Source organism: Gigantopelta aegis, chromosome 10 (genome assembly GCF_016097555.1).
Source record: "Gigantopelta aegis isolate Gae_Host chromosome 10, Gae_host_genome, whole genome shotgun sequence".
In the NCBI taxonomy this organism is placed as follows: Eukaryota; Metazoa; Mollusca; class Gastropoda; order Neomphalida; family Peltospiridae; genus Gigantopelta; species Gigantopelta aegis.
The window spans coordinates 38,575,502-38,647,590 of NC_054708.1; the positions used below are offsets into that span (position 1 = coordinate 38,575,502).

Here is a 72,089-nt window from a genome sequence, read left to right on the forward strand (position 1 = left end):
ACAAGAATTCATCGAGGGCTTCATACATAAGAAAGGTACCGCTACCAGGCCGGACAATTTCAGCTATGTCTTTTTCAAACATATGCCTGATGAAACCCTGGTAGTATTCTTAGAACTTTTTAATCTAATCTGGAGTCAGGGCTATATACCATCAAGCTGGAAGGTGGCTACTGTCTTCAGTTTACACAAAAAAGGTAAAGATGCTAGTAAACCTAGCAATTATAGACCTATATCTCTGACCTCTAACGTGTGCAAAACTATGGAGGCCATGGTCAGCAATAGGCTAACGCTTTATCTAGAAAAACATGGCTTAATTACTAAATTTCAAAGTGGGTTCCGTAAAAATCATTCTACTATCGATCACCTTGTGCGACTTCAATCAGCAATAAATAGAGCATTTTCTAAAAGGCACAAGGTAGCAGCAGTGTTTGTTAACATAGAAAAGGCATATGATATGGTTTGGCGCCATGGTTTGCTAGAAAAAGTATACAAAATGGGCATTAAAGGTAATTTATTCAATTTTATTGATAAATTCATTTCTAACCGTTCCTTTAAAGTTAACGTTAATGGGTACTTTTCTCCACTAACTACTCTGGAAAACGGTATTCCACAAGGGTCAGTCATTTAGTATTTTTATCACCGATTTGGCAGAAGCAATGACTGATAATCTAAAATACAAAAGTGCAAAATTCAGCATCGGACTATTTGCAGATGATACTGCTTTTTGGCGTTCAGGTATGGATCCTAATATTCTTAAAAAAGCAATCCAATCTGACATTCACAAATTGGTAAAATGGTCCGAATCTTGTGGAATCAAACTTTCCGAATCTAAAACTGTATGTATCTTCTTCAAGCATAACTCTAGAGGTTCGAGCTATAGGCTTAACTTAACCTTAAACAATAAAAATCTAACACAAGTTAATAAAGTCAAATTTCTAGGCGTAATTTTTGACCAGGCCCTCACCTTTGAAAACCACATCGAAGATATAGTAGCACATACTGGGTCTTATATTAATATTCTTAGAATCCTATCTGGAACCAATTGGGGTGCAGATAGGAAAACTCTAATAATGCTATATAACGCCTTCATAGTTTCTAAATTACAATATGGCGCCCAAGCCTTCTCCCAATATTCTAAATGCTCTAGATTTAGTTTAAAATAAAGCTCTAAGAATTATTTCTAAAGCCTACACAACCACCCCTACAGCTAATATCCAAGCCGAACTTGGGATACCCCCCTCCTCTCCCCCCCCCCCAACTCAAATTAGAAATAAACTTTGTTTGAAAAATGTATCGCCCCATAAACCAGTTAATCAAATTGATACTCATCCAGCTAATAAAATAGGATTGGGATTCAAATCAACGGAAGGAGTGGGCGATTCGTTTGGCATACTAATGCACAAATTATGTAAGGCCCTTAAAATAAATAATCTCCCAATCAGTAATTATTTTTATACAAAAATTTCACCATGGCTCCAAAATAGACCGCTAGTACCCCTTCTCATAAGGGAAAAATTACTAGCAAATGATTACGAGCCCTTCAAGAACGTAATATTTAGAGCTAATGCAGAAGAAATTTATTCTAACTATAATCATATATATATACTGATGGGTCCAAGGATCCGGTTACTGGAAGAACTGCCATGACTTTCTATGTTCAGCCTAGCCCCCCTCTCAAACAATTTGTGGGGAGGGCTAGGTTGCCAGACCATGTTTCAGTATATACTGCTGAACTCATAGCAATCTTCCACGCCCTCCTTTGGATCAATTCCAACCACAATGGCAATAACAAAAAAAACTATGTTATCTTTTCTGACAGTCTTATCTCTCTTTTGGCTATAAGGGGAGCTGACTCTGTCAGAAAAGACCTTATCCACAAAATCTATGCTCTCAATGGCTTCTTAGTGGGTAAAGGCATCACTATCATTCTGGAATGGGTGCCGGCCCACGTGGGAATCATTGGAAACGAGCACGCGGATACTAATGCCAAAAAATCATTAAATGACCCTATTATTGGCTGTGGACATGGTTACAATTATACTGAAATCATGTCCATGGCCAGTGTACAAATTCTTAAACTCTGGCAAGCCGACTGACTTAATAATAATAATAATAAATGGCACTTAAAACTTAAATCTAAAGTTAATACATCTGGCCCTATTTCTTCTAATATTTATTTAACCAAAATTCTAACTAGACTACGACTTGGCGTAGTCTCAGGATTAAATGACACTAAATACAAAATTAAAACGGCTAAATCTTCCAATTGTTCCCAATGCAATGTAATGGATAATGTTGATCATTATTTATTTAACTGTAATAAATATATTGATATTAGAGCTAATTTTAAGAAAAAACTCTTAGATCTGGGTCTGGCATTTAACTCAACTAATATACTAAATTCTAACAAATATAACTTGCAGGATCCTTCTCCAGTAAGGCTTTTTATTGTATTATGTGTGTTTTAACTACTGTATGGTTTTTTTTGTTAATTTAGCATGTTTTATTTTAGTACAGACATTTATAACATATTAACAATGTTTTATATGAATTATAAATTATTATGTTACCTTTTTAACAAATTGCATAACATGTTTTTATTTTCACAATTAAAGCGTCCATAGGTTCAGATCGCTCCCCTGTCTGCTTGCGTTACTGTATAGTTCCGACGTGCAGACAGGGCATTTGTACATTAATGGCTTATCTGGGCCATCCGTATATGTGACTCGTAGTACAATGGTAAACTGTACTTGCGGCGAATGTTGGGGAACTCTTTGAGGACTACCCACTCTAAATTACCAACTAGACTGCGTCTAGTGGTTCTTGCCTTCTATGTTTTTTTAACATTTTATTTTAACTATAGATAGGAACTACTCACTCCACCACACGAGCTCGGCGGCCGGAATAACAAGGCCATCACCTTATGACCAACTCTTACCAGCCATCACCTTATGGCTAGATATCAGATGGTGGTTCTATAACCACCCCTCCTTAAAAAACCCACAAAAAAACCCCACACCTAGGTGTGTTAACAGAGCCCCCTAGGCTCACCATATCAACCCTTATCACCACTTGCCGGAATGGCCTCCCATGGCCTTGGGTAGGGGGGCTGGGTATGCCAGAAATAGGGCGGTAGGGCGTTGGCGATTGGGTGTTAGGGTTAGGGCTAGGATTGTCTGGCCTCCCCTGCCCACCTGCCACTCGCCGTGGGCGCCCGACCCGGTGGGGTGGTATAAACTCACCCGGGTGTTGGACCGCAAATCTGGATTGGTCGCAAAGCCCACCCCGATCGTTAACCTTTCCTCCAGGGCTAAATTTATATAATATATTAAGTATATTATAACTTTAGGACGCCCGATCAGAAACAGTGTCTACTAAATGATTTAAATACCAATAACCCATACATCCTTTTAGGACGACACATCTAAATTAATAAAATCCCCCAAGTTTAGTATAAAGTAAAAAACATTCCACCTTTTCACAACCCTCTCCCCCTGGTCGAATCGCTGGCCTTGCCAGGGATAAAGACCGGGGGGGGGGGGGGGCATGCCTGAGCCCTAGTGGATATAGGCATGTAAAAACTGGTTTGAAGTTTGAAGTTCATAAAAGACAGACCCAGGGGAACCCAGTGGGACACCCAAGGACGACCCTCGTGGTTCTCAGTCGCATTTCTCTTATTCATTTAACATTCCTGTAAAACAACACAAGGAAAACCTACATTGTGTAACAAGGAAAACCTACATTGTGTAACAAGGAAAACCTACATTGTGTAACAAGGAAAACCTACATTGTGTAACAAGGAAAACCTAGTCTTTAAATAAAGAAACATTACTCTGTTAGTATTATATAGATTTATCTGCCCATGTAATTGTTAGGGGATGCCTTTCCAATTTTCTGGGATACTACGTATTAAGGTTTTGTAATCTAAACATCGTAAAATTAAGTTCATCGTATGTCATATTTTGATAAATAATGACGTGTTTTCAAAATGTGAATTGTACCATTGTGGCTCATTTACTATTTCCGTTAGTCAATTTTGTTCCGTGTACCAAAAAAGGATTTTTTTAATTACATTTTTATTTACATATTCAATTTAGATATATGCAGATTACTATTTCAAAAATATGTCTATTTGCAGTTGGATAAAAAAGGTAACGAATTAACGAAGAAACCTTTAGAAAAATGTTAATGTTTTGTCATTGATTTATAAACACCTCAAATACTGAAGAATTCATGCAACCGAATGTGAGAATTACTCGGGTATTTTTGCAAGTTTGTACCTTTCTAACGTGATATTTTAAGCCAAACTTATTAAAACATGGTTGTATCGAGTGTATCGCGACACAGATGCATCGTATGCATCGTATCTCAACACACTACTTTATCGTAATATCTTACAACGGTCAACAAACGAATGGTTCCTTCATTCTACTACTAGTGTTACATATCGTGTGATTTAGACGAGGCATTGGTTTATTGGCAGTTCATTTCGAGTTATGTCACGTTGAGTTTGTCTGGCAATCGTGATTCGCCGACCACACCTGCCTGTCGTAAAACGTCCAGCATGGAAGTCCAATGATTGATGTTTGATTACCGTGACACGTGACAGTCCTCTCAACTGTCTCCACTTACCGGTGATGTTGTCTACATATATAGCGTGTTTCACTTATATCCTTTTGATTACAAACAGTGTACTGCATCAGGTGCACTTACTACCGCTCTGAGTATCTGTAATTTGTTGTATCTGAAATATAGGGTGGTCCCCCAACCCCCCCCCCCCAGCCCCCCCCCCCCATATATTTGGTATATTTGAGCTCTGCAGGTAAAATGTTCGTGTAAGTCAGGGGAAGACTAACTTGCTTTTATGTGATTGTCACCACAAAGGCAGTCTTTTCTTCATCAGATTTGGACGTGATCTGTGGAAGGAAAGACAGACAGATGACTCCAACGTGCTAAGTGACTCCATTAGCAAGTTAACATGATCTCTTCAAAATATGATCATACGAAATAGGCAGTCTGATGGGGATAAAGACAATCAACAAATAAATTCCAACTTAATTGTATATGGTTGAATTATAAGGCTACAATATCCTGGGATAGGAATGCCCGTGTCATTATATGAAATTGTGTGTCTTGGGTTACAATAAGGCCTGGCACCGTTTAATATTTGGATCAAGAACCATATTCATTAATGATAGCATGGGATGATATTGTCAGTCTGTTCCTCACTTGCCTCATTGAATGAATGGCTTGACACAAACATTATTTCCAAACTATTACAGCGACCTAGCAATGTGTATTACTTCAACAGAATAAAGTCTCCAAATCATTTCATCATGTCAGTAGAAACATTCCCATATCGAGGTTTGGAGTAGGAACTGTTTAACAGCAATGGTTCCTTTAAATTAATGGAATTGACTATTAACTTATTATTAAAACAAATTTTTATAGTGTTCATAATGTTCAGAGACTAGGTCATTAAGCTACACGAGAAGCACCACAGCTTTTGCATGCCTAATTCCCCATGTAACAATATCAAGTGCAGTACTAGGGTACAAAGCAAATGAATTGTCATTTTCAGTAGTGTGTACTGACTACATGTATAACTGATGACTCGGTTTTCAACAACTCAGTAATTCATTACTTGTCACTAAATTGTCATGTGACACTATTTCTAATAGTCTTGTGTTAATACGAGTAGTAGTAAGAGACAAACTGATTTATCGAGCCCATAGGTTGAAGCATTAGTATGTAGTTATTCTTGTCCAGCAACGTAATCACATGTAGTATACACTTTTGTAATACAATTAGTCGCTGGCAATATCAAAGGCCATGTGCTGGGTCGGTGTGTGTCAACCTCAATTGGATATATGCACGTTAAACATATTTCTCATTTTACCAATTGCCATAGCCTTATGATTCAGATGAGGTATTTTAATAAACTAGTGTGAAATACTTTATTTTATTTTATTTATATTTTCGTGATTTTCCTACACACACACACACTCACACACACACACACACACACACACACACACACACACATAGGCACTTAAATTTGTGCATCTAAAAGGCAAGTTCATGTTATATGAATAGGTGTATTATATTTTCATTTTGCTCTTAAATTCGTTGATTGCTCTAGTCTACAGATTACACGAAAATTTTATCACCAAAAGCAAACGTCATTTTACAGAATGCATAAACCTCAGTGTGAAATACTTTGTCATTTTCTTATATACATGTAAGTACACTTTGATTACCTGAAAAAAAGGCGACTTAGTTGAATATAATTTCAACATGATGTATCTTCAATTTTGCTTTATTATAATATAATGTTGGTAAATATGTATATAAATATTTGCATGCATAAGCGGATTTATAGTTTGTAAATTATGTATATATGATGCCTTAGATTTCGAGATTTTTATTGAAAAAGTTTACATATGGCGGTCATCTTTAAATCCAATATGGCGAACATACTAATCCAATATGATGAACATACTACTTACTTTTTATATGCACTGGTGGATTCGCAACTCATTAAAACATGAGAAAAGGTTTTTGGAATCATGGTTCTGTGTGCCTTAGAATCCCAGATTTTTAGTACAGATTGTAACTGGTGATAGCCATTTTGAAAATCAAAATGGCGGCCATAGGGAGAGATATTAATATCTGGGTTTTTTAAATTCACACCACTGAGAAATAGAAGATTTGTGTCAAGTTTCATGCTTTTTTAAAAAGTGAACGATTCCATTGTTAATTAGGCTTTAGCCATTGGTATATTATATAGAGGGTATTTGTGAATAGACGCCTTTCTTTTGTTGTTCAGCATATGCATATTTTTCTTCAAAAATTATTATTAATATATAATAGCAACACGCCAATAGTAATAATATTGTCTGAAATGTGTCATTGGAGGTAATATTTTACACTTTACACTTTTAAATGTAATATAGAGTGAGAAATAGTTCATTAGCGGCCATTTTGAATTGTGACGTCACCTGGCTAATAGGGGTCAATGCCAGGTTGGTCCTATATCACGATTTACTCTAAACATGATAGCCTAACTGCATGTAAAGTGGCATGTTAGTATCGTATTTTGAACTATTATACCCTAACTCTACTACACTATTAATCATGCAACATAGAACATTCAGAATTGTATAAAACAAATGTATTCTATTAATACTAGTGCTATTAAAGTTTAACTTTGCAATGCTACTCATTCTGTACTGTACGTACTAAAAAAACCTGTGGTCGATTGGTCTACAGTCTTCTACAACAGCATTAGTCCTCTGATTCTAAGATGAAATTAATTTCTTTAAAATTCACCGGTATGAAACATAATGAATCTCGAAAGGTCGGGGAGGGGAAGAGGTGTAGATAATATGCATATCATCGTGGGGAAGACGAATAACCACATGAAATGTGAATCGATAGTCGTTTTTAAATGTTTTTGTCCACAGATGCTAGGAATGTAGGAAGTGAGGATAGTATATATATATATATATATATATATATATATATATATATATATATATATATATATATAGTATAGGACTGTGTCCAAAGCGGCATCTGTCTAAACCGGCATTCTGTGTAAACCGGCAACAGTTTTAAAGTCTACACCGGATGCTCTCTACTGCGGACTTCAAGAGCAAAAGAATGGGTTTTATAGTAAATAGCTCTGTCTACACCGGCACGCAATCTTACCGCTACTGTCTGTCAGTGGTCACATTTTAAACAATGACTGCAGTTCCCCAGTAATTAGAACACCAAAGAATGTGTTATGAAATAATCTCGCCTTTTTAACGGCTTAATAAACAATGAACTGGACCTGTTGTAACGGGTGTAGGTAGCAAGATAAATCGAATTATTATGTGTATATATGTTCATACTTCCATTGCATGATACCGATCTGTTTAAAATAACAGCACTATAAAGTCAGACCACTGTTTGATATGATTTTAATCAATACAATAATGTTATCTATTCTGCTTGCTGTTTTAAATGCGTTCTGGTTTGAGCACGTATTTATTATTACAGTCAAATGTTAATATCCAACTTTCAAAACAGTCAGGACTGAACTTGCGCCCCAGCCCGCTTCTCACTGACGACCCGTCGTATTTTGTTTATCTTGAGTTTTTTAGAAACGCAAATATCTTTCAGGTTTATACCAATCACTAAAAACAAGCATTACTTAGCCCTGCTTTTACATATGTTTTACACAGTCCAAACGTTTGTTTTATTTACGTTGATTTTTTTTCTTATCAATATATCGCAAGAACCGTAACTCTGCACCGGCACTCTGTCCAAACAGGCATATTTTATTGGTCCCACGTGAATCCAGTTTAGACAGAGTCCACTGTTTATATATATATATATATTCCTAAAAAAAAGTAGGGGAACTCTAACAAGAATTTACAATTGCCAAAATTGTAAGGTACATTAGCTGTGGGGAATGGTTATATGATAATAGTGAATTAATTGGGCAAACATTACAACCGGTAGTTCAGTATTACAGTAGGTTTTATGACCACCGAAGATCTTAAAGGACGATTGGGGTTAGAAGTGAAATTTAAAAGTTGACGTTTTATTATCAGTAAATCGCAAATTCAAACAATACATATTACTAAAACAAAACAATAACAACTGTATGATCAACAGAATGAAAAAGATGGATAGAAATAATGTTCCACAGTGATTAATCGACCTTCCTGGAAATTGTCAAAATCGAGAATGACACCACAGGCACGTGTACGGGGCAGCTGCATGATGCACGTGCAAACAATGGAATGTCTTTAGGTGTGTTCATAAACAGACATCAACGTTCTTTACTTGGATGTCTGTGGTCAAAACGTATGTTCGGTCTAATAGTTGATATTAATATTAATATTTCAGGTTCCCCTATTTTGTTTTGAAGAATATATATATATATATATATATATATATATATATATATATATATATATATATATATATATATATATATATATATATATATATATCTATCTATGTATGTATGTATGTATATATCACGTGTGCCTCGTTCCGCAATAGTTTCTGTCCCTCTCACAGTACCCCGTGAGCACTCCCCCCACTTCAGATATAGTTCATATAGACCTGTCGCATAATAGAGGCTGTTTAGTTTGGTGAATATTCTTTGCAAATGTAGACAGTCAATTTTAATTCTAATGAAGAATAAATAAGTTGAATAATGCACTAGAAGGTGAAGATTTAAATGCTGGGAGAGTGGGGGGGGGGGGGGAGCTCTAGAAAAATGTTTGAATAATGCACAGTTTATCGTACAGTCCGCTTCGTAATGAGACTTCAGTAATACAGACCTCCCTTATAGAAATCATCTTGTGTACTTGGTCTACCTTGCCGATAAGGGAGACAACTAGACCACGTTACACCGGAGAGAAGCCTGGTGACAGTGTTTGACAGACGACTTTCTGAGGAACGTCATTACGGGGATAAGAATAAACATCTGTCCTGGCCCTGTCTCACTAAACCGCTAACAGCGATATGCATTCATCAAAATAAAACATACTCAAAAGAAAACTAAAAAAAAAGAATTTGAGGCGGACCAGTCATTTTCACCTTTGTTTAAAATATTATAAGACTATCTTTGAATGAACACTAGTGGGAGGTCGTTTCATTAGGAGATAAAGCCTACAATGTGTATCTGTACAATTGTCTTGGTAAGCTTTTTACTATATTTTCTTACAGTTATGGTAATAATTCAATAGACGTTTTTATTTAATTGAGCATTATTGTACAAATATGTTATTTCCAGTTATAATCTGTGTTAAAACATGAATGGATCGGATGGGACAAATGATTAATGGATTCACGCATGTGTGATATGATTTTTTATATCCGGGACCTCTGGAGTGATACATTGTGAATTACGCTTCCTAAAAAAATCGGTTTGGGTCGACCTATCAGTGTACATGATGATGTTTTTACATAATATGTCATCGGATTTTAATTTTTTATAATGAATATAATGTGCTGTTATATTTTCAGAAAGCGTAACTACATACATACATACATACTTACATACATGCATACATACATACATACATACATACATACATACATACATACATACATACATACATACATAACTATTCCCTGCGCCAGTGCGTTAATATATATGTATGTAACAGTCAACCTCGACATACATACAATATATAGATATTCATACATCAGTACATACTAGCCAGTGTCTGCCCACTGTTTCATGCATGTAAGCGAGATCGACCGCGTAGATTGTAGGCCCCATGCATGTGGTTGAGTTAAAGAGCATCCTTTTTGTGGATGTCTCAATAGCTCAAAGCGCATTGTGGTTAGTCTTGCAATTTGCGGGCGATTCGGTGCCACAGGTTCGAGTCCCACCAAAGGCATGGGGCAATTTGTGAGGCCAGAAAGGATTTAATTAGCCCCTGCACCAGTTCTTTAATATCTATGTATGTAACAGTCAACCTCGACATACATACAATACATAGATATTCATTCAGCAGTATATACTATCCAGGTCTGCCCACTGTGTCATGCACGTGATGGGATCGACCGCGTGGATTGTAGGCACCAAGCATGTGGTTCCATGCATATGGTTGAGTTAAACAGCATCCTTTTTAGTGATGTCTGGATAGCTCAGAACGCATCGTGGTTAGTCAATTAAAGTTCGACGTTGCCCCTTTTCCAGCTGCAAGACTTTGAGAGATAACTGGATTCCAAACAGGGCCATGTCCATGAGGACCCTAATATAAAGAATCGGCTGAAGAGTGATGGTTCCCGAGACATGAGGCCTATCAAACGTTTATTTTAATTTATATTTGTTTCATGGCGTTTTAGTTTTTAGTTTTTATTATTTTGTACTTATGTTTCTCTGTAATTATTGTGAAGGTCATATCAACTGTACAATTTGTTTCAGGTTTGTTTGGCATGTTCGTCAATTGTATTTGGTCAACCGAATCCACTCGCAGGCTATGACACCAGCGGCTCATTTGTGGATCCAAATCAATCAACGGACCCATACAGTCCTAATGCACCAATGGCCCCACATGGTCCTAATGCACCAATGTCTCAGCATGATCCTAATGCACCAATGTCTCAGCATGATCCTAATGCGCCAATGTCTCAGCATGATCCTAATGCGCCAATGCTCCAGCATGATCCTAATGCACCAATGTCTCAGCATGATCTTAATGCACCAATGCCTCAGCATGATCCTAATGCACCAATGTCTCAGCATGATCCTAATGCACCAATGTTTCAGCATGATCCTAATGCACCAATGCTCCAGCATGATCCTAATGCACCAATGCCTCAGCATGATCTTAATGCACCAATGCTACAGAATCCACCAATGGATACCAACCAACGTCCTGCCGATTCAGCTATGTTTTATGATTCTAACCAGCCACCACTTGACCCGGCGCTACAGGTTATGAACCCTTCATCGGTGAAATCAGGACCAACCAATATGGGTAAATATAGTCAAATAAATGACGTGTCATCCATTTTAATTGAGATTTTTCGAAAGATGTGTTATGACAAAAACTATATACCTATTGTATAACGTATAACAGTCTTAAACATTGATATATTTAAAACGGAAGGTTTGTTTTTCTGATATTCTGATATACGTCTTCCCAGATATATTATATTTTAAGTGTCTATAAATGAATGTTTGTTATATTAGTTATTAATTAGGGGTGGGGAAATCCATCTCCCATTTCAATTTATGTTCGTATTTGTATCCAAATACAAATTTGTATTTGTTACGCACGCTGTACCTTACCAACCGTAAGGCTAAATCACCATGCCAGTCGGTCAAACAGTCAACTGGTTTAATGTGCTAGTCAGGGAGCCAAAACGGAAAAAACAGGTTCAAGAAAAACTCTTCTGCTATACTTTTTATTTTGATATTTTTAATAGCTGAGATATTCTGAATGAAAGATTGATTGGTCTGCAAATCAGTTTGCGAAAAAAAAGTTCTATAGCGATTGAACGCATGTAGACCATAGATTTTTCACACAATGAACCAAACAGTTTTTTTTTTTAATAATAATAATTAAAAAAACAGAATTTTTTTTATTCATTATAATATTAAGATGAAAGTTATTGAACACATAGCACATATTATAGGAGGCATATTAAAATTTAAAGTAATTAAAATTTATTGTGTAATAGTGTCACGCGGATCCTATAATACCCGTAACTGAATGAAACAGGATTGTCCAAATATCTCTCCTAACTGTATATCTATTAGATCTCTCTGTAACAGGCGGTTATACCCGCTGGCTCGTCTAGGTATGATCAGAGATAAGGTCTTATATAAGTATATATTATTATAGCACGTTTAGTTCACTAGAAAACACAACAAAAACACAATACACTTTGGAATCTGTATTAACCTACGCTGACAAATGTACTGCCGCAATGTCCTTCCTTGGCCATCGATATCACCGGATTTGAACCCAATTGAGCATCTATGGGACGAGTTGGACCGACGCCTCCGACAGCGACAACCACAGCCCCAGACCCTGCCCGAGCTGGCAGCAGCCTTGCAGGCCGAGTGGGCCACCATCCCCCGGGACGTCATCCGTACTCTGGTTGCTTCAATGGGCAGGCGGTGCCAGGCAGTTGTCAACACACGCGGAGGCCACACCCGGTATTGACTCCAGATGACCTTGACCTTGGTGGTGTGTCCTATCACTTACTCACAATGGACTAGAGTGAATTGTGAACAATCCTGCAACATTTGGTAATTATCGGACTCACCATTCAATAATTAAATCAATTCTCCAAATGTTACGACAATGTGGTTTTGCGTTTCTTCTTTTGAAGAGTATATATATCAGAACGGTGAGCCTACAGTATACTGCGTCAGATGACCGGCAGCACCGTCTAAATAATATTGGTATAATACAGTATTAAAATATTTAAAGTCACATCAATCACATCAAGGTTATACAACAGAGCAGAAATAAAATTATTTACCAGTCCGGACGGACAGCGATCCCCTGGAGCCTACCTTATGTTTCTCCCCGATATCTCTAAAACCCTAGCTATTTATTAAAAAACCAAATATCGCCTTGGGGTACAAGGCGGTCCCTCGCGTATCATGTGAATTTTCCACAGCCACCACGCCGGCATATTTTTCTTAGATGGTCAGACTCAATGACGCCTAGTCACCAATATCACGGTTGTAAAAACCGCACTCGCGGAGGTATTACGTAACTACTGGCCACATGGCCTCCGCATCTGCGCTGGGTGTGTATTAGAAAAGCTCGACGACCGTCGCGCAAAGGTATCACGTAACAAGTTGCCCATCTGGGCTTAAGTGCATATTGGAACTGCACACGGCCCTCTAAAACAATTAATATCGCCACAGACGAAAACAAATTAAGAGCATGTTCCGTCACAAATAGCAATGCCAACACTGTAGTACCATGCTTTTTGGTTTTTAGCTATAAATATGTTTATTTTTGAAAAACAAAATATTTGCATACAGTTAGGTTATCTCATGCAGAGTAAAATGAGGAGTAAAAGTACAAGGACCAAGATTATAAGACTCCATCATATGTGGTCATGTGGGATAGAAAAAAGTACACCCGAGGAAGCAAGCCTCGTCCCAAGTCGACGTTTTCACCACCTCGGGTGTACTTTTTCTATCCCACATGACCGCATATGATGGAGTCTTTTTTTCTTATTTTACACGAACAGAAAAATATGGCTGAAAAGTGACTTTTTTATTTGACCATTTTATTATACATAAACTACACTACCGTATCGTATTTGCCGTGTTTGTTTCATGTGTTAAATGCTTTGTCTCTGAAAAACACACACTATCAAAGTTCTTAATGTAGTCGGTTAATTCAGGAAAATTCAGTTTTTGACGCAACCCACACACGTTTGTTTAATGTTCCAAACCTAAGGTGTGTTTTTTGCGATAATGCGTTTCGGTCGACTCTAACCGTGGCCTGTTTACGAAGTGGTGTCAGGCGCGGATCCAGGATTTTTAAATAGGGGGGGCCTGAGGGCATGCTCCTCCGCGAAATGTTGAAATAAGTGCATTTTTGTGTAATTCCACTCTAGTGTATGCTATAGTTAAAAAATAATAATAACTTGACCCCAAAAATAGGGGGGGGGGGCCGGGCCCCTTGGGCCCCCACTAAATCCGCGCCTGGGTGTATCGCTATATCTTGTATTATTTATAGTCGACATAGGCGATTCACTAGCAATATTGTAATAATTTACATGTATATAACTATTTTGAACGTGATTGTAAGCGATTTTAGCACTATTATCGCCTTAAGTGCCTAAGGTAGCGATCGTATCTTTTTCCTACAATCGACAGCCCGTTTTACTAAACGACCTTAGCTTACAATCAACGTAAGTTTCTATCAATATTTACAATAGGTCTGCGCCTATTGTAAGCTCTAAAGTCGCGATCTTAAATTAGGGAGAGGGGATGCGAATGGAACGTGTATCGGATACCTAGGCATGCTAGTTCGTGACATTTGCAAGTGTTTCGAGCGGATTTGGAATCGTCGGCCTCTTTCGCCATTGAGGACGACGACAGTCACTTTTCCCACCCTTGTTTTGGCTTCGTACACAATAAATATAACATATCTTACCGTAATTTTAAAAAACAACATCAGTCATACAAAAACATTTCAATAGCAATTTTGCATTGGGATGTTTCTAGCGTTGTTAAAACGGAAACGTCATCCACCGAGTTTAGTGTTAAATTATAAGAAGATGGTAAGTAACGTCACTGGAATAATGACGTCTTTTAAATTCAAAATTAGCTATATCATTGCAACGCTACACCACATTAAAATAAAAACTAGTCTACTAACCTTGACCCATGTCGAAATAATTCAGAGAGTAATTCAGACAACGCAATTTTCTTTCGGTATGTTTTTATTTTTCATAATTTAAAACAAAATATAACGGTTAAGTCTTAAAATGATGAAAAATATAAAAAGTACATTTTGTCAAATGTATCATATACATTAACAAATTGGGACGGGATTTAGCTCAGTCAGTTGAGTACTTGCTTGAGGTGCTTCTGTCGCAGGATCGAACTACCTCGATAGATCCATTCAGCTAAAAAACATTCTCGTTCCCACCAGTGCACTACAACTGGACAAAGGCCGTGGTATGTGCTTTCCTGTCTGTGGGAAAGTGCATATAAAATATCCCTTGCTGCATTAGGAAAAATGTAGCGGGTTTCCTCTGATCATCAGACTTAGTCAGAATTACCAAATATTTGTTATCCAATAGCCGATGATTAATTAATCGATGTGCTCCAGTGGTGTCGTTAAACAAAACAAACAAACAAGCATATAAAAAATACCGTTGGATATGTTATATTTACTGTCTACGAAGCCAAAACAAGGGTGCGAAGTCGATCTATAGCTAAACAAAAACTACAAGTTAGTTATTTACGAGCCGCATGTTTTCTAAACTGGACTCCTTTTTTTCTCCACTTATTTCCAAAACACTTTTATTTTTCTTCTTACATCAAACAAAACTCAAATTATTTTTTAAAAACCAAAAAAAACAACCCACCCAACATTTTTATAGGATGGGACGGACTATAATATTTTAATCGTAGTTAAGATCGCCACTGTAGTAAGTTTGGGTTTACAATCGCACTAAGGTTGCTTCGTCGGGCGGTTGTAAATTTTAAGGTGTTTATTGAACCGAAAAGGTTCAAAAGATCTGAGGATATTTTGAATACCCTGATTTATATAGTTTATGAAATGGGTTTCTTAGTTGACAATCTATTCCGATTTTTAAAAATGTTGACGTTTTTAACAACACGGTTGCAATCTACGCCATGAAGAACTTAGGGTTAGGGATAACTGAAATGTCTGTAGTTCAGTCAATATACAAGATAGAATAGAAAATGACCCCGTATATTAACGCTACCTGTCTCTACTATCTAGTCATGACATTTTTAACATGTAAATATTTTCATTAGGTCAGCAGAGGTCAAAAGGTCACCTTTTTGGACACGCGCTTAAAATCTTTTGTCATCAAACGTCTCTCTCATTTCTGTAAAATGTGGTTTATCAAATCTTTTAAACAATTTATGTATACTTCTGTGATTTAATTAACTGGTTCTGACATATTCTATATAATGACATGGTTTTCATGATATAACAGTTTGTCAGAATTTCCAATATTTAATGGTAGGGGAAACAATGCCACGTAACTCTGATAGTTTTAACGGTAGGATTATATATTATCACTCAAATTGAAGGTCATAACATGAGGTAATTATTGATCTGTATGGTTGGTTGATTAATTAGGTCAACAGAGGTCAAAATGTCACAATGTTATACCGACGCTTAAGATCGGTCCATTTTCTTCTAGACTTCTCTCTTATTTTTATAAAATGATATTTATCACGTTTTTAAAATATCTTGTTATACTTCTAGGCAACTAGAAGAGGAAAACAACATGTTTAGTCAAATGGTTCCTACTTAGAATATATAATTGCACGATTTTTGTGATATGGTGGTTTGTCGTAATTTCAGACATTGAAAGGTAGTGGAAACAAAATGCCATATAACTCTGAACGTTTTAATTGTATGCTTATATAGTACCACTCACATAGACGGTAGTAGCATGAAGTAATAATTCATGTGCATTTCTAGATGGTTGGATGATTAATGAGGTTAGCAGAGATCAAAAGGTCACCATTTATTTTTACCGACTCCTAAATTTGAGCCATTTTCGTTTGTCAAACGTCTCTCATATTTCTATAAAATGTGGGTTTTAAGTCTTTAAAACAGTTTTTGCATACTTCTAGGCAAATAGAAGAGGAAAGTATCAGGTTTAGTTAACTGGTTCCAACATAAAATATATATAATAGCACAATTTGTGTCATATGGAGGTTTGTCAAAATTTCTGATATTTAATGGTAGGGGAAACATAAAGGTTTTAATGGTAGGAAGGAAAGAAATGGTTTATTTAACGACGCACTCAACACATTTTATTTACGGTTATATGACGTCGGACATATGGTTAAGGATTACACAGATATTGACGGAGGAAACCCGCTGTCGCCACTTCATGCAACTAGCAGCAAGCGATCTTTTATATGCACCATCCCATAGTCAGGATAGCACATACCACAGCCTTTGATATACCAGTCGTGGTGCACTGGCTGGAGCGAGAAATAGCCCAATGGGCCTACTGACGGGGATCGAAGACAAACCGACCGCTCATCAAGCGAGCCGTTTACCACTGGGCTACGTCTCGCCCCCTTAACGGTAGGATTATATATTATGCTACAAATAGAAATAAGTGCATGAAATAATCATTGATGTTCATTGCTACATTATTGGTTTATCAAAAGGTCATATAAATTAGTAAATAACTGAAAGGTATGGAATGAACATTTTGTTAAATAATTTCCACATTATAAGGATTCTTTAAGTTAGAGTTTATTTTTCAGGAACTTGGCTGTTACATATGGCTACGCTAGAGGAAATAATTCATTGCATTACCCATGTTGATGATTAAACATCCGAGACCGTGTCACAGTTCAATGCTGAATGTTAGGATACCGTAAAACGTGCAGTCGAAAACAAGACTCGAAATATAAAACATTAAAGTTGCAGTCTCTGGTTACCATATTATAACAGCATGTACAAATATGAAATACACGCTCAAATGCACTTTTAAAAAACTCGTGTGTGTTCGCTATGAACGGAGATCGTCAAAAGTATACGCTTGATTTGTGGCCTGTGCCGCCATCGCTCGGCAAAGCATAAACGACAGCCTGTTGTTAGTTTCAGTTAAAACGTGCGTTTGCCGATTTCAAATTGTAGGGTTCGTCTAAAAAAAATTAAAAGAGAAATCTTGCGCTGTACGAAGAACGTTCGGTTGAGGATACGGTACTGAGTCTTTCGTTAAAACCGGTTTGATCTTGACAACGTATTATCGACAGTCGTACCTTCCTATCTCAGAATTGATATTTTATGAAGTGTTAATAGAACTTTCAAAGTTTAGTTTGTATACTAGTAACACATTAATCATGTATATATTTTTTAAAATAAAATATACTAAAGTAGACAATGAACGTTTTCACTTCTTAATTTTACGTGTTAAAATCGACAAATTCAAATAAATATTCTTTCGTTTGGAAAGGGTAAAGTTGTTGGTGGTGGTGGGGGGGGGGGGGGAGGGTTGTTTAACGACAACAAAGTTAGAGCATATTGATTTAATAATCATCTGACCCCATACAACCTTAAATAAAATGTGTTGAGTGCGTCGTTAAATAAAACATATCCTATCCTTCCTTCTATCTGCTGTTGGATGTCTAACATTTGGTAATATAGACATATAATCTTAGAGAGGAATCGGGTGCATGTGCAGGGGGAGGGTATTGGAGGTCGAAACCCTTACGTGCCCAAATCCCCCACCCATCCACCCCTGGAAAGGCGTTGTACCATACCTCTATGGATATAAATATATTTTGGAGATATGAGACGACCCCTCAATCAAGACAGTTAAATGTGTTCAAAAATTGCGAAATCTCACGTGATCTCTTGTTGGGGAATTCCGCACTTGTGATAAGCCAATGAAAACCGAGATCGGTAGGAGCCCGTCAAAAGTGTCCCACTTTCGAAATACTGGCTTTGTTTTTGACCTGGATAAGCCAGCGTTGTGAAACCAATGCTGAGTGCGGCGTCATATATGCACCAAACGTAATTGGATTTTCTGTTCTATATGCTTAAATAATAAAAATATTTCGGATACTGCCGCTTTAAATAAAAACCTTTAAAAATTTTTAAGCAGATTCTTAATGTTCCAAGTAGAGCTGGGCGGTATACCGTATATATACGTATTATATCAATACCGATTTACCGTACCGAGCAAATTTCAAAATACCGAAATTTCGGTGTTGAAACATATTTCCCGGAAAGCACTAATAATATATCTGACGATCGCAAAATGGGTTTGTATAAATCAGACGAGAGCCTTTTATATGGAATTTAATTGTATTTAGATGAAATTAGCGGGTGAGCCATAACACAGGCATGCATTAAAGCCGAGTATACTAAAAATAGCGCTCGATATCGATAACGTGTCAATACCAAATACCGTACCGATACCGAGGTAAATCACCCCAAAAATACCGATATTGATACCGAACCTCAAATTTCAATATCGCCTAGCTCTAGTCCCAAGTGATACTGATAAGCCAATGCCACTTTTGTTTTCAAGTGGAAACATTAAAGGGACATTCCTGAGTTTGCTGCATTTTAAGATGTTTCCGAAAAATAAAATATTTCTACGATTAAACTTGCATATTAAATATATTTTCTTGTTTAGAATATCAGTGTTTGTATATTCAGTGTGTTTCTGGTCATCTTAATATTTGTAAGAAGCTCAAACTGGATTTTGTCTTCAAATAATTTCGTACGTACGAACAAATATATTTTAGGAAATAAAATGAAATTTAACCTAGTACAAATAGTAGAACAATCAGAAACACGTTTAATATACACCCACTAACATTTTATGCAGAATAATATGTTTGATATGTAATTACAATCGTACAAAAGTCTCTGTTAGTCGATAACATGTTAAACACTACAGCAAACTCAGGAATGTCCCTTTAAACACTGCAGCAAACTCGGGAATGTCCCTTTAAACACTGCAGCAAACTCGGGAATGTCCCTTTAAACACTGCAGCAAACTCGGGAATGTCCCTTTAAACACTGCAGCAAACTCGGGAATGTCCCTTTAAACACTGCAGCAAACTCGGGAATGTCCCTTTAAACACTGCAGCAAACTCGGGAATGTCCCTTTAAACACTGCAGCAAACTCGGGAATGTCCCTTTAAACACTGCAGCAAACTCGGGAATGTCCCTTTAAACACTGCAGCAAACTCGGGAATGTCCCTTTAAACACTGCAGCAAACTCGGGAATGTCCCTTTAAACACTGCAGCAAACTCAGGAATGTCCCTTTAACAAGTGCAAGTGGTACATTTGTTAACATGTTTGTGGAACAGAGGCAAAAGGATTATATATATATATATATATATATATATATATACAACAAACGTGATCAGTGACATGGGGGATAAGACTTGGGTACTTGCGAACCCACCAAAACCTTCCACCTCACCTTGGCAATGACATACAAACGTCTCGTTCTCCAGCGATTCACGGTTTGTTTATGTTATATTTTGTCATATAATAGATTCGTTATGCAGTCTTTAGCCATTCTTTGTGCAATGCCCCATCGTCTGAAAAAATATCACCACCTTTCCTGTCCGTACAATGCCAAACAAAGTAATGTTATGCGACCAGTGGCCGGACAAAGTAATGTTATGAGACCAGTGGCTTATATATATATATATATATATATATATATATATATATATATATATATATATATATATATATATATCGTTAAAAAGTGTATGTTTTTCTCTACATGACAGGCTTGTTTCGTGAGAGAGTTGAATTATTGCTCTCACTCATCAGATGTAGATTTAATTACACCGTCAACGGAAAGCTGATGACGTAATGGACTCTGTGACGTCGAGGTTACGTCACTATGCAGGTCTATAATAGGTGATGTGTGGTATGCGCACAGAAGGTATTTGCGTCTGTGTCGACATGCTGATACGAGTTCATTCTTGGAGTTTAGTGTGCTGGTTTCAGGTTTATACATTATGAACAGTTTTTCCTTCAGGCAGAGGTTACATCTTTTGCTCGCTGGAGAGTATGATTTTGCTTTGGATAAAATTTTCCACTTAATGGTGTATGGGGTGAATCTATCCTTCAGTGTCCAAATGTACTGACTTAGCGCTGTTGCGTTCTTCTGTGTTGCGTTTTGAAAACTGCTCGTGTGCGCAGTATATCTCGTCTTAAATGTGTTCTCGGTCAAACCAACGTATGTTTCTTGCTTGTTGTTATCGAGTGTATTAACGGTAGCTTGATATATTACTCCTTTCTGCAAGCATTTGCCCTCAAGTGGACATTCAGCTCTTCGTCTACAGTTGCATTCTCTGGGGGGAACTGCGTCTTTGTCTCTGTGTTGTTGAAGTAGAGTTTTGTTATGCGCTGAAATTATTTTCCCAACATTAGGCATGCAGCTATAGCTAATTTTAACGGTGTTTCGATTTATAATTTTGTGGAGAGGGTTGCTTTTGGGAAAGCACTCATCGAGTAATCTGAGGAACTGGTGACCTACGTTGGTTTTCACGTTGGAGCTATATGGTGGGTTGTACCAGGTGATGTTTCTATTGCGGTTGTTTCTGCGTCTGTTGTTTTCTGCTGTTGGGGTGTATTTGAGGTTATAGTTATATATATATATCCTTGATATTTTGGGCATCACGTGATTCGTTATTATCAAAGGGATTCATGGTCTCTTTTATCCAGGCTAACAACTAAGTTGTCCCTTATGATTCTTGCCCATTCCATCTCCTTATGCGAATCATTCACTAGACTCTATACTTAAATAGGTGCTGTCCGTGTTCAGAAATGTCAACTGTTATCTTGTTATGTACACCCTAGGCACATTATTTCAAGGGTGTGGTTGAAGCAGTCCACAACATTTGTTTTCTTTGCTCTGCTGAAAATCTGGTAAAGTTTTATATCAATGTACACATCAAAAATTATGATGTGCTCCCATGGGTATCTGACTTGGACTTCTTGAAGTAATTATTATACACTTTAAAAAATCCTTATGGTTAGCTCTCTGAGCCTCTAGAATACATTGTGTAGGATTTTCATTTAATAGTTATTCTGGGAAATATTGTAATCAGTATAAACTCATCCACCCTTATTAGCACTTTCAGTTTTCTTATTACACATAGATAACGTTTTTCAGTGGTAAGGTTGAATGCTGAATATCATGTAAATGTCAATAAGAAGGAAGGAAGGAAAGGGTTTTTTTTTAACAACGCCTTTAATGGATGATAAATTAATATGATACCGTAGACTTTTGTAAGGAGTAGCTTTTTGGTGGATATCACCCCATAAACATTGTGAGGCGAAAGAAAAGAAATGTTTTATTTAACGACGCACTCAACACATTTTAGTTACGGTTATATGCAAGTCAGTTACATGAAATCCATATGCTAAGTGTTCTATAGTCTACTGAGCAGATAGGTGACCATTAAATAATTGTTCTGTGTATGCTGATTACTGCAAAAAGTCAGGATAGGCTACCCATGGGAGCACAGCAGAGTTCTCGATAATTTATACTGAAATGATAGAACTCTACTTTGTTTTCAGCAGAGTAGACAGTACCAATGGTGTTCACCTCTTCACACACGCTATTGAAATAATGTGCCTAGTGTTCTCTGCTACTATGTTAGGTGCAGGGTTTTAGATTGTAGCTAATTTTGAAACAACGGGCCTTTTGTCTTTTTAAGGCAGTAATGTTATTAATAGCTGTTAAAAAGTTGTATATATACAGATTAGCATTCCATTGCTTTTGTGGTGAATTGATTTTGGGTTATCATGTTTGTACTTATATTGATTTTGCCCCTGCGCGTGCTGTAACCTCACTGTGGTGCAGGGGTGTAACATTCTCTTTGAGAATGGCCAATACAGCACAAAATTGAAGTTTTGAGTAAAATTCAGTATCCGTAAAATTCTGAGATATTTGTGTTTTTGCACAGTTCTTTACACTGTTTTTGTTTAAGTCTTGAATTTTTATATTGATGTTGATCATCACTTTATTTATTTGCATTACCATAGTTTGACACCCAATAGCCGATGTATTTTACGTGCGGGGTGTCGTTAAACATTCATTCATTCATTCATTAATATATTGATTTTGCTTATTTTGGGCATACTTATTTTGGGCATACCCTTTATCGCCTCAGTTTTCGTGTAATCTAAGGGCCTGTAAGTGCATGTCCCGATAGCAGTTGAACCTTCTGAATATGGACAGCACCCATCCAAGTATACAGTCTGTGGAAGGATAATGATTCACATATGGAGACAAAAGAGGGCAGGAATCACAACGGTCAACTCAGATCTTGAAAGTTGTTAGCCTGAATAAAAAGAGACCAGGAATCATTTTGATGACATGAAACTCTTTACTGCCTTTTCACAGGGCAAGTGATTCCCTAAAATATCAATAATGGCATTTGTTGCTTGACCCTTTATTGCGGAATGTAAAAGTGGTTTCTTTGGTGCCTGAGATGCTCTTGGAATTTAATATTTTCCCCATCAACATGGATAATGCAATGGAGTCTAGCATAGACGTTTATGAAAAAGAAACTCTATTCTACAGAAACCTTATCATGTGGAACCTATTTGAACCAAAATGTTCATTCCATACCTTTCAAGGTTTTACTAATTTATATGCTGATATAATTGATCAGCCAATCATGTACATATAGCAATGCACACCAATCATTACTTCATGCTACTACCTTCAGTTTGTGTGGTAATATATAATCCTACCGTTAAACCTTTTAGATGTATATGACATTATGTTATCCTACACTTAAATATCGGAAATTCTGACAAATCTCCATATCACAAAAATAGTGTCATTATATATTTTATGTCACAACCAGTTTACTAAACCTGTTGTTTTTCTTTTCCATTTGCCTAGAAGTATACAAAAACTGTTTAAAAGACTTTGTAACCAGATTTTATAGCCTCTATTAGAAATTCGCCAGAAAAAAAGAGTTAACCACTAACCACTTCCGGTGCGTTCCGGTTACTTCAGGGATGGCCGATGGCCACTGTTGTTTGTGAATCTTCAGCTGTCCCCACCTATGCTTCAAAAATAAAGAATGATACAGGTAAAAATTAACTTGATGAAATTGCGTTTTGTTATAACTGACCATGTGTTAAATATAAGAAATGAATCTAGCAAGCTGTCACAAACCCTGATTGTTTTGGTTCTCTATACATTGCATTATAATGTGATAATTTTGCTGTAATAACAGCTAAATATATAATTTAACCTAAAAACCTATAGTAACAGTACTCGTTTTGTTTACATCAAAATATCTGTGTAAACATCTTTATGTTAGTCTTGCATGCCAATTATTCAAGGTTAAATGTTAAATGAAGACATTGTTCAATATACATGATTATAAGCGTATGTGGCAGGCAAAACAAAAAACTAATATTTTAAAAAATACTCCCCCCAATGAAAACCCCAGTAACAACAACAAATCTGTCCCTAAATAAACAACAGCCTACAAATCAAGCCCACACACCAGTACACACGCACAACTAAAACCATAACCCAGACTAACACGCACACCCAGACTAACGCGCGCGCGCGCGCGCACACACACACACACACACACACACACACACACACACAGAGATATATATTAGTGGCGCAGGACAATGCCAAAAAGTGTGGGGAGGGGGCCACACTTTTATATGTACACACGTTTACACTATTATAAAGCAAAATTTCTGAAAAGTGCCCCCCTTGCCCTCCTGCTTCCTGCGCCAGTGAATATATATATATATATATATATATATATATATATATATATATATATATATATATATATATATATATATATATATATATATATATATATATATATATATATATATATATATATAGAATACTGGTGGTTATCGTTAAAGGTTTGAAAGGTGCTCAATACTTTGAAAGAGAGTAGAGCATGTAATAAATATATATATTGCACTTTGGTCCGACGCTATTACTCAGAGTTTCACGCCCTTCGACGATCTTCAGATAGCTACGGGCAACGGGCAACGGGCAACTCTATTAACGTGCCCCTATCCACAAGGGTTATGGCACGCCCGCCCCGGATCTAGCCTCTGACTTCGCCAGTGACCACTTCCGGGGCGGGATTCAGATAGCTGACACTGGTGAATAGATTGCAGGGTTTTTATGTACTGCGGTTGCGTGGTTTAAGCTTGCTGGTGTGACGGCATTTTGAGATGAGCTCAGTCCTTTTGTTGAGATTATTTTTGTCTTTTGTGTGTAGGATGGCGAGCTTTTCCTCAATGCACAGATTGCATTGTCCGGAGTTTCGTTTGTACGTGTTCGATTGTTTGATAATTTGCCAGCTTATTTCATAATTTATTCGCTGTTTTTTTAGTTCCCAGACATGTTTTGATAGCTCGGTTTCTTTCAGGTATTTTTCGTGTTTGAACGATTTCGTGTGATTGTTATATCGTTGTTTGAAATTACTGCCAGATAGACCGATGTATGTTTTTGATGTTGCGCCAGTTGTTACGCTTGCTTTGTATACTATCGAACTTGCTTGGCATTGTCCGTTGAGTGGGCAGTTTTCTTTATTTCTGCAGTTGCAGTTTTCTTTTGGTGTTACGCTGACTGGATCTTTAATGATTTTAGAGTTGTGGTTTTTGATTAATGTGCCGATGTTTTTCATGCAACTGTAGTTGATTTTGACGTTATTTTTGTTGAATATTTTGTGGTATTTGTGTGTGGAGGGGAAATGTTTGGATATTAATTTTATGAATAATTGTCCGATGTTTGTTTTCACAGCTTTGTTGTATGGTGGGTTGAACCATATGATTGTCCTGCTTCTATTCTTTCTTTTTTTGTTTTGTGTTGTGTGGATTCATGTTTGTGTGTATAGTATGCGTTCTGTGTAGTTGCTTTCCTTTAGTGCTTTGTCGTACGTGGGTGCGGCTTCCGTGAAATCTTCTTCGTTGGATGATAGCATTGAAATTCGCTTGCTGATTGATGCGGGTATCTGTTTTATAATGCTGGGTGGGTGGTTTGAGTGTATATTTATGTACACCGGGTCGTTGTTGGGTTTTCTGTAAGGTTTGTATTTTCCTGTATGTAAGTTTAGTGTGACGTCGAGGAAGTTGGCACATTTTAGGTTGGTTTGGGTTGTTATTTTGAGGCCAAATTGTTCGAAAAATTTTATGAATATTTTTCTTGTTCTGTCTGCTTGGCTTCCTGAGCAGTTTCTGAGTACTACGAGTCCGTCGTCTCTATATAGACCGGTATTTGCGTTGTTGATTGTTTTACGTATCGTTTCTAGAATTAGAAGGCCAACAAGTTCGCACACTTCAGCACCGTCGTAACTGCCCATTGTGACATCAAATGCGTTTTGGGTGTTTCTTTTCACCCATGGTTTACCATCGTTGTCGAAGAGTAAAGATTTTCTTGCATGCATTATTGTTTTGTGCTCCTTTTCCATGATATTTGTGTATTGTTTTGCCCAGTTTAGTGATTTTTCGAGCAGTTCTTTTGTTATTGTTGGGTAGAAGTCCACAATGTCGAAAATAAGGAACGATAGGTTTTGTTTTTCATGTAGTGCTGAAAACCATTCAAGCACGGAAGAAGTGTTTCTCCATTGGTTGACTGTTAAGTTTTGTCTTACGGCTGTCTTTATTCCATCTAGCATTATTTTGCTTACTTTCCCTATTTCACTTTTTGCCGGGTTGATTAGTCTGCATGTAGGGTTTGTGTTGTAGTTTTCTTTGTGGTCTTTCATTGTGATGAAAGCTTGAGTTTCTGTTGTTGTGTCTGTCCGGTCACTTATGCCAAGTGTGTGTGTGATATGTTTGAATTCCGTTTCGGTTTCTTTAGTAGTTTTTTCGTCTGCGCGTTTGTATTTTTTTGTTATGTGTAAGTAGCTTTTTGTAGGTGTCCTTTTTTAGTTTGTAAATACTTCTGGTTTTGTCCGCGTTTTGTGACGCATTTATTTCCTTTAGGTCTTTCTTTATCACGTTCTGGAATTTGTTGTTTACGTCACGAAATTGGACGTTTTCTATCATTTCAAACATGTCTTTTTCGAATGGGATTACGTCTTCACTTTGTGGTGGTGTTTTTCTTGACCTTAAACCGAACTTTCCGTATCCTTCTTGGTCATGTGTGTCATCTTCTTCGTTCTCGTCCTGTCTGTCAAAGAAGTAAGATTTCCATCGGATTCGTTTAATCACACTTTCTACCTTCTCGAGAAGGTTCTTCAAGTATTCGTTTCGTGTCGGTATTGGAATATTTTTAGTTGAATAGTCCAAGCTGATGTGGTCCATGGTTGTGCAGGTTTGTTGCCAATATTGAAGAGAGTGCTCGACTAATTATTATAAGGAGCGGTACTAGAATACTGGTGGTTATCGTTAAAGGCTTGAAAGGTGCTCAATACTTTGAAAGAGAGTAGAGCATGTAATAAATATATATATTGCACTTTGGTCCTACGCTATTACTCAGAGTTTCACGCCCTTCGACGATCTTCGAAGGGCGTGAAACTCTGAGTAATAGCGTAGGACCAAAGTGCAATATATATATATATATATATATATATATATATATATATATATATATATATATATATATATATATATATATATATATATATAAGGAATGCTTAATGGTTGTGCTTAATAAATGCAGGTTGATAGTCGATCGTAGCTATTAAATTACATATGAAATTGTGCGTTACACTATGTCCGTCTGACAATGACACTGGACTCGCTGTTCCGATTTCAGACAGTAGAAACCTTATCGTTAGGCGAGGAACTGAATTTCTGTATCGTTAGTTTCATTATTAACTACTGCATAGGTCTTAGTTAATAATGCAGCTAGTTGTACAGAAATTCGCAGCTTGTCATTTAGTCAAATTAATGTACACTTCCATTCGTACACAGTGATATATACACAAACACATGCATATTACTTGCAAATATCAAAACTTTATTAAGGTGCCGTTTTAACGAGTCGATCATTAATGAGCCATTTTTCTTGGTCCCCTCCTCCAAGACGTGTTCGTAAGTATGTCTGTTGAGCGCAAAACATATTGTACATTTCTTTTCTGTAAAAGAAGCAGATTGCATACAATCTGACAAACAATAATAGTAATAGAAAACTTTATTAACGTCAAAAAGTAAAAGAACAAATCGACAACTACTCCTCAATTCAGTAGTAACAAATAGCCTTTGTTGCAAGCGGCTGGAGCGTAGACGCGCCGGAAATAATTTAGTGGCTAATTGGGGCCGCTTAGCGCTTTGAAAATCAAGGGCAGATAAGTATGTTTCTAATAGAGGCTATAGAAATAAGAAAGACGTTTGACCAAAGAAAATGGCTCAGATTATAGGCATTGGTAAAACCAAACTGTGACCTTTTGACCTCTGCTAACCTCATTAATCAACCAACCATGTATTACTTCAAGCTACTATCGTCAATTTGAGTGGTACTATATAATCATACTATTAAAACTTTCAGAGTTATATGACATTATGTTTCCACTAACTTAAAATGTAGGAAATTCAGACAAACCGCCATAACACAAAAATACCACTATATATTTTAAGTTGGAACCATTTGACTAAACATGTTGTTTTCCTCTTCTGTTTGCCTAAAAGTATACAAAAACTGATTAACAAACTTGATAAATCGGATTTTATAAAAATAAAAGAGAAGTCTGCCCAAAGAAAATGGACCAATTTTAAGCGTCGTTAAAACGTGACCTTTTGACCTCTGGTGACCTAATTAATCAACCAACCATGTAGCAATGCAGATCTATGATTACATCATATTATGTCCTTCAATTTGAGTGATAATATATAATCCTAGCGTTACAACTGTCGGAGTGTCATTATGTGTCATTATGTTTCCCCTACGTTTAAATATTGGAAATTCCGACAAACTGTCATATCATAAACATTATGCCATTATATTGGATATATCGGAACTAGTTAAAGGGACACACCCTAGTTACGTTTATTTGTTAACCATTACGGCGTTGTTTTTCGCTATTAAACCCCATTTTTCACAAATAAAATTGCACTTTATTTACCTTTTTCTTATTTAGAATACAAATTTCCATTCACCTGAAGTGCTTTTTGGTAATCCTGATCTTTGTAAAACCACGAAATGCATTTTTTGCATTTTTTTACAAGACGTGTTGTCGAGAAAAAACCGTTAAGCAAGCGAGGTCCAATCAATTTTTAGAGGGGATATTTCCATTTCAATGTCACAGACGTTGGTATATCACGTGACCGTTATCATTTTGGTTATGTTTGTTTTCTCGTGCACGGTTCGCGCAATCAACATCCGATTTGTTGTTGTTCATTTGTGAGATTTTTTTTCACAGTTCGTGAACATTTTCAGTAACAATAAAGTTCAGACAAGTAAGTGTCTCAATACAAAACGTTACAAACCCTTAAAACCAATAATTTTGCTAAGTCTTACGATATCTGGAGAGGGGATACAACCAGGACAGAACAGTTGGAACATGTCCAGGTGAGGTGAAACGAACGTACCCCAAGTCTGTGCGCACTCTGTGAAATTTGTCGTGACGTAGGCATTGTTGTGCTTCGAGCGACATCTACCGGTGACATCAGAATACTAACTTTCAAAATTATTTCAAGCAATTGGGACATGGGGATTTCCATGGCATTTATCGATATAAAACCTGCTTTTTCACTCCATTTGATAAAAACATGATCTAAGTGTGTTACAGGTTTGTAGATTAACCAAATTATAATATATTTTCGCTGGATGGAACTAGGGTGTGCGGCTTTAACTAAATATGTTGTTTTCCACTTCCATGTACACAGAAGTATACAAACATGTATAATTACCCTCCAAGCTCTTGGACTATCGGTAGCGTAATATCAACCTTAACTCACTAAGTTCGATAGTAGCTAAGATAACTTCGTAAAACAAGGGCCTGGTCTTCTTGTACATTAAGTGGCCATATATCACCGATCATGGTTATAGTGCAACGTGTATGCTTATGTTCATACCAATAGTACAAATGATTGAACTATACAATTTAAATAGTATCACAGCCGTATCGATTAAAAACATGGGCACGGCAAAAATATGACGTGGAAAAATAAGCTCCACGTCATTATCTACGGCAATTTTAACATTAATGTGCAAGAGATGAGTTTAATTTGACAGGATTGCAAATTTAAAATAAAAAAAATTAAGAAACGTGACATTAAAGATTTGAAAGTTCGACGGTAAAATGAAAACACAATAACAATCTTCACGGCATTGTCGATTGCCGTGGTTAATTGTCAGGTTGTACTTATAGTATTTATTTTAATCATAGAAAACCTATAATAAATGAAAAGGATTTATTATTTTAAGTGTAAAGTATAATGCATGGAACTTGCAAATGATAATGCATGCAAAATATGAAAGAGGCCGTGTTGTGGTATGATATCACATGACCTTTAGGGGTGCTGTTTTCTCTCATCCTCATGTATATAGGACAGAGCTACCCCATGAAAGAAAGCTATGTAAGGAAAGTTCATCCAGCAATCACTGTATACATTGGCAACATATATATGATGACTAGATAATCTCTATATTTTCGGTCACTGACAAAAAATATAGGTCACGAGACATAAGCCGGACTCGACTCGAGTATTTCAGAGTAGATTTTCAATAAACATACTCGTTAAATAATTTTTTGAAGTGCAGTAAATACAAAGAAGTTTTAGTTTTGCGACAACGATAAAAAAAAAATTGTATATTTATTTATGACTTAGAGTTTAGAAATGCCTTTTCAATGTGACAGAATGTAGCTAGCGTCTTACAAATAATGACGCCATACGGCAAAAGCCTTGCTAGGTTGACAATACTCGCTTTGTGTACACAAAACTGGAATAAATAATGATTTTCCGAATATTCCTGTAGGATTCCAGGATAAAAGAAATAACTGGTTACCGTCTTAAGATATCGGCTTTATCCTGCTCAGGTCGAATGGCGAATGCAGCTCGGCAGATATCTTAAGACAGTAACCAGTTATTCCCTATTTATTACCCCAGCAGGCACTCATAACGGGAAAAATAAAAATCATAATTTCTCACTGAGAAATTATCACGCATTGGTCTAACGAACAATACTATTGGATGATTTGACGCTTACAGACCAATGAACTTGTCAGTACTAAATATGACGTCATGTAGTTTATAGAGTTAGCGTTTACGGCTGTCTGTTTTTGGTGTTAAATATAACAAAATGTCATTTTAATGCAATTCATTATAGAGTTTGTACCAGAATAAAGAGAACTTTTGTTTTTGAAAATTATCTATGAATGTGATTAAATTACAAATTTATAGCAATCCTACACCTCCCACAAACAGGATAGCACGGGCATTGCTAAGTAGGACGGATCTGGGCCGAGCTAAGTAGGTCAGGACCAGTCTAAGTAGGTCGGGACCGGTCTAACAAGGTTGGGGCCGGCCTATGTAGGTCGGGATCAGTAGGACGGGTCCGGTATAAGTAGGACGGGGCCGGGCCAGTAGGTCACCGGCCTCAGTGGCTAGCTCAGCGTGCATACCACTAATATACCAAGCAAGACATACATAGGCCTCACGGGGCGGGGGGGGGGGGGGGGGTCCTTCAAAGAAAGGTATGCCAACCACAAGAAGTCCTTCATGCACAGCAGAACTGTCGAAATACATTTGGGAACTAAAAAGAAAAAACGCTGAGTACACAATATCGTGGCACGTAATAAGGAAAGTGAACACCTTCAAGAGAAGCACGGGGCAGTGCAATCTATGCATTGAGGAAAAGCTGGAAGTACTGAAAGCTATAGGGTCCAACTCGCTGAACAAAAGAAATGAACTTATATTCAAAAAAGGAAACCTAATGGATACAAATAACTATAGGGGAATTTCTCATAGTAATCTAGCAAAATTGTTCACATCGGTACACAACCAGCGACTTTTAATGTGGAGCATAGACAACAACATAGTAACAGACGCACAATTCGGATTCAAACCTGGCTATGGCACAAGAGATGCGATTTTCGTACTTCATGGCCTTGTAACAAAATTTCTTTCTAACAAAAAACTATTGTATTGCTGTTTTATAGATTATGCCAAAGCTTTTGATAATATAGACAGAGTTAAATTATGGAGAAAGGTAATTAAAGCCGGTGTCACAGGAAAAGTTTTAACTGTAATACAATGTCTATATACTGATTTCAAGGCCCACGTGAAAGGCTCATCTAGTGCAACAGAAAGTTTTGACGTTTCCAGAGGTCTTTTTCAGCGGGAGGGCCTTTCGCCCCTCCTATTTTCTATGTATGTTAATGACCTTGAATCTCATTTCATTAATGATGACTGCTCATCAATCGATTTAGAACTATTACATATGTGTTTGATAATGTATGCGGATGATACAGTGATATTTTCCGAAACAGATGAGGGTTTACAGCATATGCTGGACAGTTTAGCAAGATATTGTTTGGACTGGAAGTTACAAGTAAATGTGAGCAAAACTAAAATAGTAATTTTTCGAAATGGATGTAAAATAAAAGCGACGGAACAGTGGTTTTACAAAGGAGCACTAATTGATATAGTGGATGATTTCAATATTCTTGGTGTAACCATTCGATACAATGGTAAATTCCATATTACACAAAAGACAGTTGCAATTCAAGCACAAAAAGCAGTCTTTGGTCTTAAAAGATCAGTATCAAACTTTTATCTGAAAAAGGAGTTGTCATTATTCGACACATATATCCAACCTATTTTAAACTACGGATGTTGGAAACATCCTTCTGTTTTTAAGCTAATTCAACTTCTAACTGTCCAAAATGTTAAAGAACTTAGAAATTTGGGGAAATTCTTATTTAATGCTTGTGAAGCTCGAAATTTTGTTGTTTAATAATGCATACCTATAATATTTTATATTATGATGTATATTAAGTATAATCAACAAATCTATTTTAATTAAATTTTTGTCTGTATTAATAATAATTTGTCCATCCAGAAACAATATTCTATTTTTGTTACTTTAGTGTATTTTACAATATTCAGTAATAACAAATACTAACTCTGGCCATCCATATAAAGGTTTTTGTTCTCTGGTTTTTTTCCTGCCAAATTATTATATTATGTAACGTTATAATTATTGCCACCATGTTTCAACTGTACAAACATTGTGTACGCCTATAAACATAGGTTTTTGGCTAATAAACAATACAATACAATATCCAAATGCCGACACCCACCCACATGGATTAACACAGCCACCTAAGCTAAGCCGAAAAAGAATAGCCCGTACGCACTGCACCTGTTGTGTCGTCACTGCTTCATGACGTAACGACAGGGGAGTTACACTTTCCCTGATGATCGCTCATAGCGTGAAACTTTAAGTAGTAACAAAAGGTGTAACGGTATATATATATATATATATATATATATATATATATATATATATATATATATATATATATATATATATATATATATATATATATATATACTCTGTCACAAAAGAAACGCATAGGCGAAATATTCATGGAATTATCTCTTTAATACAAAGTGACATAATTTCGTTATTTATGATCGTATCACAGTCAAATTTGACATGAGTATGTGACAATTTTCACTGTTCAGCAATCACTGTGCCATATCTCCTTGGCATAGACTGAATGAGTTTCTGAATCCGGGCACGTGGAATCCTAGCCCATTCTTCCTGCAGTGCATGTGACAGTTGCCGTACACGTCTGTCTAGTTCGTCCCACAGATGTTCAATGGGGTTGAGATCTGGCGATCTTGATGGCCATGGCAGCACCTTAATGTTCTCATTCTGTAGGAAATTCATTGTTACACGTGCCGTATGCGGCCTGGCATTGTCCTGCTGAAAGAGTTCTCTCTGTCGATCCAACATGGGAACCATGTGACGGCGAAGAATTTCATCCCGATACCGTACAGCTGTCAGGTTGCCTTGTACGGCCACAAGTTCACTTCTTCCGGTGTATGAGATGGCTCCTCACATCATGACACTCCCTCCACCGATTCTGTCAACTTGGGCGAAGCAGTTGTTGGCAAGACGTTCATTTCGGCGTCTGTAAACACGTTGTCGTCCATCACGTCGCTGTAGAAGGAAACGTGACTCATCGCTGAACCATACTCGCCGCCAGTTTCCCAAGTTCCACCCCTGTACATTCGTGCACCACTGAACACGTAAATGTCGATGTTCACGTCGCAGGACGGGGCCAAGATACTGTCTCCTAGCCCGTAAACCAGCTTCTCGAAGTCGGTACCGAATGGTTTGTGCAGACACCCTTCTCAAACCAGGTATGCGTCCAGCAGTGTTCGTTGTTGTGGCAGTTCGGTGACGCAAGTGCAGAACCCGGATGTAGCGATCTTGTGCTGCAGTTGTTATGCGAGGTCTTCCACTTCTGGGCCGGTCTTCAGCTGATTGAAAGTGCTGGTACCTGTCCCAGAGACAAGAAATGGTGCTGTGATGGACGTTCATGTGGCGTGCGACTGCTGACTGCGCTTCACCTAACTGGAGGCGGCCTATTGCAATGTTTCGATTCGGCAGGCTTAGTCTTGGCATCTTGTAACTCGTCTACGTCGAAATGGAAATGAGGCATCATTGCGAGCATTGTAGCTTTAAATACCCATCACTACCCCAATCTTTTCCCCGAGTTTCACGTGCATTCGCCAAAATCTGACCATTTCACGCCGATTTCCTGAAATTGTCGCACAATGTGCCACAACATGCCACAACGTGCTTTAAATTTGTTTTAGGGTGCATTTGGGCATGCTGTCCCATTCCAGGAGCATTAAGAAACATGGTCATTCAGCAACATTGTAAACAAAAACGATATTTTGTAAAATCAAACACTTTTCTTCTTTCCCTATCACCTATGCGTTTCTTTCTTGACAGTATATATATATATATATATATATATATATATATATATATATATATATATATATATATATATATATATATATATATAGATATAGAGAGAGAGAGAGAGAGAGAGAGAGAGAGAGAGAGAGAGAGAGAGAGAGATATATATATATATATAGAGAGAGAGAGATATAGATATATGGATATATAGAGTGTGTATATATATAGATATAGATATAGATATATGGATAGATAGATAGATAGATAGAATAGATATATTTAGATATATATGTGTGTGTGTGTGTGTGTGTGTGTATACACAAAGAAAAAAGTTAAGCACCCCCAGATATGATTACTTATATAATATTGGCATGCATTGCAACTGAAATTGCAATGACGATTCTGACAGTTCCATAGAAAGGATGAGATCATGCAAGCATGACAATGGTGTCACATCTCATCGTCGCGTGCACGTGCAACATGCCACCCATGACTTTTCCAAAGTGCAGTATGGGTGCGTGCCCAAATTGGGTATTTAACCTGGCAGTCTTGCACTGTTCGATCATTATCAGTGAAGATGAATCAAGGAGAATATCAGTGGATCAAAGATCACAAATAATCGGCATGCGTAACGCAGGAATGACATGCAAAGCCATCGGCCGTCAGCTGGGGTACCACTACACAGTAATTAGCAGACTCGTCAGGAAACATGCCGTAACCAACTCTGTGAAGGATTTGCCAAGGTCAGGTAGACCTCGTGTGACATCAAACCGTGAAGACGTAGCACTGGGGCGGCTGGTACGGCGTCTACCTTTTGCAACAAGCACGGCGCTAAAACGTGAGTGGCTGCCCAATCGCCAGCTCTCTACAAGAACGGTGAGGAACCGCCTCAAACTGTTGGGATTGGCGTCCAGACGAGTCATCAAGAGTCCCTTACTGTCAGAACGACACAAACGCTTACGTTTGGCATGGTGTCTAGCACGGAGAGCGTGGAATCTGAGAACATGGAGAAGGATTCATTGGTCCGACGAAAGCCGGTTCCTGCTCCACGTCACGGATGGGTGAATGAGGGTTTGGAGGCGGAAAAATATGGCTTATGCACCCAAGAACATCCAACCAACTGTCCCATACGGAGGAGGCTCGGTAATGATTTGGGGGTGCATCTCCCATGACTGCAAGCTGGACCTGGTCACCGTTCAGGGCAATTTGACAGGTGACCAGTACATCCGTCAGGTCCTGGAACCAGTTGTCGTGCCATATTTCGACAACCACCCACTCGCTACAAGGCCTCAGTACATGGATGACAACGCCAGGCCTCATCGTACCCGGGCTGTGACGGCGCATCTCCAAAACAACGCTGTGGCGACTTTGCCTTGGCCCGCTATGAGCCCCGATCTGAATCCCCTGGAGCACCTTTGGGACATTCTTGGCCGTCGAATACAGAAACTGGACCCCCCTGTACAGAATCTGAGAGAATTGGAAGCTGCTTTGCATCGGGAGTGGCTGTTGCTGCCTCGTCAGAAGATTCGACACTTGACTGGGAGGGTGAGGAGCAGGCTTGAGGCGGTCGTCCGAGCACGTGGAGGGTACACAAAGTACTGAACGTTTGGACTGTCAGTGTCGTCTAGGTAACCGAACGTAACTTTGTACCCAGAATTGGCAATCTGCAAATGTCGTATGGACTCTGTAGATCCATACTTATAACGGGTATGTTTTGGGGTGAAAACACGACTGGTGAGGTTGCGACCATATTGTGATTAAAAATTCACCACAGCTGACAATTGTTTGTGTTTTTCTATTGTCAGAATGTTGTTCTTGCCTTTCACATACATTGCCATGACTTCATTACGTCAGTAATTGCATGCCAAAACTATTTCCATTCGTCTGTCAGAAATTTCGTGGGGGTGCTTAACTTTTTTCTTTGTGTATATATATATATATATATATATATATATATATATATATATATATATATATATATATATATATATATATATATATATATACGCGCGTGTGTGTGTGTGTCTGTGTGTGTGTATCGCAAAAAATGGTCACAACATGAAATAGCATAAACATTAAACTATTTGTATCTAATATATTTATATAACATAGAGGAGAAACACGGTTTATTATGTTAAAATCTGCTGACATTGCATAGAGAAATAAATAAATTTAGCTAACTGTAGTGTCTTATATTTGGATTTTAATGATAACAAATTGATAAGTTTATTAATCGAAGGCCATGTACAACTATTTTTTTAAGACTTAGTTCTTAGGTCTCTGTAACATGGATATAAAAGCAAAACGTGATGTTCATTCTGTATAGCATTCATCAGATTCAACTGCCAAGTCTGCTTTGGATTTGCCTCCTGCCAAGATTGGTGTGCCTTATACCGATTTTAATCATGGTATCAACAAGATTTATCTTTTGGACTTGGCAACATGATTGGCACGGTGCTTTTGCCAACAAGCTTCATGCTATCAAACCAGTCTTGGGAGAGTAGCAGTCCTTCTATAGTCTGTGCGGGAACAATGAAATGGTCTTGCGTCGTGTTCACATCGGTCACACCTACTTGACCCATTCATTTATCTGGGGCGAGACGTAGCCCAGTGGTAAAACGCTCGCTTGATTCGCGGTCATTTTGGGATCGATCCCCGTCGGCGGCACATTAAGCTATTTCTCGTCACAGCCAGTGCACCACGACTGGTATATCAAAGGCCGTGGTATGTGCTATCCTGTCTGTGGGATGATGCATATAAAAGATCCCTTGCTACTAATGGAAAAATGTAGCGTGTTTCCTCTCTATGACTGTCAAAAATGACCATATGTTTGACATCTAATAGCCGATGATTAATAAATCAATGCGCTCTAGTGGTGTCGTTAAACAAAACAAACTTCTTCATTCATTTATCTTGAAAAAAGATCCTCCACTTCAGTGTGTGCACTGTCAGTGTACTCTGACGGTGCGTCATATTTTGGTGGAGTGTAAGCATCTGAAAGAAGCTGGAACAGATATTTGTCGTTAAAGAAATGTGATAGAATCCTTTCGATTCCATCCACAACATATATTAAAATTTCTACGTGATACTGGCTTTTACTATAAACTTTAATAGTATCTATCTGTGATATTTGTATTTTTGCAGTTCTTTGCTCTGTATTTTTAGTTAACTTTCAAATTTTTATATTGATGTAGTTCATAATTTACTGTTTACATTTACTATTTACTATAGTCACCCAATACTGTATATATTTTTCATTCACTAATTCATTCATTCATTCATTCATTCATTCTAGAGTATTCATATTACAAACTGGACAAATTCTTTGTTCTCTTGGAATATTTTCAAATCTCCCATTTTTTATATTAATATTTAACACACCACATTTAAAATTAAGCAGTGAAATACGAAACTTCAATATGTAAATATTATGCAAGTATTTTTCAAAAATATAATCTTGTTTATAATGAGAGTACATTGATAGACGTGAGAATGTAGATAACCTCGCTAACGTATTTTGTAAGTATTGATCTTTAAGGCATTGTTTGATAACTTGGGGAGATAAATATGACAATATTATGTCCTCATTATCCCAGATTTCTATAAATCCAGTTTCACAAAATAGAGATTTCAGATATGCAGCCTAGTTCTTACAATTTCTAATACATGCCATTTTAAATCTTAAAGATCTGTACATTTTATAAACAATATAATTTTGATTATGAACGATTTTTAACAAATACAACATAATTCTTTGTTTACATAAAACAGAAATCGGTATTCGTCCTAATTCTACAAAAACAGCAGCAATTGTTGTTCTAGCTTTTGCATTTAAAATAGTCTTACAGTACTTAATTTTAATTTTTTTCCAGGTCTATAATAGTATTCTAAATGCAATATCTAAATAATTAAAATTATTAACATCTATCACTGTGTTTTTAAATATAAAAATATAAAAAGCTAAAGTTATGGAGTGATTTTCATTCTTTCTTTTTTTGTTTTTTTTTCAAATAAACATATTTTGATTTTACTTGTATTAACTTCTGTTTCCCATTTATCGCAATAAGAACTCAAGTTGCGTTTGTTGATGCTGTGTATCAGGAGTTGGTAGGAGCTGACGTCACTTCCTTCCAAAGTAGATTACATGACGCGACGAAAGCGAAACAAAATGGCAGGAAAAGAAAGAAATGTTTTATTTAACGACGCTCTCAACACATTTTATTTACGGTTATATGGCGTCAGACATATGGTTAAGGACCACACAGATTTTGAGAGGAAACCCGCTGTCGCCACTGCATGGGCTACTGTTCCGATTAGCAGCAAGGGATCTTTTATTTGCGCTTCCCACAGACAGGATAGCACAAACCATGGCCTTTGTTGAACCAGTTATGGATCACTGGTCGGTGCAAGTGGTTTACACCTACCCATTGAGCCTTGCGGAGCACTCACTCAGGGTTTGGAGTCGGTATCTGGATTAAAAATCCCATGCCTCGACTGGGATCCGAACCCAGTACCTACCAGCCTGTAGACCGATGGCCTGCCACGACGCCACCGAGGCCGGTAAAAAAATGGCAGGAATAATCACGGGTGTTTTTTTAACTCTACAATTACTCGTTTTTCATTTCATAAAATGTCAGTATGACTTGTGTTGGTAGTCCGGGTATGCATCTTTCCAACACATACGGCTCATTTTTTATTTGACTTGTTCTCCCCTTTAAGGCCGTTGCGGTGCTCAACTTTTAGGTACGAGTCTTGACTTGACTTAACTTAGGGCATTCAGAGCAAGCTGTTGTAGTACATGCCTGTCATGGGCGCAAGTTTTGGCTTACAGCAACTCTTCCGTCCATAACAGAAAAAAGTGGAGGGGGGGGGGGTAGAGAGAAGGTGTGACCACCCGCACTGGCAGGTGCAAAGAAGCACATGCAGCCTCGACTAGGGTCGGTAGTGAGCGATTTGGTATTTTGGTGTTATGGAATTTGCAAGGTGTTTTCGTAGGAAAGGACGAGTGTACATCATTTCCTTTGAACTTATTTTCGTGCTTATATCCAATTAAGGTTCAAGCACGCTCTCCTGGGCACACACCTCAACTATCTTGGCTATCTGTCCAGGACAGTGGGTTGGTTTTTGGTGGTTAGTGAGAAAAAATAGGGTGTAGTGGTCTTGCACCTACCATTTGAGTGTTAAAACGAACCCAGTACCTACCAGCCTTATGTCCGATGGCTGAACCACGACACCACTGAGGCTGGTGGACGAATGTAACGAGAAACTACTTTATATTACAGGTCCCGACCCGACAACCAATCAAGTGATGTCACCGGGCCGAGCGGGAGCGTCAGGGCCGGTGGACTTAATAAGTATGGCATCTGATATGGCCGCAGGTACTAGCGGGACAGACCGGTCAGCAGCAGGACAAACAGGGGTGTTCGTGGGTAAGACATTCCACAAGGTTAACCAAATGTCAGCGGCAATGTAAAACATGTCACATAATGTATACGAGAGTGCTAGTTAATAACATTTCAAAGCGATAGACTGCAAGGCTTGTCCTTTGTGTTTTGACTACCAAAATCCAGTTCGAGCTACCAGATTTTCAAAGGCGATAGTCCTGTAAACAAGACTTCAACAGACTCTTAATTTACTGGTGTTTGAAATCCGCCCTTCATGTTTGGCCCTCGGGACGCGAGTGGCGCCAACAGTGTCAATTACTCTCCAACTCTGATAGACAGGTATAGATTGAGAGAATTAGTTTTGATCTTAATGTGTATTCCGTTTTGACAGGAGATCCGTAGGAACATAATTTAATATTTTCTTTTGTCAGATATATATATATATATATATATATATATATATATATATATATATATATATATATATATATATGGAAATTAATTAAGCAGCACATTGTTTTGACCATGTGACTAATACTTCGCAAATAATTGTGACGGTTACGAGGATACAAAACAATGACATTAATTAGTGCCAAGAAATACTATATTCAGCAGCTTGTTTTTTGTTTTTATTTTTGTTGTTTGTTTTTACCAAACCAATAAGGTACGTTGCTGTATTTAAAACCTCTGAGTGTCTAATTCGGCCAGGGCAATATAGTGATAAAATATACTATTCCTATCGAAAATTGACCATTTGCATATACATGTAGTTGATGACACGCGATGTTCAATAACTTAATAATATAAAAGTATTTCAATGAGGTGAGTTTTTGCAATCCACGCACGTGTGTAATAATTTTAGTAGGGGTGAGGGGTCCAGACAGTAATGAGCAACGTTTATGGAGGGAGGGTTGTCGAGACGTGAACAACAACATTGCTCGATCGTCGGACCCATTTCTTCCTTGCACATGCGCTTGCTCTCTCCCTCTAGATGAAGTTTGCATTCTAATCAGTCACAGAAACAGGACGCTTGCAGCGAAACACAGCAGTAATCGTTCCAGTGCTGTTTAGCGACGATTTAGCTATTCAGATCTAAGAATGGTGTTTTAACTCATAGTCTAAATTGGTGGGATTTAGCTCAATCTGTTGAGCGCTCGTCTGAGGTGTTTGTGTCGCAGGATCGAACCACCTCGGTGGATACATTCAAATGATTGGGGGTTTTTCTCAGTCAAAGGCCGTGATGTGTGCTTTCCTGTCTGGGAAAGTACATATAAAAGATCCCTTGTTGCTAATGAAAAAAATGTAACGGGTTTCCTCTGATTACTACGTGTCAGAATTACCAAATGTTCGACATCCAATAGCCGAACAATCTTTAAAATACTAAACAAATTATTGTTTTAAAATGGCTAATTTTGAGATTCAGATGCCAAGAAATCACGTTTAAAGCCTTCAAGTTTTAAAAAATGTCCAGGGGAGCATCCATTCGGACCCCCAAACGTTGTTGAGCCTTGCTTACTAACGACTCTGATCATTGTCTAACTCACACATAATTGGTGATATCTGGTGTATTTAGGGTCATCTAAATAAAAAATAAAACAACTTTGGGTTATAATATTATACAGAAATGCCTAATCCTTAAAATACTTTAAAATTTAGTTGTTCAAAAATGACTAACTGTGTGAGAAATCACATGTAAAATTTACTCGCGGGAACATTCCTCCGGACCCCTAGAAATCTTGAACCCTGATCATTGTCCCTGGCCTTCTTTTCCAACTTAACCAGTGAGATCTAGTACATTTAACAATCTTGGGTTATAATACTAAGCAAAACGATCCTTAAAATAGTTTTTAAATATTGTTTAAAAATGGCTAATATTCTGATTCAGATGCCAAGAAAACACGTTTGAAGCCATCCAGTTTTAAAATGTTCACGGGAGAGCACTCCCCTGGACCCCCTTCCCCCATGACTTCTTAAGCGCTGCTCGCCCTAGGATAAGGCACGCCGTGCCTTGCTTAATAACGTTACTGACGTCACATATAAAGCAGGGCATCCATACGCACGTGGTCCGTGGTACATGTGTCAGAGTCCGTATCCGCGTCTGAGAATGCGTGAAGTGAACATCCACATATCAGTGAAATGGCCTTTTACAGCAGTAATCTTGGATGTACGTACGTAGGTTAGCTTCCAAATAGCTTCGCGTGGTGTCCATCCGTTCGTGAAACTGATCAATGGATGCTTCTCTATCTTTTCGCCATATATCTGATTTTTTTACTGACGAGGATTTGGACGTGAACACAGACACGTACCACGTACGAATGGATGCTCTAATTAAAGCCCACGATACATCTACAAAATCTCCGAGAACAAAGTCACATTTGACGATTCACTTACTGTATTTTGAGAGACTTTGTTTCGGAAACACGCCTGTCATTTCTTTGCACAATGGCAGATAAGCATGCAGCTGTGGCTGATGTTGCTACCATTATCATTAGTTTAATAATAAAAAACGGAGACAAATACGCAGGAATCGCGTTATACGAGTCCGGGGGTGGATCTGATATCGAGATGCTCTCGGGGCATATAATAATCTTATTGAGGAGCTTCATTTAACAGATGAGGACGGCTATTCCAATTTTATTTGAATGGATCCAGAATCATTCCAGCACCTGGTGAATTTGGTTGCACCTTTGATTACCCGCGCAGACATTCGTTTCCGATTTTCCATTGCAGCAGGGCAGAGATTAGCACTGACACTACGATTTCTTGCAACAGGTGAGACGTAACTATTTAAGAAAGACCCCGGGGCTTCCACATAAAGGGGCCTCACAAACAAACAAAATAAATAAAAAATAAAAAAATAATTTAAAAAAATAAGATAGTGTGCTCGTTCCCATTCCTTGAAAATATGTTGGAGCAGAGATAATGGAATTTGTATTGACACCACTTGGATATGAATGCGCCTCAAACAAAATGTGTTGGATTCTAAATTTTGCAAGTATTAAAGTATGCCCTGACGGAATACCCCTCAACTCTGCTGCAACATACTTTCCGAATATACTGAACTCGTCATCAATCCTAGGTGGTATTGTCATGCTTGACATGGCAATTTGCTGCAAAATACCAGCACTTTGTTTAAGGAGTTAATTTTCATCACTTTCCTGTTTTTGTTTCTTGTGCGTCTGGTACTAGTTGGGCATTTGGTTGATTTTGGAGTAAGACCTGCTTCCTCATCATGGAACTGCATTAACGTCATCAACATTCAAAACCCGAACCAAAAAGAAAGAAGAAAAACAAAACCATTAAACACCCAACTGTGATATGAAAAATATTTAAATATGCAATATTACTCGTGTGCAACCAGTGTATCTATATTAAACACACACACACACACATACACACACACACACACACACACACACACACACACACACACACACACACACACATTATGTTAATTGATTGACGGCAAGATGGTAGTTTTAAATGAGATACATCGTTATTATGATGACAGTAATGGAATAATTGCAAAAGACAGATACAGTAAATTCATATTTATTGTATGTATATTTTTAGGTACCACAAAGTGAAAATGAAGTGGAACAGGCTTTTGCAGATAGGTGGAACTTTCCTAACTGCCTGGGTGCTATGGATGGCAAGCATGTTCTTATTAGGCTACCCCATGACAGCGGATCGTACTATTTCAACTATAAACATAGTTTTAGTGTGGTCTTTGTCGCAAAAACAATCGAAATAAATGCTTTAAAAGTCGAAGCCAAAGCATTAACAGATGGATCAACCCCAGTTCCTCGTGTATTTGTGGCAGACGATGCCTTTCCACCTCAAGAAAATATTCTGAAGCCATACAGTTTACGTGGGTTGACTCGTGAACAAAGAGGTTTCGAACTATAGACTCAGCAGAGCTCGTCATATTGTTGAAAATGCGTTTGGTATACTATTCAACAGATTTCGTGTGTCCATATCCTATATCACATTTGAGCCTCACATTGTTGAAAATAGCGTAATGCATGTATGCTCCTTGGCATAATTTTATGCGACAAAGAAGTGGTGTGTGCGGAAGATACACACCAGCTGGCATGATGAATACTGAGGATCATGTCACCCACGAGGTTGTACCAGGGAAGTGGAGGCAGAGAAGCAACAATTGGAATGATTGCAGTTAAATAAGCAGGGTGGAAACCAAGTCCAAGCAGTACGCGATGTGTTTTGTGATTATTTCAATTCCGCGTAACGCACACAGTTTCCAGGTGTAAAATGTTTTGATGGCAAATTAATATTCACCTGCAAGTTTGATATTGCTGTTTTAGCCGATACGAACTCGTCGAGAAAAGTAAACAGGCGCAGGTCTTGCCACATGGAGACTGGAATGTCCTCGGCACCACTGCCACTCTTTAAAGCCCTTGCCTCTCTGTATACTGTTGGTTATAATACTTTTAGACTTTAAATAACTGCACATTTTAAGTATTTGGACACTAAGCAACAAAAGTACCAGGCAATGTCTGGGGTGGATCTGGGGGGGGGGGGGGGGGTCGGGGGTCCAAGGTGCCCATAAATTTGAGAAGTGCCCCTTTTATTTAGGATTTTTAGGTTTTTTACAAATTTATTTATTCTGTCAATGTATAGAACACTGTAGAATACGTCTCCCAGCGTCCCTGTTGTAGCACTATTATATTATGGTCCATGTGAACTGTGTGTAATTTTTCAATAGTGCCTTTTCATAATGTTATGGTGCCCTTTTTGTCTTGGACTCCCCCCCCCCCCCCCCCAATCAGAAAAGCTGAATCCGCCCCAGAATGTTAATGGATATATTACACACGAACTATGTGTAGGCTAACAAACATTACCTACTGCAATTTAGTTGAAGGAGTAAAATATTGCAACCTCCGTTATGTAATTGTTGAATAGCCCCTAAATCAATCCCGCTAAAAGCACATACTAAACGAACCCTCCTTGGTTTTTAATTGATGTTGTTTTTTGTTTTGTTTGTTTGTTTGTTTGTTTTGTGGGGTTTTTGTTGTCTGTTTGTTGTTGTTGTTGTTGTTTTGTTTCGGTTTATTGGGTTTTTGGGGGTTTTTTTTAGGGGGTAGTGTTGTTGTTTTTTGTGTGTGTCAATATTGTTTTCAAATTATGTTAAAATTTGAAATGAGAAATGTTTCTTTAACAATGGAAGGGTTAACACCCTGTCAGTTATAGTTCTAGTGTCTTAAAGTTTCTTCTAATGTTGCATTATAAATTAATTGCTAGATATTCATCCCTGCCCGCCCTGAGATTTAAAAATCCGCCCCCTCTTTTTTTTTTTTCTTTTTTTTTTTTTGGGGGGGGGGGGGGGGGGGGCACTATAGGCTATAATTTTATATTTGCACAAAAATAATAAAAAGTAGAATTTCACCCACCCCAATTAAAACAAAACATGTATTGTATTCTGTGATTGTAGCAACAAAATTGTATATGTGTACATTCTCAGAACAACCTCGCCTCTCATGGGGAGACAAAATAAAATAAAGAAGGACCCCTTACCCAATAACCTCTGGATCCGCTTTGCACTGCTTTACGTCATTCGAGGGAGATTCGGGTTTTACAAAGTGCAGCACTTTGGTCTTTATTTTTATTATTATTTACTATTATCCTCTTCAATTATTTAGACCCAAAGTTTTTTGCAAATGTTACGTTTATTTCCTATTCGATATTTGTTTTCTTTGCATTTACATGAAAACAAACCCAAACCCCGACAGGTTTTATATACAAATCATCATATAAAATGCACGAAGTTGACTTAATTCCACTTTTTAAAAATCTCTGTGTCTTTTGAATGCACGTTATTTCTCCTATAAATAACTAAGGTCATTTGCATATCAAAACATTGGGATCTGAGGCTACGTGAAGGCCATTATAGCTTGTTTCACTAAATCAAGGTTATTATTGTTTTGCAGTGTGTAACAGCATTGTCTAATCTTTCCGTTAAACATAGATGTAAACAAACAGAACATGTAACCCTTTCTTTTAGGTGCATTATATTTAATAAATTTAGCTAATGTATTATGTATTTTTATTTTATTATATCAATTATATATTAGCATACCATACCTAACCTAACACAACTGAGGTGTAGCACAGTAATAAACACAAATCACCTCACACACCGCAGGAATGTGCTTTCCAAATTTATAAATAAATTTAATGCAGGGCCGGACCCAGAAGACCGGGGGGGGGGGGGGGGATAAAATGTCAAAAGCCACCAACATCAAATAATAATAAAAATGTTATTTAATTTGCCTCTAAATTGGGAACTCATACGTATATATATATATATATATATATATATATATATATATATATATATATATATATATATATATATATATATATATATATATATATATAGTATTTAGGGTGGTGCTAGGGGCTGGGGTTTGGGGGTTGGGTGTTATTGTTCGGACTCGTATGGGTTCAACCACTTTTTCATCCCGCAGACACAGCCCTGAATGTTCAAAATACGATAGCATTGCTTGGTCAATAACATCATTATTTCGATCTATGACTGCACGTGCTATTGTAGCAATGTGTAAACCACGTACAATACAAGCTAGGTAGGGTATATAAATTCATTGAAAATGTATTAGTCGACATTCTTGTTATTGTTATTTGAGGAAAAATATGGGTAAATCGAAAAACACTTCAGTTGATGTAAAATCGTGTATTAAGAACGTTTTCGATTATTTTGAAGATGAATATCAGCGCGGTAGACCTAGGTATGCTTCTTATCGAATTGTCGATCGAGTTGCCGCTGCACTTAAAGTTTCGGTTTCAACAGTACAAAGAACTGTACAAAATCTAAGCTCTACGAATCCAAGCACAGAAATCACTGTTAAAAAACGCGACCGAAAACTCATCGATTTATTTGATAAAGATGTTATTAGACGACGAGTATACAGAGTTTATAGAGAAGGCGAATTACCTACATTACATAAGATTAACGTGGCTTTAAGGGAGGAATGTGGAATCAACATATCCATATCAACTTTACAAAGAACACTCCATGACCTCGATTTTAAATACCAACATATGTCTACAACCGGAAAAGTGATTTTTGAGGACGCCAATATATCAGACAGGAGACTGTCCCATCTCCATGAAATATCCAGTTTACGATAACAGGGGTATTTAATAGTGTATCAAGATGAGACCTGGGTGAATGTCAACCACACAACATCCCACCACTGGACAGATATCCACCCGGGCACAAGTACCGCCAATCACCTGCCGAAATCAGACGCTGCTGATCGAGTTCCTAAACTCTGTTCGGTGACTGGGAAGGGAAAAAGACTTATTATTTGTCATGCTTGCTGTGATTAATATGGATTGATAGATGGCTGTGAATTGATCTTTGAGGCTAAAAAAAACAGACGGAGACTATCATGGTGAGATGAATCATGAAAATTTCATCAAATGGTTTGAAGAACAACTTATGCCTTCTCTACCAGAACCTTCTGTTATTGTCATGGATAACGCAAGCTACCACAACAAATTAACTGAGATTACACGATGTCCTGCACTAAACGCTAAAAAGGAAGAAATTCAGTCGTGGCTACGAAACAAAAATATACCTTTTGAGAGTAACATGACAAAGCCAGTTCTTTATGAACTTGTGAAAAGTAACAAATGTGCAAAGCAATTTGTTACTGATGATATTGCTGAACGCCATGGACACTTGTGTCTAAGACTGCCGCCAAGACATTCTGAACTCAATCCGATAGAACTGATCTGGAGTCAAGTCAAAGGGCACATAGCTCGTCATAATGATGGTAAAATTACCACGGTGCGGAGAGAACTTGCACATGCATTGAACTCTGTCACACCTACACACTTCTCTGACGCAGTTAAACATGTAATAAAGATCGAAGAAGATTTTAGAAAACAAAATAGTTTTATAAGAAATAAAATACCCCCTGTGATAGTAACTCTTAACGAAGATAGTGATGAAGAAATGAGTTCGTCGACTGATTAAGTTATTTCTCCATACCCATCAGGAGTATTACTTTAATGTATGCATGAACTCTTTAACACCAAAAACAATTTATTTCCATATCATTCACTATCAAACAACCTAACAACCTATAAACTAATCGACTAGAAATGCATATAGACTACACATACATACGAGAGAAATGTTTATTTAACGACACACTCAACGCATTTGATATACGTTTATGTGGCGTCAGACAAAACGGTTAAGGAGCATTATGACAGTGAGAAAGAAACTCGCTACCGCCACTGTTTCCGATAAGCAATTTTGATAAGCAATAAGGGACGTTTTATATGCACCATCCCATAGACAGGATAGCACATACCACGGCCTTTATACATCAGTTGTGGTGCACAGGCTGGAACTAGACACAACCCAATGGGTCCACCATGTGGGATCGATCAGTCGACCTACCATGAGCGAACGCTTTACCTCTGAGCTACGTCCCGCTCCATATACAAAAGAAGCCTTAAGTGGGGTTGGGGTTGTGCAGAGGGTCACACCTCCACCAATCGCATGCATACCATATTCTTCTCTCTCTCTCCCTATAACCATATAACCATAGATTAAAATATGTGGAGTGCGTCGTTACATAAATGACGTCTCTCTCTCTCTCTCTCTCTCTCTCTCTCTCTCTCTCTCTCTCTCTCTCTCTCTCTCTCTCTCTCTCTCTCTCTCTCTCTCTCTCTTACGAATATGTTTCATTATTTGAGGAGGAACACCACCAGCGGGAGCGGATATCCCGGTAAACATGGCTGCCCGTAGCCTGCAGACGCCAACTCGCCAGATGCAGACGGGAGACCGCCAGCGAGGCGCGTTCATGACTGGACAGTTCGCACGCCAACAAGGCATGCGCAGTGGCGGACCACTGGAGAGATTTCTCATGATGAGAAAACCCAAACAGCAACCAAAACGTAAGCTACGTCTATTTCTAAACTCCCATTGTACTGTATGTGTCAATTTAGCCCGAGTACTCTGACGGTAAACGAGCTAGACGGACATCTGGACAGTTATCACACTCCCAGGTTGGAGAGCGTGATAACTGTCCAAATATCCGTCTGGCACTCTTACCGTCAAAATACTCGACTAGTGTCATTGAAATGAGGCATCAATGTGTGGTCAATGAAATACATAGATGATAATAAACGAGATACCAGCAATATCAAAGTTATGTCCCGAATGAAATAATGTTCACTTCTCACGACATTTAACGAGTGACAAATGAAAACGATTTCACGAGGGAACTGGGAACTGGGAACTGTATTAACGTGCCCCTATCCAAAAAGGTTCAGGCACGCCCACTACGGATTTAGCCTCTGACTTCGCCAGTGACTAACTCCGGAGCAGGGGGGGGGGGGGGGGGGAGGTAAGTTTGAGGTGGGCAGAATTTGGAAGAAAGCCATTTAGTAAGGTCAAGGCGAGCGCGGACCGACTAGCAGACACTTCGCAAACTTGAAGTAACACCGAGTGGGAGCCGTGCTCTGATTGGCTGAATTTCGATTCCTCGGTGAAGCCTGTAATTTACCTAAGTCTACAAAGAGTAATTGCATCCAAAAACATGTCCGGACTCTAAATTTAAACCCAAAAAGTTTATGACTGCTCGGCCGAAAGGGTTTTAAGGTGATTTTGAGCAATTGAACGGGCGCCAAAATAAAATGCGTTAGACTATTTACAAAAAAATAAACATATGAATTTAGAACTCGATCGAAAACTCTTAAAGTCTAACTAGCCCAAAAAAATAGTACTCACGGAGGTGAAGGAGGTTGGCAAAGGGGAGCACGTCATGGTGTTCCGATGAAGTTGACAGCGTCGAAATGCGGGATGACCGACCAGTATGGGGATGCTGCTAACGCCTTGGCTGTTGAGCGATAATCTTCCCCGGCTGTGATCTTAATCATTCGGTGTATGGTCGGGTTATCCATTTCTGGGAGTAGCAGTCCTTGGTTATAAATTCCTTTTCGGCGTACTGTAAAACAGATACCTCGGCCATCCCGCATTGTGACGTGGTGAAAACAATAGTCTCCCTCTGTCGGCCTCGTTGGTAATGGTTGGAAGGCCTCATGCTTAGGTTGCGTGAAGAGGAAGTTGACGTCCTCGATGTTAGTCTTGGAGAGCTGAGCGTGGCGTGCTGTCAGTTTGCCGGCCTTCAGTGACCAAGGCTCATCCCCGTCCATGTCCGGCTTCGGTGGTTGACTCGGAGGGCCTGGCTTGTCTGGTTGGCCACTCGGGGGAGTGGTTGCCTTCCGCTTCACCATGGCAATCTTTCGGGCCTGCGCCTCAACGGGTGCTGCCTGTATAGTCGGCGGCACAACCGGAGGCGCTGAAGTCCTGGCCTGTGGAGTGGGTCTAGTCAGACCTTTGGTCGAAGTCGGGACGTCCGGGGCTGGTGCCTCTTCCGATCCTGTCTTCTTTCGGGGAACGGCGGTGGGCGGCGCAACAGAAGGAGTCGCTGCCGGCGGTTTAGCCGCTGGTTTTGGCTCCCCCTGTGCCTTTCCTGTCGCACGTCTCCTCCTCCTCCATCTTCCAGTCTTCAGTGGTGCCGGGTCCCCGTACACCAAGGTCACGGAAGCCCGTGACCCGGTATACGTGACCCGGTATTCCAACAGCGCTCCGTAGGTGTGTGTGTGGGGGGGTGGGGGTGGTAACGCGAGAGTACATTGACATACGTCCATCCTCATCGTGGTCAATTTCGGAATGTTCACGAGGGGCATACATTTGATAATATCTGGAACTGTGTTTAACGACATCACTAGAATACATTGATTTATTAATCATTGGCTATTGGATGTCAACATTTTGTATTGGACATATAGTCTTAGAGAGGAAAACCGCTACATTTTTCCATTAGCAGCAAGGGACCTGTTATGAACTTTTCCACAGACAGGACAATACATACGACGATTTTTGATATACCAGTCGTGGGGTACTGACAAAAAATAGTCAGAGAATGGGTCCACTGAGAGGGTTCGATCCTACGAAAGCACCTCAGGTGAGCGCTACATCGACTGAGCTAGATCCCGCGTCCCCAATAGTACAATAAAGTAAAGTAAAGTTTGTTTTATTTAACGACGCCACTAGAGCACATTGATTTTTTATCTTATCATCGGCTATTGGACGTCAAACATATGGTCATTCTGACACTGTTTTTTTAGAGGAAACCCGCTGTCGCCACATAGGATAGTCTTTTACGACAGGCAGCGAGGGATCTTATGGCTTGGCCTAGATAAAACAGATAGCACCTTTAAATATCAAGCCAAGCGAATGCAGGAATACCTTCCTAAGTGAGGACACTACGTTAACTGAAAGAAAGAAAGAAGTGTTTTATTTAACGACGCACCCAACACATTTTATTTACGGTTATATGGCGTCAGACATATGGTTAAGGACCACACAGATTTTGAGAGGAAACCCGCTCTCGCCACTACATGGGCTACTCTTCCGATTGGCAGCAAGGGATCTTTTATTTGCGCTTCCCACAGGCAGGATAGCACAAACCATGGCCTTTGTTGAACCAGTTATGGATCACTGGTCGGTGCAAGTGGTTTACACCTACCCATTGAGCCTTGCGGAGCACTCACTCAGGGTTTGGAGTCGATATCTGGATTAAAAATCCCATGCCTCGACTGGGATCCGAACCCAGTACCTACCAGCCTGTAGACCGATGGCCTGCCACGACGCCACCGAGGCCGGTCTCTGCGTTAACTGAAACCAACTACTAAACTTCGCTTTGTTCAACCTGAGTGACCAGACTTTGCAGCGTTATTGTCTGTCTGCTGTGAGACTGGTGTCGCCTTGTAAATGCCAAATGAATTTCATAAAGTATTTAGCCAAACATATGTTAGCGGCATTAAACGTTTAGATGGAAGCAGACCTGTAAGTCCAGGACCCCGTTTTATGAAGCGATCTTGGCTCTAAAATCGCCTTAAATATTTAATGTAGTTTCCGTAACAGGGGGGCGTTAAGTGACTACGTGCTTACTGGTGGGCGGATTTAATCATATGAAACAAAGGTATTGCATCCCCATATAGTTTTACTGTTTTACTAAATTAATATACCAATACACCTGTCTGCATGAAACATTAAATTATATAATTTAATATGCATAGTAGTCCAAACGCGTCGACATGAGTATTTCTTTCAAATGCATCAATTGGTATCCGTATATTTCTCATTTCAGGTAACAACTTTGTGCCACTCCTGTTGTAAGTATATATAAATGCTCTGTCGACTAACATAGTAGCCGTTTACACGTTCAAACTATTGCACCACAACAGGATGAAAGGGGTATGTAGGGAGGCTGATCAAATAAGACAAAGGGAAGGTGAAGTGGTAGTGTGAAGTTCGAGGGTGAAGAGAAGTGTAAAAATAGGGAGAATATCGAGGGTGAAGAGGAGTGTAGAAGTAGGTTGAAGATTGAGAATGAATGGGAGTGTAGATATTGAAGATCGACAGTGAAGGGGAGGGTAGATGTAGAGTGAATATCGATGGTGAAGGGGACTGTAGAAGTAGGGTGAAGGGAGTGTACAATGGGAGTGTAGAGGTAGGGTGAAAGGACGTTTGGGGGTAGGGTACAGATTGAGGGGAGCGTAGAGGCAGGGTTAAGATATACTATCTAGGGGAGTGTATAGGTAGGGTTAGGATCGAGTATGAAGGGGAGTGTACAGGTAGGGTGAAGATCGAGGGTCAAGGGGAGAATACAGGTTGGGTGAAGGGAAGGTGAAAAGGAGGTAGGGTGAAGATCGATGGTAAAGGGGAGTGTACAGGTAGAATAAAAAAAACAAGGGTGAAAGGAAGGGTGGAAGCAGTTTGGAGATCGAGGCTGAAGGGGATTGTAAAGGTAGGGAGGAGATCGAGAGTAACGGTATGGTGAACATTGAAGGTGAAGGGGGTGTTTAGGAAGGGTGGAGATCCACAGTGAAGTAGAGTGTATAGCTAGTGTGGATGTTGAGGGTCAAAGGGAGTGTGCTTGTAGGTTGGAGACCGACGGTGAAGTGCACTGTAGGGTGAAGATCGAGGGTGAAGGGAAATGTGGACGTAGTGTGAAGATCGAGAGTGAAGTTGAGTGCAGAGATAGGGTGAAGATCGAGAGTGAAGTGGAGTGTGGAGGTAGGCTGAAGGTCGAGGGTGATGGGACGTGTGGAGGTAGGGTGAAGATCGATGATGAAGGGGAGAGCAGAGGTAGGGTGAAGGTGAGTGTAGATATAGGGTTGAGATCGACGTTGAAGTGGAGTGTATACGTAGGTTAAAGGTCGAGGGGGAAAAGGAGTGTAGAGTTAGTGTGGATATCAAGGGTGAAGGGGAGTGTTGAGTTCAAGGGTGAATCGAAGGTGAATAATTAGGGTGAAGGTGAGTGTACAGGTAGGACTGAGTTCGAGGGTGAAGATGAGTGTAGAGGTAGGGTGAAGATCGAGGGTGAAGGTGAGTGTAGAGGTAGAGTTAAGTTCAAGGGTGAAGGTGAGTGTAGAGGTAGGGTGAAGATCGAGGGTGAAGAAATGCGTGGAGGTATGGTTAATATCGAGAGTGAAGGGAAGTGTAGAGATAGAGTGAAGATGGAGGGTGAAGGAGAGTGTACAAGTAGGCTGAAGATCGAGGGTGAAGGCATGTGTGGAGGTAGAGTGAAGATCGAGAGTAAAGAGGAGTGTAGAGGTAGGATGAAGATCAAGGGTGAAGGGTAGTGTAGAGATAGGTTGAAGATTGAGAATGAATGGGAGTGTAGATGTTGAAGACCGATGGTGAGGGAGACTGTAGAGGTAGGGTGAAGTGAGTGTCAAGGTTGGGAGTGTAGAGGTTGTGTGTAGATGAAGGAGAGCATAGAGATAGGGTTATGATCAACGATGAAGGGGAGTGTAGAGGTAGGGTTAGGAATGAGGATGAAGGGGAGTGTAAAGGTAGGGTTAGGATCGAGTGTGGAGGTGAATGTAGAAGTAGGGTGAAGATCGAGGGTCAAGAGGAGAGTAGAGGTTGGGTGAAGAGAAGGTGAAAAGGTAGGGTGAAGATCGAGGGTCAAGCGAAGTGTATAGGTAGGGTGAAAATCGAGGGTGAAAGGAAGTGTGGAAGCAGTTTTGGAGATCGAGGCTGAAGGGGATTGTAGAGGTAGGGAGGAGATCAAGAGTAAACGAGTGAGTAGGTATGGTGAAGATTGAAGCTGAAGAGGCGTGTTTAGGTAGGGTGGAGATCCACGGTGAAGTGGAGTGTATAGCTAGGGTAAAGGTCGAGGGTGAAGAGGAGTGTAGAGCTAGTGTGGATGTTGAGGGTTAAAGGGAGTGTGCCCGTATATTGGAGGCCGATGGTGAAGTGCACTGTAGAAGATCGAGGGTGAAGGGAAATGTGGAGGTAGGGTGATGATTGAGAGTGAAGTTGAGTGTAGAGGTAGGGTGAAGATCGAAGTCTAAGGGTAGTGTAGAGTTAGGGTGGAGATCGACGGTGAAGTGGAGCATAAAAGTAGCGTTAAGATCGAGTGCGAAGGTGAATGTAGAGATACAGATGAGATCAACGTTGAACTGTAGTGTATAGGTAGGGTAAAGATCAAGGGTGAAGAGGAGTGTATAGGTAGGGTGGATATCGAGGGTGAAGTGGGGTGTAGAGGTCAGGTTGAGATCAAGGGTGGATAGATGGTGAAGAAAGAAAGAAAGAAAGAAAGAAATGTTTTATTTAACGACGCACTCAGCACATTTTATTTACGGTTATATGGCGTCAGACATATGGTTAAGGACCACACAGATATTGAGAGAGGAAATCTGCTGTCGCCACTTCATGGACTACTCTTTTCGATTAGCAGCAAGGGCTCTTTTATATGCACCATCCCACAGACAGGGTAGTACGTACAACGGCCTTTGATATACCAGTCGTGGTGCACTGACTGGAACGAGAAATAGCCCAATGGGCCCACCGACGGAGATCGATCCCAGACCGACCGCGCATCAAGCGAGCACTTTACCACTGGGCTACGTACCGCCCAGATGGTGAAGAAGTAAGGTGCAGATCGAGGGTGAAAGGGAATATAGATGTAGGGTGAAGATTGAGGATGAATTGGAGTGTAGAGGTTCAAGATCGATGGTGAGGGTGAGTGTAGAGGTAGGGTGAAGATCAAGGGTAGGGTAAAGGTGGAGGGTGAAGAGGAGTGTAGAGGTAGGGCGGATATCGAGCAAGAAGGTGAGTGTAGACATAAGGTGAACGTCCATGGCGAAGGGTAGGGTAGAGGTAGGGTGGAGATCAGCAGTGAAGTGGAGTGTAGAGGTATGTTTAAGATCGAGTGTGAAAGGAAGTGAGGAGGTAGGATGAAGATCGATAGTGAAGGGCAATGTAGAGGTAGGGTGAAGATCGTGGATGAATGGGAGTGTAGCGGTAGAGTGACAATCGAGGGTGAACGTGGTGAAGAGGTAGAGTGAAGATCGAGAGTTATAGGGAGTGTAGAGGTAGGGTGAAGATCGAGTGTGAAGGGAAGTGTGTAGGTAAGGTGAACATCGATAGTGAAAGATATTGTAAAGGTAGGGTAAGGGTCGAGGGTGAAGTGGAGTGTATAGTTAGGGTGAATATCGAGCGTGAAGGGAGTGCAGAGGTATGTTTGAGATCAAGGGTGAATGGAAGGTTAAGAAGTAGGGTGGAGATCGAGGTTGAAAGGGAGTGCAGATGTAGGATGGATATTAAGGATGAATTGGAGTGTAGAGGTTGAATATTGAGAGTGAGGGTGAGTCTAGAGGTATGGTGAAGATCGAGGATGAAGGGGATTGCAGAGGTAGGGTAACGATCGAATGCGAAGTTGAGTGTAGATGTAGGGTTAAGATCAAGTGTGAAGGGACGTGTGGAGGTAGGGTGAAGATCGAGAGTGAGGGGGAGTGTAGAGGTAGGGTGGAGACCAAGGCTGAATGTAAGGTGAAGAAGTAGGGTGGAGATTGAGGTTGAAAGGGAGTGTAGAGGTAGGGTGCAGATCGAGGGTGAAAGGGAAGTAGGGTGAAGATCGAGGGTGGATGTGAGTGTAGAGTGTAGGGTGAAGATCAAGGATAAAGGGGAGTAGATGTAGGGTGAAGACAAATGGTTAAAGAGGTAGAGTGAAGTTCGAAGGAGAAGGGTATTAATATTGTAGGGTTAGGATGAAGATCGATGGTGAAGGGACGTATGGAGGTAGGGTGAAGATCTAGAGTGAGGGGGAGTGTAGAGGTAGGGTGGAGACCAAGGGCGAATGGAAGGTGAAAAAGTAGATTGGAGATCAAATGTCAAAGGAAGTGTAGAGGTAGGGTGAAGATCAAGGGTGAAGTGGTAAAGATCGAAGGCGAAGCCGAATGCAGAGGTAGTTTGAAGATCTAGGGTGAAGGGGTGAAGAGGTTGAGTGAAGATCGAGAGTGAAGGAAACTGTAGCGGTAGGATAAAGATTGAACATGAAGGGTAGTGTAGACGTAGGGTGGAGATCGATGGTGAAGTGGAATGCAGAGGTAGGGTTAAGATCGAGTCCAAAGGGAAGTGTGGATGTAGGGTGAATATCTAGAGTGAAGGGCAATGTAAAGGTAGGGTGAAGATCGAGGGTAATGGGGGCTGCAGAGGTAGGGTGGAGCTCGATGGTGGAGGTCAAAAAAGTGTAGAGGTAGGGAAAAGATCAATGGTGGAGTTGAGTTTAGCTGTAGGGTTAAGATCGAGGGTGAAGAGGTGAAGATCAAGGGTGAAGGTGTGAAGATCGAGGGCGAAGCCGAGTGTAGAGGTAGGCTGAAGATCGAGGGTGAAGGGTGTGAAGAGGTTGAATGAAGAATGAGAGTGAAGTGTAGACGTAGGGTGGAGATCGACAGTGAAGTGGAGTGTAGAGGTAGGGTTAAGATCGAGTCCAAAGGGAAGTGTGGATGTAGGGTGAAGATCTAGAGTGAAGGGCAATGTAGAGAAAGTGTGAAGATCGAGGATAAGGGGGGGGGGGGGGGCTGCTGAGATAGGGTGGAGCTTGACGGCAAAGTAGTGTGTATATGTAAGGCAAAGTTCGAATGTAGAGATAGGGTTGAGATAGAGGGCAAAGCGGAGTGTAGAGGTAGGATAAAGAGATGAAGAGGTAGAGTGAAGATCAAGAGTGAAGGATAGTGTAGAGATAGGGTTAAGATCGAGGGTGAAGGAGGTGAAAAGGTAGAGTGAAAATCGAGTGTGAAGGGGAATGTAGAGGTAGTGTGAAGATCGAGGGTGAAGTGCAGTGTATATGTAGGGTAAAGGTGGATGGTGAAGAGGAATTTGGAGGTAAGGTGAAGATGAGAAGTGTGAATTAAAGGTGGAAGGGAGTGAAGAGGTAGGGTGAAGATCCAGGGTGAATGTGAGTAGAGGAAGGGTGAATATCAAGGGCGAAGGTAGGTGTACAGGCAGGGTTAAGATCGAGGGTGAAGGGGAGAAGATCGAGAGTGAAGGGGTGATGAGGTTGAGTGAAGATCGAGAATGAACTGGACTGTAGAGGTAGCGTGAAGACCAAGAATAAGGGGATGTGTAGAGGTAGTGTGAAGATCGAAGGCGAAGGGTTGTGTAGAGATGGACGATCAAGGGAATTCTGGAGGTAGGGTGAAGATTAAGAGTGAGGGGGAGTGTAGAGGTAGGTTGGAGACCAAGGGTAAATGGAAGGTAGGGTGGAGATCGAGGGTGAAATTCAGTGTAGAGGTAGGGTGAACATCGAGGGTGAAGGTCAGTGTAGAAGTAGGGTAAATATCGAGGGTGAAGGTGAATGTAGAGGTAGGGTGGATGTCCACGGTGAAGGTGATTATAGGGGTAGGGTGAATATCGAGGGTGAAGGTGAATGTAGTGTTAGGTTAAGTTCGAGGGTGAGTGTAGATATTCGGTGTGAAGTGCCAGGGGAGTGTATATGTAGGGTGAAGGTGATGGTGAGTTAGAGTGAATATCGAGAGTGAAGGGGAGTGTGAGGTAGGGTGACGATCGAGGGTGAAGGAGGTGAGGAGGTAGAGTGAAAATCCGGAGTGAAGATCGATAGTGTCGGGGTGTGTAGAGGTATTATGAAGATCGAGTGTGAGAATAATTGCAGAGGTATGAGGTAGGGTGAGGTAGGGTGAGGATCGAGGGTGAAGGGGGCTGTAGAGGTAGAGTGTAGATCAAGAGTGTATTAAAAGTGAAGACGTATGGTGGAGATCGAAGGTGAAAGGGAGTGTAGAGGTAGGGTGAAGGTGAGTGTATAGGTAGGGTGAATATCGAGGGTGAAGGTGAGTGTAGAGGTAGGGTTAAATTCGAGGGTGAAGGTGAGTGTAGACATAGAGTGAAGATCGATGGTGAAGGGAGTGTATATGTAGGGTAAAGATGGATGGTGAATTAAATGTAGATCGAGGGTTGAAGAGGTGTGTAGAGGTAGGGTGTAGATCAATGGTGAAATAAAGGTGAAGACGTGTGGTGGAGATTAAGGTTGAAAGGGAGTGTATAGGTGGGGTGAAGGTGAGTGTAGAGGTAGGGTGAATATCGAGGGTGAAGGTGGGTGTAGAGGTAGGGTTAAATTCGAGGGTGAAGGTGAGTGTAGACATATATCGAGGGTGAATGGGTGAAGTTCGAGGGTGAAGGGAAGTGTGGAAGTAGGGTGAATATCGAGAGTGAAAGGGAGTGTAGCGGTATGGTGAAGATCGAAGGTGAAGGGTAGTGTGGAGGTAGTATTAATTTCGAGGTTGATTATGAGTGTAGGCGTAGGGTGATGATGGAGAGCGAATCAGAGTGTAGAGGTAGAGTGAAGATCGAGAGTGAATGGGACTGTAGAGGTAGGGTGGAGATCAAGAGGGAATGGAATGTGAAGAAGTAAGTTGAAGACTGACGGTGAAGGGGAGTGTAGAGGTAGGGTGATGACCGAGGGTAAATGGGAGTGTAGATTTAGGGTGAAGGGGGTGAAGAGGTAGAGTGAAGATCGAGAGCGAAGGGGAGTGTAGTGGCAGGGTGAAGCTCAAAGGCGAAGAGTAGTGTAGAGTTAGGGTGGCGATCGAGGGGAAAGGGAGTTTAGAGGTAGGGCGAAGATCGAGGGTGAAGGGAAGTGTGGAGGTAGGGTGAAGATCGACAGTGAAGGCGAGTGTAGAGGTAGGATGAAAATATAGGGTGAAGATAGAGGGTGAAGTCAAGGGGAGTGTAGAGATACGAGTTCGAGGGTGAAGATGAGTGTAGACGTAGGGTGTATATCGAGGACGAAGAGGAGTGTAGATGTAGGATGAAGATCGCTGGTGAAGGAAACGTGAAGAGGTAGGGTGAAGGGGAGTGTAAAAGTGGGGAGTGTAGAGGTAGGGTGAAGATTGAGGGTTAAGAGGAGTGTAGAGGTAGGGTGCAAATCAAAAATTAAGGTGTGTTACGAGGTTGAGTTCATAATGCAGATCTCAGTATCTATATAAAGACTTTTTTGAGTGGTTTTGAGTATGTAAAATGATACACCGGTAAACTGTTTGTTTTACAGCATGATGATGAATGGAGGAGGAGGAGAAGGAATACTTCCTGTCTTACTAATGATGATGATTGGAGGCGGGAATAACATGAATCCCATGATGCTGCCCCTATTGATGCAAATGATGCAATAACGATACATCAGCTTCTTGCTGGCTGTGATTATGATGTTTTGCCTCCACATCCGGGCTCAACCGAACTCTAAAAGACGGTGGCATTTTATGTGACGCCTCTTTTGTATAAAGCTGCATAATATGTTAACCTTTGCATAAAAACAAGTGGCATGTGTATGGTCAGTGGTCTGTATAAATAGGTTTTGTTTGTTGTGCTCATAGATTAAAACGCTCCAGGATTCCCCCCCCCCCCCCAATAAAAACCCAAACGAAAATAACACTCACACCCCAACACACACACACCCCCCCCCCCCCCCCCCACTCCAAAAACAAAACCCCCACCAAAAACAACAATAATAATATCGAATGATCACAATCAGCTTTATTGCTTTGTAGAATCTAGGGTGGGATATTAAGATAGGAAAGGGGAATTTGTTCAACGACATTGTAAACGACGTCTATTTGGTGTTAACATATGGTTATTTCGACATTGTAAACGACGTCTATTTGGTGTTAACATATGGTTATTTCGACATTGTAAACGACGTCTATTTGGTGTTAACATATGGTTATTTCGACATTGTAAACGACGTCTATTTGCTGTTAACATATGGCTATTTCGACAATGTAAACTTTATCTATTTGGTGTTGAACATATGGTTATTTCGACATTGTAAACTTTGTCTATTTGGTGTTAACATATGGTTATTTCGACATTGTAAACTACGTGTATTTTGTGTTTAACATATGGCTATTTCGACATTTGTTCGACAGAGAAACCCGCTTTCATCACATACTCTTTTTCTGTAAAACACCAAAGGATCTCTCTCAAAGACATGCCAGGACATACCACGACCCTTGATGTGCCAGCTATGGGGCACTGGTAGGAAGCTAACCCCCACCCTTCTATGGGCGATCTATCCTGCAATCCATCGCATGTTAGACGGGTGCTCTACGACTGAGATATATTTCGCCATTTCGTTATTATAGACCATAGACTATTATTGTTCTTCCAATTATCCTCTGAGGTTTTGGGGGTGTTTTTTTTAAAATGTTTTCTGAACCCTCTTCACCCGCGTGACAAACGTTCCATACTGAGAGGTACTAAAGTAAAATTTGGAATTGGACACTACTCAAAAGAATTTAAGGGTCAAAAATTTATAACCAAATAAGTTTCAGAGTGTATTAGATTGATGATGTAAACTACACCAAAAATTTAATTTATTGTTCCATATTTACAAAAAACCACAAATAAACGTCACTGTATACAAGAAAGTCACATGACATGCTGTCAAAGTTGAAGGTTGTCAAACATGGATTTTACACATTAGAACATTCGTTTAATAGTGTGTGAATCCACCCCTGGCGCGAATACACTCGACACATCGTTGCCTCATGCTGTTGATCAGACGTCTGAAGAACTCTTGGGGAATGGCCTGCCACTCTGCCATAAGAAGTTGACCCAGATCATGAAGGTTGGCCGGAGGGGCATGGTTATCCCGAACTCTCCTGCCTAATTCGTCCCAGGCGTGCTCTGTTGGGGCCAAGTCAGGCGAATATGCTGGCCAATCCATCCTGGCGATACCTTGTTGTCTGAGAAAGTCCGTTACCACCCTGGCGCGGTGGGGTCTGGCATTGTCATCCTGCAGAACTGCCCCGCCGCCAATCTGCTGAAGGCCTGGGAGAACCAACGGCCGGATAATCTCATTCAGATAGCGGATTCCATTCAGATTGCCATCCACCACATATAGGGGGGTCCTGTGGTGGATAGAGATGCCGCCCCACACCATGACGCTGCCACCACCGAACCGGTGATGTTGTCTAACGTTAACGTCAGCGAAGCGCTCCCCAGGACGTCTGTAGACACGAACCCGACCGTCGTTGAACTGGAGACTAAACCTGGACTCATCAGTGAACATCACTCGACCCCACTGAACACGTTGCCACCGCAGATGAAGCGTGCATCAGTGACGTCTGGCCGTTCTGTGACGTGGTAGGAGTGGTGGTCGAACAGCCTGGCGATGGCAGCGTAGATTATTGGCTCTCAGACGATTGCGTATGGTTTGATCAGACACTCGAGTTCCAGTCGCAGTCCGCAGATTGTCACGTAATCGGCGTGCAGTGGTTGTGCGTTGACGTAGAGCCATATTGGTGATGTAGCGGTCCTCTCTATTTGTAGTGCTTCGGGGTCTTCCCGAACGTGGACGATTTCGAACAGAATTCGTTGCTTGGTACCGTTGCCACAGTCGGCCAACGACACTCTGACTGACATCAAGTCTCAGAGCAACATTTCTTTGCATATTGCCATCCTGAAGCCAAGCAATAGCCCTTCCTCGATCTTCGATAGTCAGTTGAAGTCGTACCATTGTCGAATTTGGAGTGTGCACCGTACACGAACGCAAGCTCCAATTATACGGAAATTCAGCATTGGGAACATGGAATACACATGCAAAGCGTGCAAATGAAGCGCTTTGTGAAAAAGCAAGTTATGGGCACTTAGCAGACCTTTCGCTTTCGCCCTAATTTATGTGCAAATGTAAGCATGTTTTCGCCATTAGAACTAGTGGACAGTGTCAATGACAGTGGATTTTAATTCATTTATGGGTTGCTTAGAACCACTTTCGTCAAAATGGAACAATACCATGCGTGACATTATGGTCTAGCTAATATAACTGACATTCAGAAAATAATGTCGAAAATATCGTCTGACCCTTAAATTCTTTTGAGTAGTATATATATATTATGTTTTCTTGCCCACTGGACATGGTAATCCACTTTTGCCAGGTGCTAGAAACATCTGTCTGACCCTAGGGCTAGATAAATATGTCCGATCTGAGGGCTAGATGATTTCTACATACGCGTGACGTCATAACTCGTGTTTTATAACAATTGACGTCATTAACTCATGATTTTCACAATTCTGTTGCCATTTAACGTTGTATCATTGTTTTAAAAATATTTAAACAAATTAAAGTTGCAGTCCCTGGAATAGTTTTATTATTTAAGCATTTAGAATAGATGATCCAGTTCCAAATCGGTGGGGCATTTGCCTTGAAATGTTGACAGTTGCCAGCGGTTGGCATACGCGTTACATGTAAGAGGGTGTTAATAATTACGTATCGCTCTAGGGATAGAGGAAGATGGTGGTGTGTTCGATTTACGTAACATTTATCAAGACTATAAGTTATTTCTATTCATTACTTAAACCTAAAAAGGTGTTTTTGGGAAATGCGCGGTCGGTCTAGAATAAATCCCCATCGGCGGGCCAGTGCGCCATGACTGGTATATAAAAGCCCGTGGTATGTGATATCCTGTCTGTGCGATGGTACATATAAACGATCCCTTGCTAAAAAATAATAAAAAGGCGCATGTGCAGGGATTTCAGCGGGGTTGGGGTTATAGACTGTGTTGAGCGAAGTAAATATATATGGGGTCATGCTCCCTCAGAAAATATATTTCATTTTTATTTATTTTTAGCTTGGGCAGGTAAGGGTCTCGACGCCCAATACCCGCCCCCTGCACATGCACCCCTTTCCTCTTAAATCAATATGCTCTGACATTGATGTCGTTAAACAAAACAAACTAACTTTACCCTTTCCAAACGAAAGAATATTGATTTGAATTTGCCGATTTTAACACACGTAAAATTAAGAAATAAAAACGTTCATTGTCTACGTTAGTATATTTTATTTTAAAAATATAAACATGATCAATGTGTTACTAGTATATAAACTAAACTTTGAAAGTTCTACTAACACTTTATAAAATATTAATTCTGAAATAGGAAGGTACGATTGTCGATAATACGTTGTTAAGATCAAACCGGTTTTAACGAAAGATTCTAGTACCGTATCCTTAACCTAACGTTCTTCGTACAGCGCAAGATTTCTCATTTTTTTAGACGAACCCTACAATTTCAAATCCACAAGCGCACGTGTTAACTGAAACTGACAACAGGCTGTCGTTTGTGCTTTGCCGAGCAATGGCAATACAGGCGACGAATCGAGCGTATACTTTTGACGAGCTCCGTTCATAGCGAACACGCACGAGTTTTTTTAAAGTGCATTATAAAGCTTGTGTTTCATATTTGTACATGATGTTATAATATGGTAACCAGAGACTAACTTTAATAGTTTTAACTTTATATTTATTGGTAAATTGTTACATTTTTATGTCGTTGCATACTGTAGACTGTATTATTCCGCGTATGATTACAGGAGTTTGTAGGTGAAGTGTTTATGAATCGTTCTACAATAAACAAACCGAAGCTTACAAAATTATTATTTTGTTACTGTTTTAAATCACTGGTACCCCAAAACAGAAACCCCTAATGCAAATACTATAGTTACATACTCTTTATTATATAACGTTACTATAACATATTTGACGTTATTGTTTGGGGATACCTGTGAATTAATTGGGCAAGAAAACAAATCAATCACCGTTGTGAGGTAAAGATAAAGCAATTCCAACCCGAGGGACAAAATGTGGGGTTTTTTTTGTGAGGGCCGAGGTTGTCCCGAGGGTTGGAATTGCCTTATCTATACTTCACAACGGTGATCGATTCTTTTTCTTGCCCATTTAATTACAGTAACAAAACATTAATTTTGTAAGCTACGTACGGTTTGTTTATTGTAGATCGATTCGTCAACATTTCACCTACAAACAATAAAACTCATTGAATCATACGCTGAAAAATATAAAAATACAACACTTAACAATAAATATAAAATTGAAAATATTAATTTCTTTAAATATTTTTTAAAACAATGATACAACGTGAAATGGCAAACAGAATTTTGAAAACCATGAGTTATGACGTCAATCGTTGTAAAACATGAGTTTTGACGTCACGCGTATAGAAATCGTCTACCCTCAGGTCAGACTAATAGATAAATCTATTCTACCTCAGGTCAGACTAATCACCGTTGTGAGGTATAGATAAGGCTATTCCAACCCGAGGGATAACATGTTGTAGAACGATTCGTATACATTTCACCTGCAAACTCATTTAATCAATACCGGCCTCGGTGGCGTCGTGGTTAGGCCATCGGTCTACAGGCTGGTAGGTACTGGGTTCGGATGCCAGTCGAGGCATGGGATTTTTAATCCAGATACCGACTCTAAACCCTGAGTGAGTGCTCCTCAAGGCTCAATGGGTAGGTGTAAATCACTTGCACCGACCAGTGATCCATAACTGGTTCAACAAAGGCCATGGTTTGTGTTATCCTGCCTGTGGGAAGCGCAAATAAAAGATCCCTTGCTGCTAATCGGAAAGAGTTAAATAAAAACATTTCTTTTTTTTTCATTTAATCATACGCGGAAAAAATATAGTCCTCCTTATGCAACGACATAAATATGTAATGTTCAACTTACCAATAAATATATATACAGAACTTCACATACGTTGTTTTCGCTTCCTATTTATTGCACGAGTTTATTTTGCGAAAGAATATATACTCTACGCGGTCTCGTGGTATGTTCTTTCGCAAAATAAACGAGCACAACAAATAGAAATCGAAAACAACGTATGTGAAGTTCTGTATTTATTACATACCTTCTTTTATTATTTATAAAAAAAGGTTTTTAATTTAACGTCATAACAACACTTTGTTAAATCTATTATCAAAACTCATTTCATGGATTTCATGGAATCATACTCTGCGGAAGTCTTGTGTAATGTTTCAAATACGATGTGACGTCATTTGTAAATCATATGATATGACGTCAGTAAATACAAGGCGCTAATTGCAGTATAAAGAAAAAGGGAATTCCCCATTTAAAAGTTCCGTTCCATATTGCACATAATTATGTGCGATACAAAATGAATTTGTTACACAGTTTCAAAATGTCTTTATCACTATAGCAAGATTGAATAGTTGTATGTAATAAAAAGTTGAAAATATTAATTTGTTTAAATATTTTTAAAACAATGATACAACATGAAATGGCAAACAGAATTTTAAAAACCATGAGTTATGACGTCAATCGTCGTAAAACATGAATTATGACGTCACGGGTCGGAAAAATTTATCTAGCCCTAGGGTCAGACATATTTTTTTAGCACCATGCAAAAGCTGGATAACCCTGTCCAGTGGGCAAGAAAGATTTATCTAGCCCTAGGGTCAGACAGATTTATCTAGCCCTAGGGTCAGACAGATTTATCTAGCCCTAGGGTCAGACAGATTTATCTAGCCCTAGGGTCAGACAGATTTTTTTAGCACCATGCAAAAGCTGGATAACCCTGTCCAGTGGGCAAGAAAGATTTATCTAGCCCTCAGGTCGGACAGATTTATCTAGCCCTAGGGTCAGACAGATTTTTCTAGAACCTTGCAAAAGCTGGATAACCCTGTCCAGTGGGCCAGAATACATTGTTCTCCCATCCCTAGCCATGCAAGACAGGCGTATTCCATGACGTCAGCCCATGCAGAATAAATCGGTCTTGCATGACCACGTGACTTCTGTTGTTTGAACTGATATTAACATTGGGTGATGTCACGTAAACGGCAAAATAACGCAAGAAATGCTTTTTATATATCATAAAAACAAGGAAACCTGCTGTCATAATGAAATTATACTATCATTTTCGGTTTATACTTTTAGTATAAACCATTATGGGTACGATCTTTTCAATGGTTGTGACTATTTTATTGTAAGATGAAAAAAAAAAAATGTAGTTTTTCACGTTTTCCCCAAATGCTTGTTTTTCATCTTCTGAATAGGAGAAAAATAATCCTCCATTATATGTCCATGTGGGACAGGGCTATTCCACCCGAGGGTACATAATTTGTTGTCAGGGACAAGGCTTGCCGAGTCCCTGACATCATATTATGTACCCGAAAGATTCTTTTGGTCTTGCATAGGCTATGACGTCATTGAATTTAACATGGGGAGTATTACGGCGTTGGTAATATATGACGTCATATCAATGCCAGTTGGCTAGTTTTAGATCGATATTTTATTATTAAAACGTTCTTTATAAAAGCTATCTTGTTAATTTGTAGTCTTAACATGAAACAGACGCGGCAAATATGATAGTATAGTTTATTTATGATAAAACGGTCAAATAAAGAAGTTACATTTTCAGCCATCTTTGTTTGTTCGTGTAAAATAAGGGTTTTATTTATCAAATGGATGGGAGAAAAAGACTCCCTCATATGCGGTCATTTGGGATAGAAAAAGTATATCCTCAGTGGTGGAAATTTCGACCACCTCGGGTGTACTTTTTCTATCCCACATGACCACATATGATGGAGTCTGTTAATCTAGAATGAAACTTGCTGAATATAATCAGATTGACGGGACAATCATGACGTGCGTAAAATGACCGTCTTGGATTGAGATAAATATAGAAAATGATAATGGGGACTCTAGTGCACTATTAGTCTTATGTCTAATTTTGAAGTCCCGTGGGAATTTTTTTAAGAAAGCAAACGACCATCATAAATCGATTTGCTATACCTCACAGATGAAAGAAAGAAATGTTTTATTTAACGACGCACTCAACACATTTTATTTACGGTTATATGGCGTCAGACATATGGTTAAGGACCACACAGATTCTAAGAGGAAACCCGCTGTCGCCACTATATGGGCTACTCTTCCGATTAGCAGCAAGGGATCTTTTATTTGCGCTTCCCACAGGCAGGATAGCACAAACCATGGCCTTTGTTGAACCAGTTATGGATCACTGGTCGGTGCAAGTGGTTTACACCTACCCATTGAGCCTTGCCGAGGGTTTGGAGTCGGTTTCTGGATTAAAAATCCCATGCTTCGACTGGGATCCGAACCCAGTACCTACCAGCCTGTAGACTGATGGTCTGCCACGACGCCACCGAGGCCGGTACCTCACAGATGAAGACAATTGTTAGTACCAGTGATGTATTTCTGGCAAGGCGTCTTAAATTTCGCTCTTATCTAAAATCAACCATAGAAGAGTTATTTATCGGCCAATCTTCACAAACAATGATCAGAATAAGGAGCTTAAATAGTCTATGTTTGACTAATAATAAAGCTGTGGTCGTAAAAGGGTGTTCATAAAGTTTCCTTTTGTTTTGTATGTTTTAATATAGCCTAATTCAAAGGTTACAGGCCTAGACGTGAAACATTCAGTTTCGTTAATGCATGAAATTAAAGGCTTTAACCAGGTAACCCTAGTTATTAGGCACTGTAAAATGTGTTTGGCTATTACACTTCTTACCATTAAATTGTTTGTAATAGCACCAAGTCCAAAAAACAGAAGAAAAAAGTCTGTACCACGATAACGGCAAGTCTGAATATATAGCCTACTTGTGCAGTTCGTGTTAGCGGTATTGTATCGGATCATGTTTGTTTTCAACTAAACATCCATAAATTAATTCTGATGCACCAGTTATTTTTGTTTGTAATTGTAATATTAAAAACTATTTAAAAATATTAATTATAGTATGAGCCATTACTGTACCTATTGGCTATCAGCAACTGTTTGCTTGGTCATATCGTTTGAATCATTGAAAAACTTTCATTTTGTATGTGGCATCGGTACCATAAATGCATGGAATCCTAGATGTACTTTGAGGGGTGTGTTGGTGGGATAACTTGTCTAAGACATCATGCATTAGTTTTAAGGATGCCCCTCAAGAACGTTTTGTCTCGCAGCTCCACAAAAAACTGTCGAACGTTATTTGCTTTCATACTAGAGTAAGACCTGCAGAAAGCTATTACAATGTATTTGGTACCAATGTTTAAGTATTCTGTCTAAAACGTTTCTCACAATTCATAAATGGCACAGCATTCCTAGCGATGACTAAAATATTCATGATCATATTCTTTAAGCCAAAATATAAATATGTGTTAGGTAACATGACAAAGGCCGACACACATATATACGCGTGCGCGCACACATACGTGCGTGCGCGCGTACAAATTCCATACACTTTCTGGTCTTTATATAACAGAAACATCTGTGGAACAGGATAACTATTTTTCAGAAATTTTTTCAAGGATTCCAATGATGTAATCAAACAGGCATTTGCTAAGTTAGGTAAAGAATTAGTTCTAGATAAAAGAATGATATATATGTGATTTCTATGTCAATGATGTGTAAAAAATAACACAACACCAAGTTGATGAAGCAGTAACAATTGATAGAGGGGATCCAAACTAGGGGGAAACATTACATTACACACGTTACAAGACATCTTCTCAGATGTTCTGTCTGTCCTCCAAACTCTCAAATGCCCCCCCCCCCCCCTCTCCAAGAAAGCCATAAATGAACTTGCTACTTCTTTTTTTTACACTAAGCTGTGTCACTGAACAATGAATTACAGCACAGTACATCATCCAAGAAACCAAAGAAGCAGATAATCTAGCAGAGGAGGGGTTTTCAAATGTCCCAAGATGAGCCATATATGAGGAGATGAAGACTTCAGTAAAGCGCTCTTGCAAGAGGTGATGGCTACATCAACTAGACCATAACAAGGACCGCTACCACAAATGTTCCAGATAACCAGGCGATAAACTGCCCAATTACCACATGTATATAAAATTCCGAGTGGAAGACAGGAACGTATCATTGTCTCACAACCCTCATTACTTTGTATAATTTTCGGCAATATTTTCCCACCTACCAGGGTCAGATGAACCCCTGATTTAGATACCATTCACATGCTGTGAACAGCAATATTTGCCCGAGCTACCGAGGATTCCAATCGCAGCATTTGAAGGAGGTTGAAGAGGAGGAAATGTACGTACAACAACAATTTGAATGACAAAACCATTATTTTTTATCAAGACCGTATCTCTGCACAATACAGAGTTGAATGGGCATTTGGCAAAATAGTGGTTGATTCCACGAATCGTTATTTAGTGCCTCGTCAAATAGAAGTACAGCCACTCCGAGGAGATCTATTATTGGACCCTGTTCAATCTTAGCGCTAAGATCAGTTGAAGTGCATAACTACCTTTGTGGAACGGGGCCCTGGACAACACATCGTTCCTGCATCGACACAAGAGGCCAGGACTACCACTCTCAAACTAGTTTACTAAACACAGCACAGGAGAGATATTGTTGGAATAAATATAGCTGTGATCACGTGCACTTAACCGGAAATGCAAACACAAAAATCCTTTGTATATTCAGGAAGGGATAAATATTCTAGTAAAGCCAATTCCTCTTTTTACTGGTTTCCAGCCAAGACACAGAGTGGCTACACCACACCATATCGACCACACCATCTACAATCTGACTACCGTTGCCATGCGTATGACCATACTGTGGCTACTTTTATCCCCATACTAGCTCTTTCTTGACTGCATGTCGTTATGGTGCTAAATGTGTGAATTATAATTACCGTTGGGACAAAATGCAGTACTAATATACAAAAACGAGATGACAACTTTCTATTCACTGAATAAAGCAAAATTGTGTAAATGTTGATATTTGTTATCATTGGATTGTATCAAAATAAACAAAAACAAACGGAGACTTCATTTACAACACCAGGGGTGGGAATTCTCCTCGGATCAGCTGTTTTCCTCTCATGGAACATTGCGTTTCTTCGCGTTTTAATCGTCCTTTTCTCCAATTCCCACCCCTGTTACACCCTTCCCATCACCCAGAAATGGCAAAACTTGTATCATTAGATGTACAATGTATAATTATAGGCTATTTAATCTCTTTAGTCTGATAATTTTAACATCTTGTTTGTGAAGACTGACAAAAATAAGAGTTATATTATTCATTTTAGATTATTGAGGAATTCAAAATGGCCGCCATGTTGATGACGTCATTATGACGCATTGCCAAATTTCTTAATATGTGAAGTATAATAAACTGATTTATGGTGGTCATTTGCTTTCTTGAAAAAATTCACATGGCAGACCACAAGGTAGTAGACTACTCATTTAAACGCACGTTTTGAGATTATTATAATAAAACCTCAAAGAATTAGTATGGCCGTCATTGACAAATGAAAATCGAGTAACTAGAACATTATAGTTTCTGTGGCGAACATGCGTTAATGTTTGGATTCATGCAGGTTCATGGTAAGTTTGGTTAACATTATGGGTTTAAGCAAGCATCCAATGAAAACAAGGCACCAATTTAATAATCACACGGCCATGAGAGGGGCGAGATGTAGCCTATACGTAAAGCGTTCGCCTCATCGCGTTCGATCGAGCGATCGGTCTAGGATTGATCCGCGCCCGTGGCCCATTGGGCTATGTCTCGTCTAAACCCGTGCACGACGATTGGACAAAGGCCGTGGCAATATGCTATCCTGTCTGTGGGGTGGTGCATATAAAAGATCCCTTGATCCCTTGAAAGTGCTAGTACGCTTGCGAAGAGATGTGCACCATCTTGTCATTGTAAAATGGGTAGTAGGTCTTTCAGACTACTAATGTGTGTGTGTGTGGGAGGGGGGGGGGGGGGGGGGGGGGGGGAGTATCCATAAAGTACATACGCACGAAACTAGGGATTATTTTACCACCACTTCCCTACGTACAGTTTTGTACATTTGATCATATCCCCCACCACCTCCGTATGTACAGGTGTACATTGATCTTCCACGGTGAAACGTAAATCGGATAAAATTAGGAGCATGGATTGCATTCATTTCACACCAATATCATTCAGTGAACCCTGTACACTCTTAGTACGTTATGTCTGACACACACACCCCCCCCCCGACATATATCTTTTGGTCTCATGCTCCAAGACAAAATAGACTTTATAACAAATAATTTTCGATCGAACAGTCTTTCACGATACAACAAATACTATCTGGATCTGCTTGTGTAACATACTGACATGTCTTTGTACTATTTCTTGCAGGGGGTCTGGATCTAGGTCAGTCGGTAGAGCGCTCACCTAAAGTGTAGACCCAAGTTCTAATTCGGTGTTTACCTGTCTAAACCAGTGCCCCACCGCTGGTACATCAAAGAAAACATGTAGCGGATTTCCTCTTACAGATTATATGTCAAAATGACCAAATGTTTGTCATCCAATAGCCGATGATTAATAAATCATTGTGCTCTAGCGGTGTTGTTAAACAAAACAAACTTCAACTGTCTAGCTCTGTGTTACTACTACGCAAGACGTGTCAATTTAGTTGGTAATGGCGATTATGGTACATTGTTTTCCGTCAGTGCTGTAGTAGGGTTTAAAGCACTCTCTGTGCTCTGTGGCTGCTGGTCTGTTTAAAACACAGAAAGCTGTATTAGTTTATTTGTTGCCTCTCTAATGACCCAGCATGTTTTCTTGTCCCTACAAATGAACGAAAATATTTCGTCACAGCAGCCAAAGGAAAATGGGCAATGAAAGACACCTGTCAGGTGCTGAGTTCAAGAAATCACATGGGCATTAGTTTAGTAGATTAGGTGAACAGTGCGTGACATTTTTAATACTGGTACAATATGTAACACTCTTTCATATTTTTTTCTTTCATAAGCTACACCAGTAGACCGTCCAGTCTGTAAAATGATATGAGCTGTCTTATCCAGTTCTCCTTTGTCACCATAATTTCGTGTGTATGGTTGTGTCAATAGGCCACTCAGATTATCTCAAACCTTGATAGGTTGGGCGCTGT

At 39.4% G+C, this 72,089-nt stretch overlaps 1 protein-coding gene across 1 annotated transcript; it reads left to right on the plus strand.

Moving 5' to 3' along the window:
* The first annotated feature begins 9,548 nt into the window (after positions 1 to 9,548).
* On the plus strand, positions 9,549 to 60,246 carry LOC121384660 (putative cuticle collagen 145). The gene is made up of 6 exons (XM_041515145.1): positions 9,549 to 9,704; positions 10,943 to 11,498; positions 39,895 to 40,041; positions 48,751 to 48,951; positions 52,215 to 52,239; positions 59,424 to 60,246. Exons 1-6 carry the CDS (start codon positions 9,681 to 9,683, stop codon positions 59,542 to 59,544), a joined length of 1,074 nt encoding a protein of 357 aa, XP_041371079.1. The 5' UTR covers positions 9,549 to 9,680; the 3' UTR covers positions 59,545 to 60,246.
* The last annotated feature ends 11,843 nt before the right edge of the window (positions 60,247 to 72,089 follow it).

What these genes read in the sequence shown, in the direction of transcription:
- LOC121384660 (XM_041515145.1), top strand. Translation starts at nt 9,681, where the DNA reads ATGTGTATCTGTACAATTGTCTTG. An exon ending in ATCAGGACCAACCAATATGG is followed by an intron (nt 11,499 to 39,894) that starts GTAAATATAGTC and finishes TTTATATTACAG; the next exon opens with GTCCCGACCCGACAACCAAT. An exon ending in AACTTTGTGCCACTCCTGTT is followed by an intron (nt 52,240 to 59,423) that starts GTAAGTATATAT and finishes TTTGTTTTACAG; the next exon opens with CATGATGATGAATGGAGGAG.